This window comes from Tripterygium wilfordii, chromosome 2 (genome assembly GCF_013401445.1).
Source record: "Tripterygium wilfordii isolate XIE 37 chromosome 2, ASM1340144v1, whole genome shotgun sequence".
Lineage (NCBI taxonomy): Eukaryota > Viridiplantae > Streptophyta > Magnoliopsida > Celastrales > Celastraceae > Tripterygium > Tripterygium wilfordii.
The window spans coordinates 2,920,637-2,973,310 of NC_052233.1; the positions used below are offsets into that span (position 1 = coordinate 2,920,637).

Consider the following 52,674-nt stretch of genomic DNA (forward strand, 5'->3'; position numbering starts at 1 on the left):
TTGAAAAAGACAATGTGCACGGGATCATAGGGCCATCCCCGGCTTGGCCGAAAATTTGTGCAAGAAAATAGAGGGGCACGGGATCACAAGGCCATTCCCGGCTTGGCCAATGTTTGTGCGAGAAAATAAAGGGGCGCGGGATCACAAGGCCATTCCCGGCTTGGCCAAATGTTTGTGCAGAAAAATAAAGGGCACGGGATCACAAGGCCATTCCCGGCTTGGCCAAATGTTTGTGCAAGAAAATAAGTGGCACGGGATCACAAGGCCATTCCCGGCTTGGCCAATGTTTGTGCAGGAAAATAAAGGGGCACGGGATCACAAGGCCATTCCCGGCTTGGCCAATGTTTGTGCAGAAAAATAAAGGGCACGGGATCACAAGGCCATTCCCGGCTTGGCCAATGTTTGTGCAGGAAAATAAAGGGGCACGGGATCACAAGGCCATTCCCGGCTTGGCCAATGTTTGTGCAAGAAAATAAAGGGGCGCGGGATCACAAGGCCATTCCCGGCTTGGCCAAATGTTTGTGCAAGAAAATAAAGGGGCGCGGGATCACAAGGCCATTCCCGGCTTGGCCAAATGTTTCTGCAAGAAAATAAAGGGCACGGGATCACAAGGCCATTCCCGGCTTGGCCAATGTTTGTGCAGGAAAATAAAGGGGCATGGGATCACAAGCCCATTCCCGGCTTGGCCAATGTTGGTGCAAGAAAATAAAGGGGCACGGGATCACAAGGCCATTCCCGGCTTGGCCAATGTTTGTGCAGGAAAATAAAGGGGCACGGGATCACAAGGCCATTCCCGGCTTGGCCAATGTTGGTGCAAGAAAATAAAGGGGCACGGGATCACAAGGCCATTCCCGGCTTGGCCAATGTTTGTGCAAGAAAATAAAGGGGCACGGGATCACAAGGCCATTCCCGGCTTGGCCAATGTTTGTACACGAAAATAACGGGGGCACGGGATCACAAGGCCATTCCCGGCTTGGCCAATGTTTGTGCAGGAAAATAAAGGGGCACGGGATCACAAGGCCATTCCCGGCTTGGCCAATGTTGGTGCAAGAAAATAAAGGGGCACGGGATCACAAGGCCATTCCCGGCTTGGCCAATGTTTGTGCAGGAAAATAAAGGGGCACGGGATCACAAGGCCATTCCCGGCTTGGCCAATGTTGGTGCAAGAAAATAAAGGGGCACGGGATCACAAGGCCATTCCCGGCTTGGCCAATGTTTGTGCAAGAAAATAAAGGGGCACGGGATCACAAGGCCATTCCCGGCTTGGCCAATGTTTGTGCAGGAAAATAAAGGGGCACGGGATCACAAGGCCATTCCCGGCTTGGCCAATGTTGGTGCAAGAAAATAAAGGGGCACGGGATCACAAGGCCATTCCCGGCTTGGCCAATGTTTTTTTTAATCTTTGACTTTTTTTTTTTTTTTTTTTTTTTTTTTTTGAGAAAGGTATTTGGGAGTTTTTGTAATCTCACCTTGGCAGAAAGATGTTTCGAGCAGATGATATGCTTTGATTTGAGGAGAATGCCTACGTCCAAGCTGTATCTTCTGCATAAACCTGCCATAATACAAAAAGGACAAACCATATGCAAAAATGATGCATGTAATGACCTACTTTGCTCAAATATGAATGTCTCATTAATGAGTGAATGCATGCTCTCTTAAGGTTGTGCCCTCCTCAGTCACGCGTATAGTTGCGAATTGCTAGAACAAATCTGCTTCTTTGTAGGGTTTGATTTTCTGACTCTGGATTTTCAATGTATCTTCTCTATGCTGATTAGCAAAGGCTCTCGCTCATTCCCAAACTCGACTCTTCAGCTATCTCTTTTCTTCTCTGCATGTGTGCCCACTTTTGAGTTCAAGGCTGCCAAGTCATCTGGATTTATTTTCATTTCGTTGTGCGCGTCACATGATTATGATCTTCCCTTTCCTGCTAATGCTTACCTCGGCTTCAAGTCTTTTATTCAAATCCTTTCCTGCTTAGGATGCCAAAATCTAATCAAATTCTTGTCAAAAGTAATGTCCCAATGCACTCCTCATATTTTCTGTCAAAACTTTGTCAGTGATAAATTCAATAGTATAGCCATGCATGTCAATTACTGAATGCAAATGATAAACCTTTTGGAATATGGATTGAGAATGGAAATTGGGTATGGAAAAGGTAATCACAAATGACAAAACCAAAGAAAAGAATATCCTCACGATATTTTATTGAAAAGGATGGGTGACAATCGAAAAACCCTTAGACGAAGATATGTGCAAGAATGTAGAGAAGTCAAAGGAAGAAAGGACAAACCAAGCTTCTCCAAGATGAAATATGTGATAATTCAAAGATTCCACCAAAACTGCCCCAGTTTTGGTGTGCACCCAATTAACAGTGATCAAATCTGACTCATATGAGGCTATCTCTGAGTCCTCCATTTCTGCCAACAAACTTCTCATTTTTGTTTAACGAACCAACAAATGATAGCATAAAGAGCATCCCGAAAACTGCCCCAGTTTTGGGTGCATGGCCAATTGACTGTCCTCCAACCCAACAGCTACAATGTCGATTTGGTATTCTGCACCAATGTCAATGCAAGACAAGTTAACAACCAACAGACTCATGTCTCAACCTTCTTTCTTCAAACAATCTGCAATCGGAACTTGCAGCCATAATTAAAGTACCCGGGAGGGTTTTCATTCCAATAAAATTTCTTATTGTCCCTAATTTTTGCCTAGAGCGCCCTTTCAGGTTTTCACTCTAGCGAGATTTTTCTTATTTTGTCCCTAATTTTTGCCTAGAGCGCCCTTACGGGTTTTCACTCTAGCGGGTTTGTTTTTTGGCTCTAATTTTTGCCTAGACCGCCCTTTCGGGTTTTCAATCTAGCGAGCTTTTTAACTCTAATTTTTGCCTAGATCGCCCTTTCGGGTTTTCAATCTAGCGATTTTTTTTTTTATTTTTATTTTTTTATTTTTATTTTTTATTTTTAACTCTAATTTTTGCCTAGACCGCCCTTTCGGGTTTTCAATCTAGCGAGTTTTTTTCTTTTCTTTTGTTTTTTTTTTTTTTTTTTTGCTATGGGTAATACTTTTTGATGACGTCTGCATTCACCGGATTAGGCAATTCTTCTCCATCCATTCTTGTCAAAATTAATGCCCCTCCTTCAAAGGCTTTCTTCACCACATATGGTCCCTCATAATTCGGTGTCCACTTCCCTCGGTGATCCTTTTGAGGCGGCAAGATCATCTTCAACACTAAATCTCCTTCCCTGAAACTGCGAGGTCGAACTTTCTTATTATGTGCTTTCATCAATCTTCTTTGATACAATTGCCCTTTACAAATTGCTCTTAGTCTTCGTTCTTCACTCAAATTCAACTGCTCGTAACGCATTCGAGTCCATTCTGATTCTTCCAATCCTGCCTCCAGAACTACTCGAAGGGATGGAATCTCCACTTCGATAGGCAAAACCGCTTCCATGCCATACACCAAAGAGAAAGGAGTTTCCCCGGTAGATGTACGTATTGATGTCCGATAACCATATAGAGCAAAAGGGAGCTTTTCATGCCAATCTTTGTAATTCTCTGTCATCTTCCCAATGATCTTCTTGATATTCTTATTCGCCGCTTCGACAGCCCCATTCATCTTCGGACGGTAAGGAGTCGAATTATGGTGATAAATTTTGAATTGGTCACAAAAATCCTTCACCATTTTACTGTTGAAATTCGTGCCATTGTCAGTGATAATTCTTTCTGGGACTCCATATCGACAAACAATCTCTTTCCTCAAAAACCGAACAACCACACTACTTGTCACATTAGAATATGAAGCAGCCTCCACCCATTTGGTAAAATAATCAATAGCAACCAAAATGAAACGATGCCCATTAGAAGCCTTTGGCTCAATTGGACCAATGACATCTAATCCCCACATTGAAAAAGGCCATGGTGATGTCAACACATACAATGGATTAACTGGAACATGTGTTCTGTCTGCATAAATCTGACACTTGTGGCATCTGTTTGCATAACTTATACAGTCCCTCTCCATGGTTAACCAATAATACCCTGCACGTATAATCTTCCTTGCCATTGCATATCCACTGGAATGAGTCCCACATATTCCTTCATGAATTTCCTCCATAATTAGTTTAGCCTCCGCCATATCGACACAACGCAAGAAAACTACCCCATCATTCCTCTTATAAAGCACATTTCCATTCAAGAAGAAAGATCCCGCCAATCTCCTGATGGTGCGCTTATCATTCTCTGATGCCCCTGATGGATATTCTTTCTTTTCAATGTACTGTTGGATATCATGATACCATGGTTTACCATCAGGCTCTCCCTCTAAATTTGAACAGTAACCTCGAACTTCTCGTTTCTCAATTTTAATTAGTTGCACTTCCCCTTTTGGGTCTACATCAAACATTGCCGCCAAAGTTGCCAAAGCATCTGCTATTTGATTTTCTTCCCTGGGGATATGATCAAACTCAATCCAATCAAAAAACTTGACTAACTTTTTGATATGTTGGTAATACGGAATGAGCTTGTCATCTTTAGTTTCCCACTCATCATTCAATTGCCTAATCACCAACTGTGAGTCACCATAGACCTGTAGCCTCCTAATCCTCATATCGATAGCAGCTTGAATTCCCATCGTACATGCTTCATACTCAGCCACATTGTTAGTACATTCGAAATACAACTTAGCTGTAAATGGGATAATATTCTCATCAGGTGATATTAACACTGCACCAATTCCACATCCCATGATATTAGAAGCCCAATCGAACAACATAGTCCATTTTGCCAAATCCCTCTGATTCCCCTCTTCTATCGACACAGTCATGACATCAATATCTGGAAACTTCAAATCCATAGACTGAGTATCATCAATTGCTCCATCTGCCAAATAATCTGCTATTGTACTCCCTTTGATTGCCTTCTGTGTAACATACAAAATATCATATTCTGATAACAACATCTGTCATTTTGCTATTCTCCCTGAAAGAGAAGGTTTCTCAAAAATGTATTTGATAGGGTCCATTCTGGAAATCAACCACGTCGTATGATAAAGCATGTATTGTCTAAGCCGATGTGCAGCCCAAACCAAAGAGCAACACGTTTTCTCCAACATCGAATAATTTGCTTCACAACTAGTAAACTTCTTGCTTAAGTAATAAATGGCATGCTCTATCCTTCCCGATGAATCATGCTGTCCAAGCACACATCCCATCGAACTATCTGAGACAGTCAAATAGAGAATAAGCGGCCTGCCAGCTACAGGAGGCATCAACACTGGAGGACTTTTCAAGTATTGCTTGATCTTTTCGAATGCAATCTGACAATCTTCGTTCCACTCAGTAGAGTTACTCTTACGCAATAATTTAAAGATAGGTTCACAAGTAGCTGTCAACTGTGAAATGAATCTGGCAATGTAATTTAACCTTCCCAAGAAACCCCTAACTTCCTTTTCTGTCCGAGGGGGTGGCATCTCCAAGATCGCCTTCACTTTATCAGGATCTACCTCAATTCCTTTCCTGCTTACAATAAAACCTAACAACTTCCCCGAGGTCGCCCCAAATGTGCACTTAGCTGGATTCAACTTCAATTGATGCTTCCTTAATCGATCAAACAACTTCTGGAGATTCACAATATGATCTTCATCTTCTTTGGATTTTGCTATCATATCATCGACATATACTTCAACTTCTCTATGCATCATGTCATGAAACAAAGTGACCATGGCTCGTTGATAAGTAGCACCGGCATTCTTCAAACCAAACGGCATGACTTTATAGCAAAAGGTTCCCCATAGGGTAATAAAAGTCATTTTCTCACGATCCTCTGATGCCATCTTGATCTGATTGTAACCCGAAAATCCATCCATGAAAGAGAAAGTTGAATGTCTAGCTGTATTATCCACTAAAACATCGATATGGGGAAGCGGAAAATTATCCTTCGGGCTTGCACGATTGAGATCTCTATAATCGACACACATCCGCACTTTTCCATCCTTCTTGGGAACAGGTACAATATTTGCCACCCATTCAGGGTATCTAGCCACTGCTAAAAAACCAGCATCAAACTGCTTCTTCACTTCATCTCTTATCTTCAAAAGCATATCTGCTTTCAATCTCCTTAGCTTTTGTTTCACTGGGGTACATTCTGGAATCAATGGCAACTTGTGAACAACAATACTTGTATCAAGACCGGGCATATCCTGATAAGACCATGCAAAGACATCCTGGTAATTATGCAACAAATCTATCAATTTCTTCTTGTTTTCTCCTTCGAAGGCAGCTCCTACCTTAACCTCCTTTTTCTCCATTTCAGTTCCCAAATTAACAACTTCTGTTACCTCTTGATGTGGCTGTATTATTTTCTCCTCTTGATTGACTTGTCTTAACATTTCAGGTAAAATCTCAATTTCTTCCTCTATTTCATAGTCAGATTCAACATTGCTAATGGGTGCATCAAAATCTGGTTCATTAAGTTCGTCATCTTCGTTATCATCATTTTCAATCCTGTTGAAGAAGTGAATAAAATGGCTTTGAGAATGGAGAAGAAAAACTCAAATGGGAATGAAGAAACATGAATATGGATAACTATCAAAAGACTCTCATTTCATGGAAAAGTGAATATGTACAAAGATAGAACATGCAATCGCCATACTATAAAATTTATTGAAAGCAAAGTAAAGCATACTCATTACAAAAGACCCAAACGAAGGCCGTGAGCTGGGCCCACGATGGTAGTGCACTCGGGATTACTCTTGCAAGTTCTTGAGAGATACTGGGAGCTCCAGACTGGTCCAGTTGCCTAATTTGAAATTTGAAGGACGCGAGATGACAAAGCAAGGTCTAGCAGCCAAACTTTGTTCCTCTTCCACCACAGCAACTTGGAAGTCTTCAAACTGATCACACATATTTGCCAAAATTGCCCCAATTTTATCAGCCGATTTTTCAACTGGCAGTTTTCCAAAAACTACCCCAGTATCAGCCAAACTTATCTTGTTCTGCATCCCTCCATACACAAAACTGTCATAAAGCCAAGGAATCGGTTTCTTTTCAACTTCCAGCTCCTTTCCTTCCAGACGAGCAAACCTCTTTGCCTGTTTTTCTGCCTGCGCACGGTTCCTGTCAACCCTAGTTGGCTTATAACCCAAGCCCCAACGTTCTGGATGTTTCACCATTTCTACTGGCTTCTTAATTCCTTGTCGATTCTTACCAAGTCCTTCTCCCGGGCGAAACCCCTTTTTCAACATAAATTTTGCTACATTCTTCGTAACCTTGGATACTTGTGGCTTTAAGGGAGATAATCGTTCCTTCACATAGCTAGCACTAGCAATTTCAAAAGATTGGAATGAACTCTCAACCCCCTCTGCCGGAGCATCAATAGGAGAACTATTAGACAAACTAGCAACCATCCATTCTGACTGGCCTTTTACTATATAAACCTTTCCATCATGAACAAACTTGAGCATCTGATGCAACGATGAGGGAACGGATCCTGCAGTGTGAATCCAAGGTCGTCCCAACAGGCAACTGTAGGTTGGTGAGATATCCATTACCACAAATGGTACATTGAAAGTTACGCTTGCAACCTGTAAAGGTATTTCAATTTCTCCCATAATCTCTCTACGTGTTCCATCGAATGCCCTTACTACCATCGGCACTGGTCTTAAATAAGATCTGTCAATCGGCAACTTTTCAAAAGTCTCCTTTGGTAAAATATTGAGCGATGACCCATTATCCACCAAAATACTTGCTAATTCCTTTCCACGACACATGGCTGAAATATGCAAAGCTTTGTTGTGCCCCATCCCTTCAGGCGGAATATCATCCTCAGTAAAGGATAACAAATGAGAGGCCAACACATTTCCCACAATGCCATTAAAAGAGGCTGTAGGAATCTTGTCTGATACATACGCCTGATTTAACATTCTCATCAAGACTTGTCGATGCGGTTCAGAACTCATTATCAACTCCAAGATCGAAATCTTTGCAGGGGTTTTCTTCAATTGATCCACTATCATGTACTCACTCTGCCGAATAATTTTCAAGAACTCCTGCACTTCCACATCAGTTACAACTTTCTTTTTCTCCTCTGGGCGTATAAAAAGCCCTTCTTCTGGAATAGAACCTGATCCTTCAACTTCAGGTATTGCTTTCCCTTTTCTTATACGTTCAGCTTCAAGATCCACCACCGGATTCCCTTCTGGCTCATTTCTCGTGTAACATCTCCCACTTCGGGTAACTCCACTGACACCAGAAATATTATCTACCATTTCTCCTTGCTTTCCTCTAACTTCAGCCTCATAATTCCATGGCACAGCCTTGTCATTTTCGTACAAAGGATCTATCTTTGATTTGAGTGGCCCAACTGGTGGCGCATCTTCCACATAATACTGCAAGACAAATTGCGGAGCACGGTTCGGCCTAGGCCCTTGATAATATCCTCCTATAACACTGACTTCATTCGATTGGCCTTTCACCTCAAACTTTATTATCTTCAAATCCATCAACTCTTGTACCTTCTCCTGAAAGCCACAACAATCCTCAATAGCATGTCCCCTCTGTCCTCTATGGAACTCACAAGTCTTCATGTCATCAAAAAGTCCACGTTGAACGGGCACATCCACTGCCACTTCCTCGACTAATCCTTCTTTCCTCAACACCATAAACAACTGGCCCAACGGCATTGCAATCTCTGATACCCATCTTTTTGTAGCACAAAATTCTTCAATGGCATTCACCCCCTCTTTCTCATGATTAGGCAATGGATTGTTGTTGACATTTGGTTTATTGATTGCACTAAGATCCAGCCATTTCGCTTCAATCATTCCCTGGACTATCCTTTTGAACTGTAAACATCCTTCAGTTGAGTGCCCGGGTGTACCTCCATGATATAAACATGTGGCATTAGGATCATACCAATGGGGATATGGAGGTTGGTGGACCCGTCCCGGAACAGGAGCCACTGCTCCTTGCGCTTGAAGTTTCGTGAAGCATTCAGCATAGGTTATGGGCAAAGGATCGAAATGCTCAACGGGCCTTCTGGGTCTTTGGTTTTGGAAATTTGGACGAGGGTTTTGGTAAGTGTTTGGGTTTTGAAAATTTTGGTAAGTGTTTGGGCTTTGGAAGTTTTGGTAAGTGTTTGGGTTTTGCGAGTATTGATTGGGTGATGGTGTATTGAATCGGGGTGGATAAGGATTTTGGGTGTGGGTATGATTATAGTAGGCTCCTGGGCTTGACATTCTCGGGGCATTGCTTCTAGGGCGATAATCTGAAGTAGGCACACCATAAACAGCTGGATTTGAATCAAAATTCACAGAATGCACTTCCGCCTTCTTGCCTTTACTTGCTTTAGCCGGGTCTGATTTATCAAGGGTGGGATAATACAGAGTACCTCTCTTCATGCACCGTTCAACTCGTTCGCCTGCTTGTATCATATCAGCCAAGTTATTATGGCCACCTCCCGCCAAATTGGAAGTATAAGGCTCCTGAAGAGCATCAATGAAAGCATTCAACAAATCTTTTTCTGAAAGGGGCGGAATTATCTGGGCTGCCAAATCCCTCCATCGATGGGCAAATTCCCTAAAGCTTTCCCCACTTTTTATTGTTGTGTTCTGTAAATCGTAAATGGTAGGGATCTTTTCTTCGTTATGCTTATACTGCTTCATAAACATTTCAGCCAAATCCTCCCACGAAGCTACTGATGAAGGATTAAGGGTATTGAACCACCTTTGAGCTGCCCCAGTCAGACTATCTTGGAAATAATGCATCAACACTTTCTCATCGCTTGCATATGGCTGCATGCGCCGGCAATACATCGTTAAATGATCCAAAGGGACTCCAGTGCCATCAAACAAGCTGAATTTTGGTAGTACAAAGTCATGTGGAACATTCAAATTCTTCACCAAGCACAAATTGGCTGGGTTCAGCATCCCTACAGCATTGAAACCCTCCATGGCTCTTAATCTCTTCTCCAACTTCTTGATAGCATCCATTGAGCTACTTTCTTCATTCTGGACTCCCTCAGTTACTACCCCACCAATAAAAGTTCCCGCGGTATCAGCACCAACTGGGAAAGGATTCTCATGCCCAGGAGGATCAACTTGATGAATGTAAGCTGGGTTCTGAGTCGTTGCCTGTTGAGAAATATATTGATGCTGGTGTAAACCAGGCAAAGATTGGTTACGGACAGGAGTGAACCCGGGTGGGTAAACTGGTACTTCTTGGTGCAAATGATTCTCAGGAACCTCTGGTGTTTCAGAATTTTCAGCTACTCCCTTTCCTTTCATTAGCAACGCCATATTCTTCATCAATAAGGCCATCTGCTCTTTCAGTTCAGCTATATCCTGATTCTGACTATGCTCACCCGTTTCCTGCTCCATATTCTCAATAATTCTTGATTGTAGGCGAGTCTGATAGGGGTGTCGATGGTGCTTCTTGGGCGCTATGATTATTTATGATTTTTCTGTGCATTATGAAAACAACAACATTAGTTCTCATTTATTTTAATTTAAGAACATGCATGCATGTAGTTATTATTTGTGCAAATCCTAAGAAATCTTTGCAATCCAAAAAAGATAATAATGGCAAAATATCATTCCATTCAAAATATTGTAGCTCAAATTGTTTACATCTTTACTCATCATCAATCTCAATAACATCAGAATTAGCTGACTGCGTTTGAAATATCTTTTCCCTAAGTACATACAAGTCTTTGTGTAAATCTGTCAAAAACAAGGAAACCCCAGCCAATTCCGGCGCCTTAAATGCCCGATTTACTTTCAGATCTTGTACCCGTTTTTCATAGCTGTGAGCCCATTCTGATAATTGCAATGCTCGACTCATAATTAACTTGATCTTGTCCTCTGTGCCTTGTTGCTTCTGTTGAAATTCATTCAATTCATCATGTAAGAAATCATTCTGTTGATTCAATTCTTCTACCTCCGCCTCTTTTTGCTGAATGAAATCTTCATCTGCCTCATACAACTTCTGGAATTTTTGACTTTCTGAAAAGGCATACTCCATTTGTTCTTTCAGAGAGTTGATCTCCACCTTATTCCTCTTTAACTTATCAACTTTGTCAACTATCTCCTTCTTAGCATTGTAGCTTAACTCCTCCAATGTCACAATTGTTCCCTTCATTTGAGTAATTTCCTTTCGCGCCTCTTGAAGTTCTCCTTTCATACTGCTCACTTGCTCCTTCATCTTGGTATACTCTTCCTGAAGATTGCCCCTTTCTTTTTCCATTTGCAAATCTTCTTGCAGCTTCATTTTCTTGCTCTTGACAAACTCAACTTTCATCCTTCTAAACTTTCCTTTATACTTTTTACATTTCTCAGTCATAGTTTGCAGCATTTTCCACATTATCTTCGCCTCTTTGTCAGGATATCCAGATGGTCCTCTAATCATTTCATCATCACTTGATGTGTCCTCCATCTGTAAATCTCCATCCATTTCCTGAATTTCTTCTTCCACCATTACTCCTGCACCTCTGTCTAGGACAAAATCTGGATAAGAAACCCTTCCATCTTCATCTTCTTCCTCAATGACCTCCTCGAGTATGGCTTCATTTTCCTGAGAATGCTTTTCTTCCCCATTATCTTTTCCACCTAACTTTCCTTTTCCTTTCCTTCTTCCCTCATCAGACATATCATAATCTGTATAAGATTTTCCTCTTTTTGCATGCCATGCCTTGTACTGAACAGTTCCATAAATATTTCGCGGACCTTTTCTTACTCCTTGAGGGGTACTCCAGGCCTCCACTATCTTTCGTACTAACGCCTTTGCTTTTTCCTCTTCAATGGAGAATTCAAACTCCTTCAACTGAAAAGTGACTGGTCTACATGGATTCCCACCTATTTGTTGGAGAAACATGGCCGGTGCCTGACTTGTAATTCCCCAAGGGCCTATAAGTGGAACCCAATCGAAATCACCGCACCTATAAATCAATCCGTCTGTTTTATGCCATGGGGCTCTCATATATACCTTCTTTTCATCCAAACTAGACAAAAAACAACTCCACTTCTCCATTGAAGGCTTTAAAGGCTGCAATCTTGCCTTTTCGAAATCACTAATAGGATCCCTCAACTGACAATCATCTTTTTGGAACTGCACAAAAGGTGCCCCAACTGTCTTGTCATACTTTAGGTGACTAATAAGCCAGATCCCAAGCAACTGAGCACACCCAATAAACCTCCCTTCCGTAGAAACACGACAGTGATTAAGGGACCGGAAAGTCTCACATAATATGGCAGGCACTGGAGTCGCTTGATGCTTAACATGATTAACCATCTTAATCACACCTCTATCTATATTCCCACCAGCACATGGAAAAATCACGGTACCATATATGACAATTGCAAAAGCAAGTCGTCCTTCTTCCTTGTGGAAATTCTCTTTAGCAAAATTCATCAATATTTCTTCTGGAAAAGTCCACCTTGCACCCTTTGTACTTCCCATTTCTTTAATCTTCTTCACTGGTAAACCCAAAAGCTTAGAGATAACTGCTTCTGCAAAAGTTTTTTCTCCTGGGTTATAGATTTTATTAGCGTGCAAGGTGTACCCCAATAATTCGGCATACTCTTCCATCAATGGTGATAAATCTATTGACCCAAAAGTGAAGCAACGGTATGCTGGATCCCAATACTGCATAGCCGCCTTCAGGAGAGTTACTGGCGTCTGGATAGTCAACAGATGATCAATTCTCCCAAACATACTCCTAAACGCTTTCTTTGTATTCATATCCTGCTTCTGCCAAAACTCAAACAAAGGTTCCGGTGCTCGAGTCTGGAATGAAACGTTCTTCACTGGTCTCAACGACTGATCTTCTTTCAAACTATCTCCCAACTCTTCTTGTAGCTTTTCTAACTTGTCTCTGATTTCCACTGGATCACCCAACTCCACCGTGCTTGTTCCTATGGGCTTGATCATTCTGCCAATATTATCTAGTTAGATTGCAAAGATGTGCTCTAACGTGTATGCATGATCAATGATAAAGAAAGAAAAAGAAAAAGAAAAACAATCATGGATATTAACCTGCACAGGTTAGGTTAGGATACAAGCAAAACAATATACAAGAGGGAATAAGTTACACCAAAAATAATGAGCATGATTAAGGCATATAACAAGGAATATAACATGCGAAATAAATAGTTAGGGATAGAGACGCCCCCTTTGTTCCTAAGATGGGTAATACCACCTAAAAATTTCTGAAGGTCTAGAACCATGGCTACGGTTTATCTATGGTGCATATGGGTGGTTTAGCTAACTAATTACGAGGTCTCTGGATCAGGTGGCTTTTACTCCATTGGATCACAAAAGCCCATCCCTTAATGTCATAAGAGGATGTCAATCCAGGAAGGTGTCTTCCCCCACCCATACAGGGAAGTGAATCTCATGAAAGTGGTAGGTCAACCTTCACTAATCACTAAGTAACCCGGGTATAGGGTTATGTGTGTGCAATGATAAGTGAATGTGTGTGCGGGGGGCATACAAACCAATATCCCTAACATTTAAATCTCAGAAGGCCCATATCTGATGAAGAAATCTACAACATTGAACAAATCCATCAAATTCTTCAAATTTAATATACAAATACAAATAGGAACTAACATAAAAACTATACAAGAAAAGCACAAAAATCAATCATACAGGCTCAACCCCTTTGGTATAAAAGCCAGGTCCCCAGCAGAGTCGCCAGTTGTCGCAACCGGGGTCACGACGTGGACCGACGATGAAATGATGAAAAATGGTTTTGTTTTAGAAAATTGTTTAGAGTCGCCACCAATTGATATAGGTGCAATTGGACACTAAAAATGGTCTACGAACCAGAAAATAGGTAAGGGGGTCTATTGAGTGTGGGGAAGGTGTTAGGCACCCCACAACTCCCTAAAAGGTTACCTAGATTGATCTATGTGCTTTTTCTTGAAAAATTGTTTGTCCAATATAAATGATATTTTGATTTGAAAAGATAACATAATTAAAGCATAGACAGGAGCTGAATGTCATCAAGTCCTCCTCCTAATTAACTTCAATTTAGTTACCATTATTTTTTCGAGTACAAATGATACCTTAATTTGAAGAGATAACATGATTAAAGCCTAGGCAGGAGCTGAATGTCATCAAGTCCTCCTCCTATTTGGCTTTAATTGAGGTATCTACTTATTTTGTTTATATGAAAATTTGGCAAAGACACAGTTGTTGAATTGACAGATTTGCGGAAAATGATCTATGCATACAATTCTAATATACATTTTAACATGCATTCTAAACTAACAACCCCTAACATACATACCAATCAATTTAAACATAAATATAAATTACACTACTCTTCACTACTTTCCATTATTTTCACTACCCTATTACATATTTGCCTTTACAAAGACATACAAATAAAAACAAGATAAAAATATTTACAAGATAAAAATATATAAAAAAAATACAAATACAAATATAACCACGGATCCCGGTCCATTACTCAAGCCCAGTCCAATCTCTCAATGGACTCTCCGGCCCCAAATGAAGTCAAGTCCAGCCCAAGTAAAGTCGAACCCGGTCCACATTCAAAGATCAAACAAGAAGGGGGGTTAAAATGGTGCTCAAATCTCAAATCAAATTAAGTCCACATACCCATATATATACAAGCACACACACATTATAGATACATATACACGTATACCATATATATATGCACACACACAGGCACACATATATATACACACGCTATATATATATATACGTACACACCATATATATACCTATAAACATATGGATACCAACAAACCCATATATACATATATATATATATACACACATATATGTGTCTAAAAGGAATGGAGAAACCACTGTATATCAAACATACCCGAACCAGATATATTAAAACATAGAGAATAAGCCAACATCAATTAATTTCAGACAGAGATTCATATATTGAAATCAAGCATATTTCATGGTGATAGAACCAAAGTGAAACTCAAAAATACAAGCAAAGAACCAAAGCAAGAATATTACAGAAGAACTTGAAATTACCTTCTCCTCTTTTTGTTGCTCCAGCTAGGAAGAGGAATCCGGCTTTTGGGATTGAAATTGAGGAGATTTTAAGAGCCAAGACCTTCCTTCCCTTTTTCTTTTTTTTTTCTTCCTCTTATCCGGGCTCCAAACCTCCCCTCTTTCTCTTGTTTTTTTATCCCCCCTTTTTTCCCTCTTTCTTCTTCCCCTTTTCTCACGCCATTTCCCCCTTTTTTCTTTTCCACTTTCGGCCACTTTCGGCCACTTTATCTTTTTTTATTTTTTTGTTTATTTTATATATTTTTTTATTTTTTATTTTTTTATTATTTTTTTTTGGCCGGACGAAAACCGGTTACGACAGTTGGGTTACACTCGTCTCGTCCGTACGCTTCTTTTGATACCAGCCTTGACCGTCACCGTCGCCGAAATCATGAAATCGCAGGTTAACCCGTTTTAGAGAGAGAAAGAGGAGAGAGAGAGAGAAAATCGTGAGAGAGGAGGGTTTTTTTGCAATTTTTTATTTTTTTTAATTTTTCTTTTATACAATATTTTACTTTCAAAAACACCCATCTTTCAAAAACACCCCTAACTAAAATGTTCAAATTAACTTCAAAAATTTATAATAAATCCAATTTAAATCCGATTCGAGTAATTCTTACGCCAATAATTTTCTTTTTAAATCCCCCATTTATTAAAAATATTTTCATAGTTTTATCTTGATTTAATTTTTATTCTCCCTAAATCCCAATTCACGATTACCGAGGTTCACTCCACCTCGATCAACGTGTCAAAATACCATAAACAGTGTATAATTGGGTCAGGATATTACATCCTCCCCCCCTTAAGAAAATAATTTCGTCCCCGAAATTAAAATCGTACCTAGGTAGTGAATAACTCCGGAAATCTAGCTCGCATGTCAGACTCCAACTCCCAGGTCGCCTCCTCAGCACCATAGTGCTGCCATATCACCTTGACTAAGGGTATAGTCTTCGATCGTAGCTGCCTCTCCTGTCTATCCGCAATCCTAATAGGGCGTGTCTCAAAAGTAGCGTCCTCACCAATCTCCATGGTAGACCAATCTAATATATGAGAAGGGTCCCTATGGTATCTCCGTAACATAGACACATGAAACACACCATGTACCCCTGACAACTGTGGGGGTAAAGCTAATCGATAAGCTACTGTCCCCACTCTCTCCAAAATCTCAAATGGTCCTATAAACCTCGGAGCTAACTTCCCCGCTCTCCCAAATCTCTGTACCCCTCGCTTCGGACTAACCCTCAGAAACACGTGATCCCCCACCTGAAACTCTAGAGGTCTACGTCTCCTATCCGCATAACTCTTCTGACGTGACTGAGCTGTCATAAGTCATCGTCGGATCACTGTCACTACCTCAGTAGTCTGCTACACCATCTCTGGACCCAATAATGGTCTGTCACCAACCTCTGACCAGCATAATGGTGATCTACAAGGTCTCCCATATAATGCCACATATGGTGCCATCTGTATACTGCTCTGGTAGCTATTATTATACACAAACTCCACCAGAGGAATATGAGTCTCCCAATCTTCTCGGAAGTCTACCACACAAGTCCGAAGCATATCCTCCAGAATCTGAATGGTACGCTCACTCTGCCCATCAGTCTGAGGATGAAAAGCTGTACCGAAGTTCAGTTTCGTTCCTAGAACATCCTGAAAACTGCCCCAAAACCGTGAAGTAAATCTGGGATCCCGATCAGACACAATACTCAATGGTACGCCATGCAGTCGGACTATCTCTCGTACATACAACCTGGTCAACGACTCTATCGAATCTGTCTGTCGAATAGGCATAAAATGAGCTGTCTTTGTCAACCGATCAACAACCACCCAAACCGCATCATGCCTCCGTGGAGTCATAGGTAAACCCATCACAAAATTCATAGTAAGATGCTCCCACTTCCACTCAGGTAATGGAAGCGGCTGTAACAATCCTGCGGGTCGTCGATGCTCTGCCTTTACCTGCTGACAGGTAAGAAATCGAGTCACGGTCTGTGCAACATCTCTCTTCATGCCACTCCACCAATACTGTCTCCGTAAATCTCGATACATCTTAGTAGCACCAGGATGCATCGCAAACTGTGAATGGTGTGCCTCCCGAAGTATCTCCTCCCATAACTCGGTATCCTCTGGGACCACTAACCGGCCCCGGAATCTAACTCCACCATCGGTACCTCTGACCCATCCCTCTATATCCTCAACGTCATCAAATAGTGTATCCCCCAACTGTGCATCCAACACCTGTTGTACAAGTGTCGGACGAGCAATCAAACTCCGTAAACTCAATGAGTCTCCCTGTTCCTCCATATCCAGTCGATACTGACTAAGCGTATCCACTAACTCAAATTCACGGATAGCCAACCGAGCTACAACCAATCTCCTACTCAAGGCATCAGCCAGCACATTGGCCTTGCCTGGATGATACTGTAAAGTAAAATCAAAGTCCTCAAGATACTCCATCCATCTACGCTGTCTCTGGTTCAGATCTCTCTGAGTAAACAAATACCGGAGACTCCTATGATCTAAGAATACCTCGAATCTCTCTCCATAAAGATAATATCTCCACTGCTTTAATGCGAACACAACAGCAGCTAACTCCAAATCGTGCACAGGATAATTCCTCTCCTGTGGCTTCAATAAACGTGAAGCATACTCAACCACCCTGTCCTGCTGCATCAGCACACAACCCAATCCAACTCCTGAAGCATCACAATATACCTGATAGCCAATATCTCTGTCTGGTATCACCAACACTGGTGGTGACGTGAGTCGAGTCTTTAACTCCAGAAAAGCTTGCTCACATTCGTCAGACCAGACAAACGGAGTATCCTTTCGGGTCAACTGCGTCATCGACGCTGCAAGCCGCGAGAACCCCTCGATAAAACGTCGATAGTACCCTGCTAACCCCAAGAAACTACGAATCTCTCCTACATTCTTCGGTCTCCTCCATGCTATCACTGCCTCCACCTTAGTTGGATCCACTGCTATCCCCTCCTGAGATATCACATGCCCTAAAAATTTCACCTGAGTCACCCAAAATTCACATTTGCTCAACTTGGCATATAATCTATGCTCCCTGAGCGTCTGCAGCACAATCCCCAAATGTCTAACGTGCTCCTCCTCAGTGGCTGAATAAATCAATATGTCATCAATGAACACAATCACAAACTGATCCAGATATGGCCTGAATACCCTATGCATCAAATCCATAAACGCTGCAGGTGCATTGGTTAGCCCAAATGGCATAACCAAGTACTCATAATGGCCAAACCGTGTACGGAAAGCTGTCTTCGGAATATCCTCCTCCCGGATCCTCAGCTGGTGATATCCCGATCTGAGATCAATCTTGGAGTAATAGTGGCTACCCCTCAATTGATCAAACAGATCATTAATCCTCGGCAATGGATATTTATTCTTCACTGTCACCCGATTCAGCTGTCGGTAATCCACACACATTCGCATCGTACCATCCTTCTTCTTCACAAACAGAACAGGTGCTCCCCAAGGTGAAGTACTCGGTCTGATAAAACCCAACTTCTGTAAACCTGTCAACTGAGCGTCTAACTCCTTCAGCTCTGCTGGTGCCATCCTCTACGGTGGTATAGAAATAGGATCTGTACCCGGACACAACTCAATCACAAAGTCAATCTCTCTCTGCGGTGGCAACCCCAATAAATCATCAGAAAAAACATCCATATAGTACTCCACCACAGGTATAGGAGTTAAAGACTCCTCCCTAGACTCTGAGGTAATCAAACCCGCTACAATACAATCGGTGTACTGAGGATTATCTAAAAAATGTGGACACGGAAGAAGTCTCGTCCCACGAAATCTAACCCTCCCCGCAGGTGTGGTCAGTGTAATCCTCCTCTCAGCACACTCTATAATTGCCTCATACTCAGTCAACCAATCCAATCCGAGAATAACATCAAAATCAGTAAATGGCATCACAAACAAATCTGCTCTAAACTCATGGTTTGCAAAACTAAATACACAGTCCCTACAGATACCACTAATCACGGTACCTGATCCTAGGGGCGAATCAACTATAAATCTCCTCGCCACTCCTGTAATCCCTAAACCCAATGCCTCAGCAAATGATGCAGAAATAAATGAATGCGTAGCACCAGTATCAAACAAAACACGTACCCAAGAACTGAATAAGAGAAACCTACCTCCCAAATGATCTCGCTCTGCTGGTACTGCATCAGGCCTGAGTGCATACACTCCACCTCTCTGGACCTGTTGCTGTTGCTGAGCTAATGGTCTACCACGTCCTGCAGGACCTCTCGGTGCTGGAATCGGTACTGGTGCTGGTGCTGGTGCTGGTGCTGGAACTGGAGCTAGAGCTGGAGCTCTCTGACCTCGAGGTGCTGGCAGAGCAAGTCCTCCACCCTGTGGACAATCTCTCCGAGTATGTCCTGGCAAACCACACTGAAAACATAACGGGTTGTTTGCCATAGGACAATCCCAACGCATATGGCCCACATGACCACATGCATAGCAATGCTGGGGCTGCTGATCCCGTCTCAGAGCCTGACCCTGCTGATCGAATCTCTGCCTCTACTGACCCTGTCTCTGCCCCTGCTGACCCTGTCTAGGCCCCTGCTGTCCCTGCCTAGGTCCCCGATAACTCTGTCTCTGACCCTGAGAACTCTGCCCCTGACTCTGATGCTACACACGGGTATCAGTCCTCTGTCTACGCTGACTACTCTCACCAGTAGTAGATGTAGAACTCTCAAGCTTCCTCTTATGAATCTCCCAATAATCCTTAATCTCCACTAAAGTCCTCTCAACTCCGAATGCCTTATCAATACACTCGCGATAGGTGGTGATAGTCTGAGCCGCCAAGTGAGGTGAAATCTTTGGAGACAATCCTCTCCGAAATCTCAGTATCTTCTTTTCCTCAGTGGAAATATACTCCTCCCCATATCTCCCTAACTCCTCAAAGCGAGCCTGATACTGAGTCACTGTCATGTCCAGGGACTGAATCAACTCAAGGAACTCCTTAGCTTTAGCTACACGCACTGTCTGTGGTACATACTGTGCCAGAAAAACTGTCTCAAACTCCGCCCATGGCATACCTTCCCTGCCCCGACTAACTGTCATCACCTCCCACCATGTAAAAGCATCACCCTCTAAAAAATCTGCAGCCAATAAAGCTCTCTTCTCCTCAGGAATCCGCAAGGAAGTCATCTTCCTGCGTAGCTGGCGAAGCCACTCCTTTGCTGCCACTGGATCTATCACTCCCCTATAAACCGGAGGGTTCGTCTTTCGTAACTCGGCTAGCTCCTTGATCGAAGTATCAATCGCCAAAGGAGCTGCCTGCGCCTCAATAATTTGTCCTGCACCCTCCTATAACCCACCTAAAATAGGAACCTGTGCTGGAACCTCAGCAGGAGCCTATAATGCAGCTGGGGCTGGAGCGGCAATCTGTGTCACAAGTCTGGTAACAGTCTGCCCAAGTGCTCGCACCAACTCAGTAACATCACGGACCTCCTGCCGTAAAGTAGTCACTACTGCCTCTACCCCCTGTGGTGCTGGTTGTACCAGTGGTACCTCCCCAATATCATCTACTGGAGCTACATACGCTCCTCGCCTGCCTCCGCCCCTCCCACGTCTCACACCCCTACCACTTCTCGCACCCCTACCTCTCCGTCCCTGCCCACGCTCCAATGGAACCACCTCGAGCACACCCGCCTCATCTACCCCCTGAGGCTCATCCGCCTCATGTCCTCCCCTACCCCGCCAATGTCCTCGCACCCGAGTATTACGTGTGTCAACCATATCTACAAAATGTAACACACGTATACATAAATCTAAAAGCAAGAAACACAAAAATAAAAACTCACCAGGTCAGCCGGGAAGCGCATGATGTGTAGCCAACGACATAACTTAGGTAGTCTAACCCCATAAGTATGTAAACCTACAACTCCGATACCAAACTGTCACGCCCCTCTCTCCTAAGGTATACCGAAGTGTACCTAAACCCATAAGAACGTGACCGGCAGGGGACCCCATCCCCCAAACCAACCCTTAATCCAATATACCTAAATCAATATATAAAATATATAAAATAGTAACAACTCTTGAAATATAACATGAGCATAGTCTCTCCAGAATACCACATATATACACCTATCGAAAACATCGGAGTATCTATACAACGGCGGAAATAAGAAGACTTATCTACCCGAGATCAGACTGAGCAAATAGGTAACATATATACAAATACAAAACTCCAAATCCTCAAAACTTGCTAAAGAAACAGCTCGAGGCTACACACCAGCTCATGCGTCCCGCCGTTGACCAGCATCACCTAAATCCAACTCACCTGAAAGGGAAACAAGAAGAGGGGTGAGCCAAGAAGCTCAGTAGGGCATAGAAAGGGAACACCGATACAAAATAAGAAATCCAGGAATATGACGCATAATATGCAGCACAATAAATATACAATCATTGGCAATTCAACCAAGTAATATGGTAGCCGATAAGGCTATACAGCACCGTAACCACAAACATTAGTCTCCGGTAATCCGTAATCCATAATCCATCCCTGGACCCACCCTAATCCCCGTAGGGTGTCTCCCAGTCCAGGTCCACACCGAAACTGGATGAGGATCGGATATCCCGATAGCATAGCCTACACCAGAGAGCGTCCCTTGTGATGCACCTCACCACAGACGGTCTACAGGTACGTACCCAGTTTATTGTATAATCCATCATAATCCAATATATTGGGCTCCTATATGGGCCCCACAATGTACCTCAACCACCTCCAATCACTCCACTCCCAAAGACGTACTAACAATGATAATCAACATAAAATACGTATAAACCATACAAACAGGTCGTATTTCCACCCCCGGAGACCGACAGAACCATAATATAATAAGAGTCCGTGAAACCGGAACTCTAGAATCACACGCAAGATACATAAAAAACCCCTACCTGAAAATTAGAAACCGAATACCACGCACGCGTCCCCGATAAACCCCTAACTCTGAAAGTCAACCTGCTTCAAATCTCAACTGGGATCACCGTCTACATCGAAAAACACATTATACGAAAATACAGTTAAAATACGGTCAGTCAACTATGGTCAACGGTCAAAGTCAACGGCCAACGGGCAAACCGGATCAAATGGGTCAAAACCGGGTCAAACCGGGTGAAATGGATCAAAACCGGGTCAAACCAAGTGAAATGGGTCAAAATCGGGTTAAACCGGGTCAACCGGGTCAAACTGGGTTGAACCGGTCAACAAATCAGTCAACTGAGTCAACTCGGCCGGACTCGGTCAACTCGCCCGAAACACATTCAACGTCACCGCCGGCGATCCGGCCACCCAAACCTGCCAAATCTTATATCAAATTGAAGAGCTCGATGAAATGAACTCATAGGTACCTGAATCAAGCCAAACCGTCGCCGGAATCGGCCGGATCGACCAAAGAAAGTTCACGGTGGCCGAAACTTCAATCTCAGATTTCTCCCAAACCGGAGCTCCGATCGACGTGATTCAAGTTGGGCTACACTCGTCTCGTCCGTACGCTTCTTTTGATACCAGCCTTGACCGTCATCGTCGCCGGAATCATGAAATCGCAGGTTAACCCGTTTTAGAGAGAGAAAATCGTGAGAGAAGAGGGTTTTTTTGCAATTTTTTATTTTTTTTATTTTCTTTAATTTTTCTTTTATACAATATTTTACTTTCAAAAACACCCATCTTTCAAAAGTACCCCTAACTAAAATGTTCAAATTAACTTCAAAAATTTATAATAAATCCAATTTAAATCCGATTCGAGTAATTCTTGCGCCAATAATTTTCTTTTTAAATCCCCCATTTATTAAAAATATTTTCATAGTTTTATCTTGATTTAATTTTTATTCTCCCTAAATCCCGATTCACGATTACCTAGGTTCACTCCACCTCGAACAAAGTGTCAAAATACCATAAACAGTGCATAATCGGGTCAGGATATTACAGTATATATGATGTGGGTTTCCTTCCTTTGTAAGCCCATTTGCAAGAGAGAATATGGGACCCACAGATTATGACAAATCACTGGATCTTCGATGGTATGTTCCCCTTGAACCGGGCAATGCCTGTCCTTTAAAAGCAACATATCGATGAAGGATTGATGGTAGACATGGTTGCATACTTGCACCCATCCGAGTAACATAATATCATTGATGTTACTTTCTTCTTCAAACTAGTATTGAAAAACAATGCCTGAAATCTTCCTTAAACCACTAAAAGTAGAGTTGCTGGGGTAGGAAGGGGGTTGGTTTCTTGATTGTAAGCTGTGGTTGTTTGTGCCATCACAACATCTTGAACAGAAAAATAGCAATCTATGATTGCATAAAAGTGTATATTTTTGGCTTGTCAGAACTACATTATACTTGATCGAGCACTTCATCTTCAACAGTACGTTCACCTCGAACAGACGACCGACAAATCGGGCAATGAACGTCGTTGAAGAGCCACTTATCTATGCAGAGTTGATGATAGACATGGTTGCATCCATTCAAAACCCTACACAGCTCTCCTCCTTCAAACTTTTCCAAGCATATCACACAATAATTACTATCTTCCCCTTCTTCTTCATGATGACTCTTCTTGTATTGAAAAACAATGCCAGCAGATGAAATAATATTCTTCCTCCTTAGCCCGCTATGGTACTGTTGCTGCTGGGGCGGGACGGGGTTGGTGTCGTGATCGTTGCTATTGTTTAGTGCAATCTCAACAAACCGAGCATTTAAAAACCAATCTAGGAATAAGAGGATTAAGGCTATGACAATAAATATTAAGGTTATGGACAACGAATTAAGATAGTCAGTCATCTCAATAGCAGGAGTCGATCGAGGAAGACTGTGAAAGAAATCAAGAGTTTATTTGTGTTAATTTGATGTAAAGATTATGATTTTGTTTTGTTATATATAAGCACATCGCTTATTTTTCTAATTCAATATGGATTAGGTTTTACGTAGTTGATGATAATTAACTATGGCAAATGAATATTGTTATGCCACAAAAATATGATAAATACAAACCCTTTTTTGTCAGGAAACATTCTATTAGGGACCAAACCGGTTCCTAAACTAAAAACTTGCCAAACGCAACTCGTAGCTCGTTGCGGCGGACGGTGTCGCGTTGGTCGCTTTGGTATTTGACGGGCCGGCCGGCACCTCGAGGTCACACCTCAACAAGTTGCGGTACTAGGCGAAGTGATGCGGTGTGATGCGTGTGAAAATTATTTGAATATGAGTATGAAAAAAATCAATCAAAATCCACCGAGTGAATTATATTTCCCCACAACTTCTAATTAATTGAATTCCGATCTGAATACACCAAAATGGGGCATCTCCTTTTCTATTTTAACTAAAAATTTATTTTAGGGACCACTATTTTCACTTCTTTTTGCGGCTTGCAATCCCATTGTCACAGCAACGACAATACTTCAGGAAGTACCAGGGCAACCTAACTAACACAAGTTGCTGGTGGTAACAAATCAGCATCCATCATCAAAGATTCTATATATTTATTGATTGCTGGGAGTAGTGACTTTCTTCAGAACTACTATGTTAATCCTCTGATTAACATAGTCTACATTGCTGATCAATATGGCTCATACCTTGTTGGTTCATTTAGAAGCTTAACAAGGATGTGTGTCTAGAATCAACACGTACTGATGTGCAAACAGTTTAATAAGAAGATCACATTTGCATCTCAAACTCTTTAAAAGCAACTCCATTTGACATTTGCAAGCCTCTCTATGAGACATTGTCAAGTCTCCTTCAAATTATGGTACTCTTCACCTAGTGTGAATTCCTTTTACATACAAAATTGAATTGTAATTCTCAATGTGTTGGCACTAAAAATATTATGGGTTGGGCCTAGTTCATGTACAAGGCCCAAGGTGTAGCCCATACGATCCTTCATGTTTTGAATTAATCACAGTCCATGGGCCCATTATATTGAGAAAGAGAAAGCCCAATTGATGAGTAACTGCCCAAGTGGAGTTGTGTTGAAAATGGCCCATGTAAAGTGGAGGAGGTTGTGACAGTTACAACAAGGTGGTACCGGTGGCAGCTTATGAGAGAAGTGAGGGAAGTTGTTGTGAGAAAGTGGTATTAACTTTCAACTGATAGAAAATGACACAAATAAAGGGAAAACTGCAGTAGGATCATGGTTTATGGGGGAAGAATTTCGTGCAAGATAGGAAGTATAAAAGTTGGTAGACAGACAAAGATCGGGACACACAAACAATCAGTCAAACAGACAACAAAAACTCAAGCCCAAAGGCAATTTCAAGCTTCCTAGCGTTCTAGCATTCCAATTACTTTACAAATCCTTGTCAATTTCGAGTACATATTATGTTGTTCATTCCAAATTCTCTTGTATTTATTCCTTGTCAAGTTTCAATGTCAACCATCGTTGTGTAAATTGTTCTTGGTGTCTATTTATTCTTCTTCATTTCAATCTCAACAAAGCGCACTTCAGTGGAGTTGGGGAACCTAGAACTATTGAGGTCCCAAGATATTTGTTCAATTGTCTAGATAGAAGTCTTATTTACATTCGGTGCATTTCATTCAAATTAGTGTAGGAAACTATAAGCCTTGGCACACCTGCAAATCACCACCTTGGACCACTTTTTGGTGACAACAACCTTTTTTGGCACACCTGGTGGGACTGGAGAAGAAGCATCTGAAAACTACCATGGCACCGCACACTCGCTTGTCAGGAAAAGAACCAATCGCTGGGGAAAATCTGCAGGAGGAAAACCCACTGGTAGAAATGGAAGAGGCTGCCAATGATGGTAGCACTGAAGAAAAGCAAGAGCTCATTGAACGACCAGCTGACTTATCTGATGAAGCCGCCATTTTGTTTGAACATTTGGTCAAAACCATCAAAAATCTGGAGGTGCGTTCTAACCAAACAATTGAAGATGTCATGAAGCAGGTTGAGCGAAAGTTGGAGCAGAAGTTTGAAGATATGACTATGGGGGGGCAATTCCCATCACTGAAAGGAACAAACTACCAAGCTGATGGTGGTTACAGCAAGTATACTCCTCCTCCAATGCGCTCTTCATCTGGTAATGGTCAGAATTTCAGGCCTTATTGCATATGGAAATACTAATCCTATGAACAATCCAACTGCCTATGCAACCACTGAACCTACTGGATCAGGAGGCAACGTCGCTGTAGGGGAGGGTACTGCTCGTAGGGTTCAACCTATTATTCCACCACAAATACCACCTGTTGATCTGGAGACTCTTAGACAGTTGGTTCAAAAATTATATGGCCACGGCCTTAGACAAGTTGGTCGGCCATAGTATCACAAACCCTATCCAGCTGTTGTGGATAGGGAGAATCCTTACCCAAGAGGATTTAGAGTACCTGATTTCACTTTATTCTATGGAGAAGAAGGGTTGTCCACCGTGGAGCATATTGGTCGTTTCACTATGCAATGTGGTGAATTGGCGAACTATGACAACTTTCGTCTCAGGTTATTTCCAAACTCTTTGACAGAAGTTGCTTTTACTTGGTATTCCACTTTACCAAGAAATTCCATCAATACATGGTGGGAGATGGAACGATCCTTTCATACTCAGTTCTTTAAAGCTGAACCAGAGGTGTCTGTGGTTGAGCTATCCAGATTAATGCAGAAGGCAGGAGAAACCACCGATGCATATATTGCTCATTTTAAGAGGCTGCGGAATAGATGCCGCATCTATCTACCTGAGTTAGAATTTATCAAAATGGCCCAGCAAGGATTGGACATTAAATTACACAAAAAGTTTCAAGGTATGGAATTTTATGACTTTTATGAGATGACAGCAAAGGTAGCAGAGTATGAAGAATTGTTGAAAGAAGAAAGTAGGAGAAAGAAATCTTCTATGGGAACTTACTATCAGGAGATGGAGATGGTTGCTGCGGAGGTGACTTCAGAAAAGAAAGTGTAGGTTTGTCCCGCATTATCCAAATCGAAAGCAACTGAGCCAGCAAAGAAACAACCCATGGGTGGTAACATCAATTAGACTTTTGATGTGACCAAAACGGAGGAGATTTTTTATTTTTTATGGCAAGAAAAGTTTGTTACATTTCTAGCTGGACACAAAATACCATCTCAGGAGGATACGAAAGGGAAGGAATATTGCAAATACCATGACCTATGGTCCCATAACACCAACAACTGCTAGATCTTCCTGCGATTCCCTGATAAGGAGTCGATGCTGGTAGATGAAGATTCATTTCCTCTAGTGGCAACCACTATACATGCAATTGATGTAGATCTTCATGACTACCTGGAGCTTAAAAGGAAACTGGAGAAGAAATCTCAGGTATGGGAACCAAATGCTCACAATTCTCAAAATTCTCAGGTCTATAAGGAGAAGAAGGGATGGAAACCACACTATGTGCAACCACCAGCCAGCACCATTACCAACAGATGCCAGTTCGTGAAACATAAGAAGTTTTCAGTAGCTCTAACCAGAACTTAGTTGAGGAGAAAGCAGAGGCAGTATGCTGCCTATATAAGGAATCACTACAAACCTCCAGTGATTCAACGCAGGAGCTGGACATGGGTTCGCAAAGAAAAGAAGTAAGAGGATAACCATCAAGTAAAAAAGGATCAACCACCTGCAAAGGAGTTCATGGAGGGGGCAATTCAGGTACCATATGAATGTTCTACTACTACTTTAGTTTTGCCAGCTGCTTGGCAGGTTAAGAAGCACATAAAAGAAAATCAAATGCCAAAGCTTGACCGGCTAGGGAAAGGTGATCAACCTTTCAGCTCAGTGATGGTGCAGATAGTGGATGAAGAAACCCCCAAAAGAGTTACCTTGGAGAAACCTTCAATTCAAATGTCACAGCACATCAAGCCAAGGTATGTCAGAGCACAGATGAATGACAAGCTAATTGACAGAGTTTTGATGGACAACGGATCTACAGTCAATACCATTCCAAAATCAATTCTCAGGCTGCTAGGTAAGAAAGAAGATGATTTAATTCCAACTGACGTGACTATGGCAGGCTTTACATGAGAAGTTACTAAGGCAGTTGGTATACTTCCAGTGGAGCTAACTGTCGAGCAAAAATCTTCCATGATAGCTTTCTTTGTCATTGACAGTCAGGCCAAATACCAAGCAGAGTCGACCAGGTATTCTGATGTGCTTGAAGACGTGCTTGAGTTAGCTGCAAATCTGAAGACCAAGCTTGAGCATCTGATAGTTGTGACTTGATGGAAGCACCCAGAGTATTGAGATTTTGCTGAGCATCTTGGAATTTCTCATGCACTTGGGTTCTTGCATCATATTGCTGCAAAATCTTATCTTTCGAACCTTGGATCTTGAGTTCTAAAGCCTCAATTTCTTCTTGAGCAGCAATGATATCCTTTTGACAAGGTCTTCAACGGCCAGATTTTCAGAGTTGGCAAGTAAAATTTCATAAGCAGCTCGATCGTTAGATAAACCTTCCAACTTGTTAGATAAAGCTTGCTCCAGAGAATAATCTTGATGAAAGGCAGTTGGTAGATGATGCAAATCATGCTCCAGACGAATGAGCCTACTTTTACTCTCGGGAGCTATATGAGGATTTGCCAGCAGAGTCTTCACATGCTTTAAAGCTTCCTTACCATCTGCTTCTTAAACATTTGGAAGATTTTTCTCAAAAAGCTGAACTAACCTATTGGTGGCATGTTGTAGTTCTTCCTCAGTTGGCACTTTACTAGCAAGAGGAGATGGAGTTAAGAAGGAGAAATCCAGACCTGCCAATGGATTTATCACGCTGGTTGGAATGATAGAGGTAAGCACTTTGAATGATGTTGCTGCCTTCATACATAAAGTACTATCATAAGTATCAAAGAATTATTTGTGGTAGCAAAATAAAGAAAGTGAAAGATATCAACCTAAGAAGAGAGAGGAGTAATTGAGCCAGAAGGTTGATTAGAAATCTTGGGAGTAACAATCGGCTCATTTGATGGAGGAACTCCTGTATAGCTGGCAGAAATCTTTTCACTCTCATCTTCAGAAGCTTCACTATCATCATTTCCTGAAATTGTAACAGGCTCTGAACTGGATTGGGTGGTCTTTTTAATTCTAGTAGAAGATCATTGAGATCTTCTCACAGCCACCACCTTCCTATTGGTTTTTGGCTTCTTCTTGGGAGAGATTGGCTCACTTTTAATGTTCAATTTTCTAGAGGAAATTGGAATAGCAGGAATAGCTGCACAGTATGTTACCATATCAGAATCTCATAGACGGACAAGCGAATAGAAAAAGAGGTAAAGAAAACATACCAAGTGTAACATCTGCAATGTCTGTCTCAGATTCAGTATTGAGAGGAGGAAGCGGATCAAGTGGAAGCAAACTTGTGTAATACCTTTCCCTCCAAGATAGATAGTCAGAAGTACAACTAGGACTGAACGGTGGTAGTAGTTGAAATACAAATCTTCTCAAATCATTATTATTTGCAACCACCTGGTTCTCAATTCTTTCTCTGGATTGAATGCTGGTCCTCTCTTCTCCAGGAGGGTTGTAATGAGAAAGGCGGTTAAGAGGCACATTTTGGGTATAACCCAACTGCCTAGCACAGAATTGAGGATTGTAGGCCTCAAAGCCACAAGTAGGGTTCATGGGGTTATCAATATTGGCACCTTCATGGAGATACCTGGGTGTAACAAGATTGACCCAGAAATCACGAAGGATATGGTCCATTACCATAGATATGGTAACTTTGAAAGATAACAATGACATCAAAGGACCATTAGGCAAAGTATCAGTGAACAAGAAATATTCAGAATCAGATCGATTGGAAGGCAAGGACAAGAAGAAATTGAAGATTTCTACAAAAGATCTATCACTGGTGCAAGCTAAAACAGACTGCCCATAAGAAGTGAATTTGGCAGGTAGTTGATAGCCAGGAGCACGTAAAGCAGGGAAATAAGTAAACAACCAAGGCTGAAGAATCCAAAGGCTACCAGAAAAAGATGGTAGTAGGGATTTTCAAAGGTGAGCAAAGAAAGACGGTGATAAATACGGTCTAGCCAAATACTCCCTAAAGCTACATTCTGACCTTCAACTAGGGCGCATGCAAAGTGAAGATAATCTTTGGCATGTTGATTAGCAAAGGTGCCGAAAACATACCTATAGAGTAGACACCACAAAAACAGAGCATGCTCTTTAAAGGTAGGTTCCCCAAGGTGTTTTGTGGAGCTCAAACCCTGGTAGGAAAAGGTTTTCTTTTCCTCCATTACTCCTACCTCGGTGATTCTGGCAGAAGTAAAGAGGCCGGGAGCATCTAGACCTATAATGGGCAGCCCAGTTAGGGCATACATATCTCTCAATGTGATGGTCATATGGCCACCGGGGAAAGCAAAAGAATTTGTCGAACGGGACCAGAAACAGCAAGCCGCTTAAATCAAAGCTGGGTCGAAGGAAATTGGCGCAAGAGTCATGTCAATAAATCGATCGAGTCCTTGCTTCATCCATTGGACACCAAAGGTAGTTCGAAGTCGATTGACCCAGTCTCTCCATCCCAAAGGCGGTTTGGGCCAGGAACGATGTCGTTCTAATATTGGTAGTTCATTTGCATGGTTGGCAAGAAGTTCCTCACAAGAGAGAGATGAAAAGCTTGTCAGTTTTTCGGTGGAAAGGTGAGAGTCGATGGGAGCAGTGTTTGGAAGGAAGGAAGCCATTGATTAAAGTTTAGAAGACGAAGAGGGGAAAAGGTGAGAACTTTCTAAAACAAATCAGGAAGTAAAGAGGCGTGCAGGAGTGAGGGATTAAAAAGTAGCAGCTGATCAAATTAAATGAGGTAAGTGAAGAGTCTGAATTTTAAATGGATTTTATTTGATAGTAATTGATATTTGAGAAGGACTTTAAGAAAGGCCGAAAAATCAGCTTTAAATCCAACTTTGAACAGTTGAATTCAAGCTGGGGGGTAATTCTTGGCACTAAAAATATTATGGGCTAGGCCTAGTCCATGTACAAGGCCCAAGGTGTAGCCCATACGGTCCATCATGTTTTGAATTAATCACAACCTATGAACCCATTATATTGAGAAGGAGAAAGCCCAATTGATGAGTAACTGCCCAGGTGGAGTTGTGCTGAAAATGGCCCATGTAAAGTGGAGGAAGTTGTGGCAGTTACAACAAGGTGGTATAGGTGGCAGCTTATGAGAGAAGTGAGGGAAGTTGTTGTGAGAAGGTGGTATTAACTTCCAACTGACAAAAAATGGCACAAATGAGGGGATAACTGCAGTAGGATCATGGTTTATAGGGCGAGAATTTCGTGCAAGATTGGAAGTATAAAACCTTGTAGACAGACAGAGATCGGGACACACAAACAATCAGTCAAACAGACAACAAAAACTCAAGCCCAAAGGAAATTTCAAGCTTCCTAGCATTCTAGCATTCCAATTACTTTCCAAATCCTTGCCAATTTCGAGCAAATATTATGTTGTTCATTCCAAATTCTCTTATATTTATTCCTTGTCAAGTTTCAATGTCAATCATCGTTGTGTAAATTGTTCTTGGGGTCTATTTATTCTTCTTCATTTCAATGTCAACAAAGTGCACTTCAGTGGAGTTGGGGAACCTAGAACTATTGAGGTCCTAAGATAGTTCGTTCAATTGTCTAGATAGAAGTCTTATTTATATTCGGTGCATTTCATTCAAATTAGTGTAGGAAACTATAAGCCTTGGCACACCTGCAAATCACCACCCTGGGCCTTTTTGGTGACAACACAATGTAATTGTGTTTTTGTTAGGCTTTAAGGAAGCAAAGAGAGGCTGATATATGTTGGATAGGGAGAGTAGAGACCACAGTGTTCTTGTGCAATCCAAAGACGTGCCAGGAACTTGTCCAAATGCCACCCAGTATGTGTTTTGGGATAATGTGCATCCATCAGAGGCTGCTAATCAGGCTCTTCCTGATACCTCGATTATTCAAGGAATCAGCCTCATTGGATGAGCTAGGCTTTCATATTTGGCTATGATTTTCTGTGTGAAATGTCTCAATGTGTTGCTCTTTTTGGCTTTATTATATGTTTTCTTGTTTATGGGAAGGTCAAAAGTTTGTTATAGACCTTATTACTTTAACTGAAACTTATATGGTAAACTGAGTTCTAGGTTATTTTTGCTTAAAATATTTGGAATGCGTCAAAATTGTAGCAATATATCTACATGCTAAGCTTTATATTGGGTCTGTTATATAGGGGTGATTTGTATTTGGACCTCTTGCAATTTGGGTGTGCTTTGTATTTGGACCTCTTGTGATGAGGTCAAATGAGTTCCAAAATTGTGATAAGGTGAGGTGAGTTACAATGATTAAAATATTTGACGCATCACTAAAAATACTATGCTGAGGTGACATGCAATTTAGCATTTGCATGAATACAGTTGCGGTGTGTAAGTGGTAAGTTCACCGGTTAAATGTCATTTTATCTAATATTATTGATTCTAATATAACCTATAACATTCTTTTCAATATTTTTCATTGAAAATTTTATAATATATGATGAATTAATTTATTAACAATTTAAATTATTGTTTTCCTTTCATGGCTTCAGGATACAATTGTACAAATATAAAAAAAAAATGACGAGGGCAATAATGTAAAAAGCCCAGTGTTTTGGTGACACGAAGCGCATGTTTCACGGTGTTGACGGGATGCGACACATTACCAAACAATTTTTTGCATTTGAAACTGCGTTTCAACTCACCAAGGTGCGTTCAATTCTGCCGTGTATCTTCCTTCAATTGATGCACTGAAAGTCAATTACAATTCATACTCTAATTCCTCATGACTTGTCTAGAATTTGTGGACTTAAAGTGAAATTGATGCGTGCGTATTGGCTAATTTACGACTAAGCCAACATAACTTTGAATCCATCAAGAAAATTGAGAAAAAAAACTCAAAAAAACGTACACTTATTTTATTTCAAATATTTCAAACATTATTTAGTCTATAAATACTAAAAATAAGGAAACCCTAATAAAATTAAGATATTAATTTGACTAGAATTCCTACTGACTATTAAAAGCCTAATAATTCTATTAGAAATAGACTTTTAATAAGGAAAAAAAAAATTAAACTTACTCTCCTAATTACTAAAGAAATCTATCAAACTTGTCCTACAAAACCTTTTTGTGGGCTTCAACTATCAAGCATTGATTGAGACATTATTGAGCCCTTTTTCCACCACTTTCCATAGAGTATTCCTACAAACCACAATTTAGTTTTCGTAAAAAGCTTCGTACCAAAAAGATGCACAAAAACCAAGTTTCGTTCAAAATTGAACAAAAATGTGAAAAGTTGACCATAAAAGGAGACTAAAACCAAGTATAATTGGGGTACAAATATATGTAAAATATGATAATATCAATATATAAACTATATTTTCCTTACAAGATCCAATAAAACGTCATTATACTTGGTCGAGCACTTCATCTTCAATGGTATGTCCACCTCGCACGGACAACCGACAAATCGGGCAATGAACGTCGTTGAAGAACCACTTATCTATGCACGGTTGATGGTAGACATGGTTGCATCCATTCAGAACCCTACACAGCTCTCCTTCTTCAAACTTTTCCCAACATATCACACAATCGTTATTGTCACTATCTTCGTCTTTTTCTTCTTCATGACGACTTTTTTTGTATTGAAAAACAATGCCTGCAGACGAAATAATATTCTTCCTCCTCAGCCCTCTACGGCGGTCCTGCTCGGGTGGGACGGAGTTGGTGTGGCGATTGTTGTTATTGTACAGTGCCAACTCAACAAATCGAACAGCAAAGTAATAATCTAGGAATAGGAGGATTAAGAATATGACAATAAATATTAAGGTTAAGGACAAGGAAACAAAGAAAGCCATCTCAATAGCTGGAGCCGAGGAAGACAATGTGAAAGAAATCAAGAGTTGCTTCTGTTTGATGTAAAGATTAAAATTTTGTATTGTCATATATAAGCACATCGCTTATCCTTTCTAATTCAATATGGACTAGGATTTACATAGTAGTCACTATGATACTTGGACTCGGATATACGAACGAACACTCCACTAATACAAGTGACCAATGAAAAAACTACCAGTGAAAGGCCCAAACACAACATGCAAATCCATAAATTAAACATAGATACGAAACTTTGGAAAGAATAAACACAGGGTCATCCATTTTGACCCCGCCTGTTTTCAATTAATTTGCTTGGAAAACTACAAGCCACCCCACTCCACCAATTTTAGTAAAGGAAAAAAAAAGATAAAGAAGAGAGAATCAGTGAGAAAAAAATGAAAAATAGAAAGCAAGAATCACTAGATGACCAATCAACAGAATCAATTCTGAAAATGTACACAACACCAGCTATGCTGCTGATTCTGATGAAGCTTTTACTAATTGCCATGAAGCGCAGCAGAAACCCAATCTGATGCAGCGGCTCTGGCATCGGACTCGGTATGGGGAGAAAGTGAGAGAGGAGTTATTGTAACCTGTTCTCCAAGGTAAAATACGCACACTTACATACATCAGCAGCCTCTTAAATTCAAAGTCAAAATATAAACTGTACAATACTCCAATGACGGGTCAGTAACACATGCTATTTCTGAAAACTAGGAGAACTTAAAAAATTCCCAATGAGCTTTGACATATGCAGACATTAAAAGTGGAGATTTTTATAACAGTGTTTCTTACTGCTAGCGCACCTCAAATGGTGATGAGGCCAGTTATTATTACAGATGGCAACAAACATACGGAGTCTATGATGTGTACTTATAACATTTACCATTACTTAATGGGTCCCATGCTAGCAATGGACAATTTGAATGGATCTCTCAATCAAATTTTTTAGAAAACAGAAGGAACCATGAAACAGTCTGCACAATTAAGCTTACTCTCGTTGAATCTTAATTGAATAAACAATGATAAAAATACAGATTGGAATTAGGAGGAAATGCTTTCACTTACAAATCCATTTTCAAGCGCTCTGAAATCCAAGTCATCATCTGCATCATCCTGCTCCTTATCCACAAACTGCTAGCATATGCATCGACACAACTCATTTACTTCACTATTATGTAGAATTGCATTAATTTGTTTTCACAAAAAAGGAACAGAGGGCATGGACAAGATAGAACAAAAGAGCCAAGCCCAATAATTCTTTTTTTAGGTGGGGTTGTCGATGGTGATAGAGAAAACGGCAAGAGGTAGCAAGTGAAGCATGCAAGTTGTTTATACAAACATCATGCAAAAGTAGGTAAAAAATTCTAGATAAAATTTTTGACAAAAACCCAAGAACAAAGTTTACCTCACCCATGATTTCAGAAGCCGAAATGAAGCATCAAAAATAATTCTCATAACAACTTCAAAAAACAACTCCCGTGCAGGGTCGGGAATTGGCAGGATGTATGCAGACCGTACCCCACATAATACATGGAGAGACGGTTTACATAAATTGAATATATGACATGCAACTCTACCACTGGACACATGTTCGCATGTAAGTCTCAAATTTAAAAATAAGCTCCATACCTCTAAGCGAAAGTACTTTTTCAGCCGACCAGAAACCGGCTTCCCTGCAGCCCCAACTGATTCAATCTCTACATTAGGTCTTTGTTTTGTCAAGCGACGAGCTGCACCCTGATAAATCAAAGAGAGAATATACTTTAGATGAGCACCAAAAATCTTCCCACGATTCTTTATCGAATATAACGAGTTTTTTTCCAAAATGACACTCAGACAGCAAATATATCCCAATATAACATTGGGATGAAAGTTATTCCCTAAACAGCACTACACGTCTTCCTTGATGGCGTGTTCTTTGTTAGTTTTATACGATCACACCAACGAGGATGGCGTGATATATTTTCCCTCAGTCGCGCCAACTAATGCAAATTTTGTGTCACGCCATCCTAGATGGCGCAACTAATATATTTCATATCAATCACGCCTATCTAAGCGTGATTGATCATTTTGTTCATTCACGCCAATGTATTTGGTCCATCTACTACTCCCGCCGCATGGAGTACGCACAGGACCATATCATATTTTTTATGTAAATTTTTTATGTTTTATGCAAATTTTACGTATTTTCTATAAGTCAATCACATCCCCCGTGCAACTGACGTTACGATGCATCCCTCCCAACTAACGTAGAATGAAATTGGTCCATCTACTACTCCCGCCGCATGGAGTAGGCACAGGACCATATGATATTTGCTATGTTTTTTGCTATTGCTAGAATCATATGACATTTTGTATGTTTATTTTTACTATTTCGAAGATTTGGTTTGTTTAGGTTGGATCAAAGGATCACTCTTTTATGTATTTTGCTAGATATTGATTGTTCATTTTCGTATCTTATGCACTCAAGTTGGATTTTTTTTTTTTTTTGCTTTTTATTAGACAAATTTGTTCATTCACACCAAATACATTGGTGTGAATGAACAAAATGATCAATCACGCCTACATCGTAGGCATGATTGATATGAAATATATTAGTTTCGCCATCTAGGATGGTGTGACATAAAATTTGCATTAGTTGCGCCATCCTCGACGGTGTGACTGAGGAAAAATATATCACACCATCCTCGATAGCGTAATCGCATAAAACTAACAAAGAACACGCCATCCAAGATGACGTGTAGTGCTATTTAGCGAATAACTTTCATCCCAATGTTATAGAGTGTCATTTTGGGGAAAAAAAAACTCTAATATAACTATTAAAACTCACGGCAGCAGATGCATCTCGGCTAAGTTGTGCTAGCTGGATGCCAAGGCTTTGTTGATTAGACATGAAATGTCCACCAGAAGGATGACGGTTAGCTGAAACAGCTTGCCAGCTAGGTGTAGATCTCCACGTACTTTGCTTGGTCAACTTGAGACCCTGTAAAGCAGAATATATTATAGATGACTACATAACCAAGCAGAAGTATAGCATAGAGGGGAAAAATCTTGGCATTGCCATGTGCACGAATGATCATTGCAAGGCAACAAATCCTGGATGTCATCTATATATAGAAAAGCTACCACTATAGCAAGCTAGAAAAGTGTCATACAATTTACATATGTAAGCCACAGGTGAAAAGGAAATAAATCCCTGATCATTTCAGATTTTTATAGGAGTGTAAGTGGTAATGCTTCCATGATCACAGCAACAATAATGCCACCAGTTTGAGTATATTGGTGAGTAGGGCAGAAACACAGCTATGGCACTCAACAAGTTGCTGATAGAAGAAGGCACTTTGTTTCCTTTCCTCAATAAAATTTCTATCATTTATAGAGGCGGAGGGAGAGAGGGAGGGGGGAGCAGAGGAAAAAAATATCACAAAAGCATCAAAATATTATCAAAATTTCTCTGGTTAAATAACTAACCACACTAAAGTAAGCAGAAAACAAAACCCTAGGACACCAACATACAGGAAAAAAGGAACTCAGTTCGCAAGGAAACCGAGAAAGATATAATCTCAGATATAAAAATGCCTTTCATATATGTTGCTAAATTTGGTTTATAGAGGCCCATCCACTCTCCCTAACAGGACCTATTAGAGAGAGAAGAGGATAACATAGATCTCTCTTAATATTGTCCAAATGTAACTTAACGTAACTTACATCCTCCACATCAATTTATCTAAACCAGGAGTCCAATGTACACATTGGAGCTTAGAATACTAAAACATCGTGTGCAAACTTTCTGTGCTTCTTGCAAAGAAACTATTGCATCCTTGCAAACATTTCACCTTTATTTCGCCCAAAAGTTCTAGATTCCAAACTGAAAGCGTCATAATTTCATAGTACATCATGCAATGCATCTTGCATACCCACTACTAGAGATGCCAACCACGTTTCAAGCAGAGCATTTCCTCATTGAAAAATTACTCAACGTACTGATATCAACTTTCTTCCATGACCATCAAACAAGATGAAGCTCCGAACTCGTACCCACATATGTAATGGATGCAGCAAAAATCTAAAGATATTGTCCAACACAATTAGCAAGAAAGAGGGAAAATGCATTTATGCGTCCACCAAAAAATATTCATTAATATTTTCATGATCATATGAAATTTGAAAAAAGTGAATCAATATCATGATTGCGTCGAGTGGCATGCATTTAGGAAAGGCCCCCTTCACTACAACCAGGGGTGCGCATTGGATGCATTTAGGAAAGGCCAAAGCTGTGGCATGACCACAAGCTCAACCCACGCCGTGTCCAGTAAACCATAAGCCAAAAGAATTCATCCTTAACTAGATTCTGACAAAAGGCAACTTGGTCATGTCTGACTCAAATCATGCCATGTAACTTTCCTTCTTTACCTTTTAAAAATGAAAATCCTCCTCAAAAGCTTGTCAGAATGGACTCATAATTTCAGAAAATTTCCCCTCAACGATACTTAAACACGCCCATGATAGGCACTGAGATGACAAAATCACCGTATAGATAAACTAAAATTGTGGAAGAGTTTATATTATCACCCCAAAAAAAAATTGTGAACACAATACAGTCTATGTATTTTTCCTTATTAGACGTGGTAAAAGTCGTACGCATTCCGTCAATATATAAGAAAAACATTTAAATAAAAGAAATCTATAAAAAATAATTTTAAAAAATACCTTGTTTGTCGAGGGGCATGTGGGAATTTCTATGTTCAGCAAGCAACTTTCCGGGAAAAGTCCCTTCTCAATGTCTCTAAGTGCAGCATTTATCAAAGGCAAACAGATGGAAACAGCATCCTTGAAATCACTCTCCTGGCTTTCATCCTTCTTCCTACAATGAATTATGGTGCCAATGAATAACTTTCAAACGGAGTTGAGCAAATAGAAAATTCATTGAATACAATGACATATCATCAACTCACCAATTCAGAGAAATAGACAATGATGGTACACCACACATTAATGCCTCTCTAGCACCAGCAACAACACCAGAGTAGAACCTAGCACATTTAAAGTCGTAGAATATTTTTGGGATGAGAGAAAGCTAGAATAAAAAAAGAAAATTATAGAGTTTAGAGGTCTACCATAAATAAATAAAAACTGAGTAAATACATGTTCAAAATACAATCCCGAGTATTGAATAGTATGGAATGGTTATCCAAATTGGTAAACTATAGTAATAATCATAAAATTCAAGCGTAATCAAACAACTTACATTTGATGTCCACAGCTGGATCCATGGTTAATTCCACAAATAACCTGGAAGAAGATCAACATAAACTCAGGAAATGAATAAAATCGAGATATATGTCTCATTGTATTGACGACATGTAAACTCTAACCAGCAGAGGCTTTGACCAAGAAAATAGTGCCCCAGATAATGCTAATGAGACACAGTCCACAGGAGTCCCTGAGTAACAAGAACCACCACCAAAGCCTATTACTATAAGTGATCACGACCAATATACAATATTCACAATAAATTTAAGCATTGTTGCAGTCATAATTGCATATTAACAGGACTACCACAGAGAGGGAGAAAGAGAGGGAAGGGGGAGAGGTAAGAAAAAGCTCCAAGAAGAATCGGCTGATTTTATCACAAGTATCATTGTTCTCTATCCCACCTATAAAGTGTGAAAATGAAAAACGAACATCTACATTATCTTCCAACCATAAATCAGAAAGAATTCAACAAACAATCGAAAAACTAGACAAAAATCTACATAGATATATACAACAACCAGCCACACTAATTTATAACCAAATTATTACTGTACCTGAAACTTCATAAGCTGTGGCGCCACCAAGTTCAGTAGAAGTCACAGCGATTGTTTCCTGTAAAGTGACAGAGTGACCCGACACTGATTTATCCCTGAAATCAACAAATTAACAAGCCAAGTCCAAATCAACTTAAACGAAAATAAGAGGAAAACCCAAATACGATGAACCAAATTAAACCTTGAAGAACCAGGAAAACATCAAATCAAGTGGCAAATTAATTGGAAAACATTAAAAGTAGTGAGCTTTACTTCCAAAGGAACAACCTCATAGTGTAAAGTATCGGCAAATGAAGCAAAAAAAAAAAGCATAACATGCAATATAATCAATAGAAACGAAGAAAAGCATCACATATAAACTAGAGCCGAAATACATAATCTTTTTTCCCGATTGTTAAGAAGTATAACACAACCCATAAAAAGAAAATTGACAAAATGCCTAAGGAAGAGTAGGAAAGGCAAACGCGACCGCGGTAACAAAAAAAACACTTTAGATATTAGAAATAACTCAGATTACCACGGAACAAAATCAAGAGTAACAGAAACAAAAAAACATAGAGTAGTAAGAATTAGAAAGAAAAGTCAAAGAAAACCCACGATTGCGGCGCACAAACATGGACATTGTAAAGGCCTTCACGGACTAACGCTTCAACTAGATAAACAAGGCCGGGGGACTCAATTCCGTGACCATTTGTGACCAAAACAACCGGTTTGGAGCTATTATCATCGGAAGCGTTATCTTCAACAGAAGTGGAAGTACAGGGCACCGTTGATTCATCTGCGTCTTTAGATGGATCCCCGTTTTCCTCGCCGGCCTTTCTTCTGAGAAGTACGTCTTGCAAATTCGAGACAAGACCTGGAGGACGCGAGTGATTGTTCCTCACAGAAGTCATTCCACCGAAATATGAAGTATGCGAGAGCTATAAAGAATCAAAAATCAAAACCCTAGAGAGAGACAGAGAGAAAGAGATGATGAAGAAGAGAAAAAGGAGGTAATAAAGAGCTGTAAAGAGGGAGAGAGATGAGCGGGTCTAGGGGGAGAGAGAGGGGGAGGACCTGTTATAAGAGAGAGAGATGAGCAGGGGGTCACACCCTCCTTTACCGGGCCACTTTTATATTTTCAAATGCATTCATTATCTATATTCAAATTTAGACCAAAGGCATTTTCTTTTATGTTAAAATATTAAAAACTATTTAGAGGACAAACATCTGGCACCAAATATAAAAACCAATTCAATTGCGGGAAACAACCTGTCCTCAAAGTTTGCAAGATTAAGTAAACGTTTAATCACTAAAAGATATTTAAGATTTTATTTTGATTATCCAAAGATCAAATGTTTCAAATTAATCATTTAAAATATTTTTTACTACACTTTAGTCACTCGGTCAGATTTTATTATTCTGTTAACTTCTATGACTTTAATAAAAATATTATTTTTTATGCCACATGTATATACAGTCTTGACGCCGTTAAGCCATGACATTACACATTGACAGTTTCTTAACGATCAAAGTGACATGTAGGATAGATGATTGCCCTAAATCCCTAATATCTGCCTGAGTGGCCAAAGTATAGCAAATTTTTTTAGGGTGATTAATTTGGAATGTTTGATCTTTGGGTGACCAAAATGAAATTTTCAGTGACGAAAAATTTACTTAACCCCATATATACACATATACATATCATTTCTCACGTATGGACGCCCTGCAAAACATAAACTTTACAAATTTCTCATATCAATTGTTGAATCTGACCAACACCATGAACCATGAATCCTCATCAAAATGGAAACCCATAGGTCCCATTCGGGTCTTTCGACGACGATTGTTTTCTATCGAAAAGTGGTCGAAGATGGTAGCTCTTGATCCAATGAGTAGAATGATACCATCGGTAGCTAGAGCAGACATATGAATCGGCTGGATCAACAGCAGAAAAGTGAGGCATACCAACGGCTTCAAGAAGGATTTCCAATGAATCCGACAATTGTTCTTGGCGATGGATGGTCGGGATGAGCTACTACTAGTCCGGGGAAGAATTTTGGTTTGTTGACCACCTCAAATAGTAGCCGCACAACCCATTTCCATGATTGGCGATAGCGAGAAAGATGAAGTGTTTTGTAATTTTTCATAGTTGCCTTTAATCTCATTGTTGGTCATATCCAACGGTTGAGATGTTAAATTCGTAAAATTTATGGTTTATGAGGGTTCACATGTGAGAAAAAATCCATATATATCTTAATACATATATATATATTATGTGTGTTGCCTTTGTCTGCTTTGTACAAAGGTTTTGTTCTTTTCTTCTCATTCTCAACTTTGTGTACCTTTCATCTTATACACGTAATGTAATTAATAAGAATATACCTACTATTCTTCACTGTCACTAATAGAGAATATATATTATTTTTATAATATAGATATGAATTACTAATTGATTTTGTACATCTATATGAGATTAGATAGAATTCAGATTATAATATAAGAGAACTACCAGCGGTTACATAAACCGCAGTTATAATATGTTTGGCCTTGCGTTCATAAAAAACCGTAGGTATAGTTTTGCAGATAAAAATCCAATTTCTAATAGTGAATTTTAATAATCTTAAGGTTTTGATCTAACAATAGAATAAATAAAAATATGGATGGCAGTCATAACTACTACTTTAATAATTGAAGGTTTATTAAATTAATCGTACTATATTATGGGTGGAAGATAAAAGAGAGGAGGAATTAAACATAAACAAGCATTTGTCATTTCTTGTTTTGTTTTCCGTTGATGTTTGTATATATTTAAAATAATTTTTATTTGAATTTTGAATATCAATTGAAGGGTTGAACGGTGATAAAAGGTTTTGGAAATACCACCATAAACCCAAGCTTCAATCCCACTATATCATATATATCAAAATATGGGCATTGAGCCTTGGGGTTTTTGATTTTTAAACTACTTGATTTTTTTTCCTCTCCCCTTTAAAATTGCCACTTTTATTTTTGATTTCTAAATTATTTATTTATTTTTTCTCTCCTTTGAAATTGTCGTTTTTATTTTATTAAAACAGGTTAAAGTTACCCTTTTTTATTTTTGATTTCTAAACTACTTATTTATTTATTTTCTCTCCTTTGAAATTATCGTTTTAATTTTATTAAAACAGTTTAAGGTGTTTCCGATTATTATTGAAACAAAACTTTACGATTTCATTCTTTGCAGAGTTTTGAGTAAATATTTAATCAGTTTTGTCCTAAATCAATTCATGTCGCTATTTTTTTTTTCATTCTTCTGCGAGAGCGTTATTGGGATGATGGGTTATCACCTGGGAAGACAAAGTCATGCGAGCCTGATATATCCACGAGAACAGGAAAATCTAAAGCGGACAATATTGTTGATGTATATTGGGCTATAAATTCTATTACTTTTCACCCATCAGTCATCTTTCATAAGACAGAATTGGGTTTCAACAAATACCAAGTTTATTAGGAAAAAAAATAGTGCGTTAAAAAATTATTCCCAGGTACATGTTTTATTCCAGAAGCCATTACTGTATAAGTTGGCAACTTAAGCAAAATAAATGCATCAATTGTTGTTTTTTTTTTTTTTAATTCCCAATTCTCCACTCTGTTTGGGTTTTCAAGTTATTTCTAGTTGATTTGAGCTTTCTTCATGGTACAAGCAGTCAAGCCGTTGATACTGACACTCTCAGTTCCATTGTTAAAAGCATATAAGTGGGCACCATCACCAGTTGCCAGAGTTGGATAAACTCTTGCTGTAATGCAAGCCTTCCCTTCTCCACCAAACCTCTCCACTATGGACCGATCAATCTGATAAAAAAAATAGTCTCAGATCATGAATTGGGTACAAACAAGAAACTTTTTTTTTTTTTATATATAAATAATAGTTTCACGTCTTAAAAATATAACAGGGTCAAAGATGTTATGAAATATATTACATTGGTTGAGTAAGTCCTGAGTGGTTTATATGAACAAAACTTACTCCTACAAGTCAACTAGGCCTCATAATAATAAGGACAAAACCGTAAGGGTAATTCAATGTATCCATAGTGATCTGGAACCTCATAGTGGACAATATAGTTGTGTGATGGGGCACAACCTCCAATCTCTAATTAGGTCTTTTCATGGGCTTAAGTGACTTGGACCAATGCTCAGTTGTTGGGCTCATGAGGAACAAACCCATCAGGGTAATCAGATGTATTCACGGGAATTGAAACCCCAAAACAGACGATATAATTAGTATGTATGGGGTGTGGATTTCTGATAATAGATTTTTTTTCTCTACTCATGTACTAATTTTTTGAAGCATATTATTATACTATAATACTTTATATATATTTTTTAATATCATAAATTCTATATACACACACTTCAATGTCCATATTTATGTTTTGAGTTATGAACTCACCAAGCTTCGCAGTGACAGCTTTTCATGAGTACGATCCACATCCACAAATGCACCATAGGAGGTCTTGTCGTTTCGCTCATTCAATGAAGACCTGCTCATCACAAAAAACAGTTCAACATTTGTCACGTTTGGTGAGACAGTCCTGCATATATATATATATGTGTGTGTGTGTGTGTATAGATATAGACAGAGAAAGGGAGAGAGGACCTGCTTTGGTCACTGCATATAAGCACCACATATGTGCTGTTCTGGCCTGTGAATACCCTAAAGAAAACTGCTGTATATTCTTGCATTCCATTTGAAGCCAAAACTAACAACCCAAATGGACCAAAACTTCCTTTCACTGACGCACCCTTTTGGCTACAAAGTAATTGTGGGTTGGTCCAACTTGGGTCCATCACTTCTGCTTTCTCAATTTGTGGTAATTCAAATGAAACCTCCACATCAGCCTGCATTTTGAGCCATTAATTTAATTGGGATTTTCTTTAATTAGTTCTTCTCTCAAACAAAAGAAGTAAAAAAAAAGTCACCTGCACTGCTGTGACACCAGAGACTTCAACCACTGATCCTCCCTTAAGCACTTGATAATGCAAGTTAACTGGAGCTCCCCGCAGCTTCTCGATTTCTTTGACTGGCCATTGCATCAGTTGTTTCCCGGATTTGTCTAGCCAAATATGTCTCGGAAATGACTGCCAAATGAGTTCTATTAACGTATAATATTCAGCTGGACTGTTATCCGACCATTCAAAGGTTAAATGATAAACGAGTATTCGATGGTAAAGTATGTGCATTGAGCCTAAAATTTACCTGAAATCCGGCCCATCCTTTTGCTATATCATCGTCAACACTTGATGACTCGTTAATCCAACCCCATAAGATCCTCCTCTTCTTATCACCATCGAAGAAACTCTTGGAAGCATAAAACTTTCCATAATCATATCTTAACCCAGCATCGCTTTCCACTGATCCCTCATCCGGGATATACTTATCCTTAACCGCCGGGTTATACCTCCCAATAGTATAATAATCATTTCCAGAGAAACTCCCCTTAAGCACATGCTTAACACCCGGACCCATCGACAACGTCTCAACACCGTCTTGGCCATTGAAGGAGACCGGGAAAAAATCAGGGCACTCCCACATCCCTGTACCCTTAGCTGAATGTAGTGGATGCTGTGACTTAATCCAATGCACAAAGTCTTTACTTCTGTACAGAATTGCTAGTCCTCTGCCGTCTCGTTGACTCCCAACAATCAATCTCCATCTCTTATCCGGTCCTAACCACGCCGTTGTCGGGTCCCTAAATGAGATCGATTCGGTTCTGCTCCGTGGGTTGCATCAGCGGGTTATTGGGATATTTGACCCATTCGACGAGATATGGGTCGAGTTCTTGGGTACCGCCATGTTTTGTAAAGAGATTGTGTGAACCGATTTTCATTAAACTGAACAATAGTTACAAATACATATATATACACAGATACACATCAGAGATAGCGTAAAGAAGACAAAGTCTTCTGACACAGATGTACATGAGTATCAGAACTATCCGTTGAGAGTAACGGATATAAGATTGATTATAGACTAGGTTGCTGGGCTTGAGTTGTGTTATTGGGCTTTGGTGGGCTGGTCTCTTGATATGTCTTGTTACCCTCCCGCAAGATTGGTGGCCCATGAAGGACACCTATCTTGGATCGAAGACGAAGGTACTGAGGACGAAGCAGAGACTTTGTTAGAATGTCCGCGAGTTGATCATTGGTAGATATTTTCTTGACACGAAAAGTGCCGGTGTTGACCAAAGCTCGAACAAAGTGCAGATCGACTGCAATATGTTTCATATGAGAGTGAAGAACAGGGTTGAGGCTGAGATTGGTTGCACCTTGGTTGTCACAATGAATGATCGGAGTAGTGAGAGGACAATGAAGATCACGGAGCAGATGCTTGAGCCAGATAACTTCAGATGCAGTGGCAGCGAGAGCGCGATACTCAGCCTCAGTCGATGACCGAGCAATGGCACGCTGTTTTTGAGACTGCCAGGAGATAGGATTGGGTCCAAGAAAAATAATATATGCCGATGTGGAGGATCGGTCATCTGGGTTACCAGCCCAATTAGAGTCAGAATACGCTTGAAGAGTGAGATTTGTTGAGCGACAGTCAGAGTCTGAATAAGCCTGTAAAGTAAGATTTGGTGAACTGTTGATGGTTATACCAAGGGTGAGGGAGCCTTTGAGATATCTCAATACACGCTTGAGCAGACTCCAATGAACATCAGTGGGCTTTGCCATGAACTGTGCAAGACGATTTACAGCGAAGCAAACATTGGGTCGTGTAAGACTGAGATACTGCAGGCTGCCGACGATTTTGCGAAATTGAGTGGGATCAGACAATAGAGTACCATCAGAGGCAGATGTGGAAAAATGAGAAGGGAGAGGAGTGTGGACATGCTTGGCACCATCCATATCAGTGCGGGTGAGGAGATCACGCACATACTTTTGCTGAGAGAGAAAAAGACCAGTGGGTGTACGGTGTACTTCAACACCAAGAAAATAAGAGAGGTCCCCAAGATCCTTGAGTGAAAACTTTTGAGCCAAAGCATTAGTGACCCTGCGGAGCACAGAAGAACACGAGCTAGTGAGTATGAGATCATCTACATAAACAAGAATATACATTACCTTATGAAGATTTTTGTAGATAAAGAGAGAAGAATCGGCAAGAGATTGTTTGAAGCCCAAAGTGAGGAGACAGGTGCTGAGAGCAGTATACCACGCGCGTGGGGCTTGCTTAAGCCCATAGATAGATTTATGTAATTTGCAGAGGTAAGTGGGATTGGTAGGGTCTGCAAACCCCGTGGGCTGCTTCATGTAAACAGTTTCGAGTAGGTGACCATGAAGGAATGCATTATTAATATCAAGATGATGTAAGGACCATTGTTTCGATACTACAATGGACAGAACCGTACGGACAGTGGCTGGTTTAATGACAAGACTGAAGGTATTGGTGTAATCAATACCCAGCCATTGAGCATAGCCCTGAGCCACTAACCGGGCTTTGTACCGAGCTACAGAACCATCTGGGTTCTGTTTGATGCGAAAAATCCACTTAGACCCAATAGGTCTAATTGTGGGTGAGGGAGGAACAAGTGTCCACGTCTGATGCTTCTGTAGGGCATCAAATTCACTTTGCATTGCCGATTTCCAATGAGAGTTTAATAAAGCCTGTTTGACTGAAGTGGGTTCATTGGTTGGGGGAAGATGGTGAATGGTAGTGAGGTGGAGAGATTTGGGCTTGAAGATGTTATTCATGGAATGAGTAGTTATGGTTCGGTTAGGAGGAAGGGCAGGTGGCAGAGATGGAGACGTGGGAGAAGAGTCAGAGGAGGGTGGCAATGGAAGAGCTGAAAGAGATGGATCAGAGGACTGTTGAGTAAGAGGATCATAACACTTGTAGGAACTTTGAGAGGTGGAATAGCCAATAAAAATGCACGATTTCGAACGGGGCTGGAGCTTATGATCAGTATATGGCCACAGCCAAGGAAAGCATTGACATCCAAAAATTTTGAGTTTAAGGTAGTTAGGAGGTTTGTTGAATAGCCTTTCGAAGGGACTAATAGGAGAGGTGGAAGTCAAAGGAAGCCTATTAATAAGATATACTGTAGTTTGGAAAGCAAATGTCCAAAAGGAATAGGGGAGGTTGACAGAGGTGAGTAGAGTCTTGGCGGTTTCGGTTAAGTGGCGATGTTTGCGTTCAGCGAGAGCAATATGTTGAGGCGTGTGGGGTGGGGATTGAAGCCAACTAATCCCTTCCTGAAACAAATAAGATTTGAGTTTGACATATTCTCCCCCATTATCAGTGTAAAGGGATCGAATAGACCGTTGAAAATGTTTTTCCACTAATTTCTTGAATTGAACAAAGACAGTACTGACTTCAGATTTGAGGTGACGAGGGTAGAGCCATGTATAATGAGTGAAGTGGTCAACAAATATAATGTAGTTCTTGTAGCCATCAATGGAGGACATGGGAGTAGGACCCCACACATCACTATAGATAATTTCCAAGGGACAAGAGCTGGTCACAGACGAGAGACCAAAGGGTTGTCTATGACTTTTATTGATTTGGCAAGCAGTACAGAGTACAGGAGAAGTAGTGCTAATACATGGCAATTTGAGATGACGAAGAACAGTGGATAAAAGTTTGTGAGATGGATGTCCAAGTCTATGATGCCACCCATCGACAGTGAGGGTGGAAGCAGTGGAAGTTGTTCTGGAAGCAGCAAAGCAAGTGCTGTGAGATGAGTCAAGTTGATAGATGCCATCAACGCAGCGGCCCATTGCCAAGGTTCGACCCGTAGCTTGATCCTTTATAAGACAGTGAAATGGAAAGAACTCAATAAACACATTATTTTGTTTAGTAACTTCGTGTACTGAGAGCAGATTTTTATGCATTAAAGGAACACATAGAGTGCTAGCAGCAGTGAGATGTTGTGTGTGTGTGGGTATTTGAGCAGTGCCAATGTGAGTGATATCCAAACCTGTACCATCGCCAATTCGGACTTCATCAGTGCCATCATATTGAGAGTGGATTGAAAGGTTGGAGAGATCGCATAGAGACTATGAGTTTTTGTCCAGGCTGCAGCACTGCTACTAACATTACCCACAAGAGGGAGAGTAGTTTCATCAATGGAACCAACTAGTGCAAGGAGAATGAACCGATCTTGGCTCTCCCAAGTATGAAAAAGGGTCTGTGTTGCTTCATCATTTGTAGTTTCGGTGGGTTTTGGAGGACTAGGGAGAGTGCCATCCACATACCCAACCAAGTTATATGCGCGAAGTAGTGCAAGAAATTGAAGTCGCCATGAGGTGAAATTTGTGGCAGTGAGCTTGATCTGTGTCGGTGATATAGCATGAACAGTAACAGAAATGGTAGATCCAGAAATGGGAACGATGACAGAAGTAGAAGGCGATGGTGGTTGAGCCATGGAGGAGGTGGAGGTCAACTCGGCGGAGTCAGACTGCTCCGATACCATAAAGAGATTGTGTGAACCGATTTTCATTAAACTGAACAATAGTTACAAATACATATATATACACAGATACACATCAGAGATAGCGTAAAGAAGACAAAGTCTTCTGACATAGATGTACATGAGTATCAGAACTATCCGTTGAGAGTAACGGATATAAGATTGATTATAGACTATGTTGCTGGGCTTGAGTTGTGTTATTGGGCTTTGGTGGGCTGGTCTCTTGATATGTCTTGTTATTTTGGACCTGTTTGTTTTGCGGGTCAATTCCGGTGTAAATAATAACCGGTTTGTCTCCAGGGAGGAGCGTAGTGGAACCTGACCAGCAACCATTGATATCAGACGGCTGTGATGGGTAGATTGCGTTATCGTGAGGGGTCCAGTTGGATGAGATCCGTTGACGTAGAATGGGCCCACACAATGTTGCCCCACACAGCTCCTTTAAGGTTGTATTGATAGAACAAGTGGTAGATCCCCTTGTAAATCATCGGGCCTGCATGATCACATCACATCATTGACTTGTGAGAATCATGAAAAGTCAATATCAACGTTATGGCAGAACAGAAAAACAGAGGATTCATTAGGAAGTACTAACCATTAGTGTTAAAGGGATAAAATCCCACATCGGTTACTGAGGGGCTTGGTGTCTAGCTTATAAGCTTGCCCAAGTCTTCAAACCATTGTCAAGCCTTTTCCAAATGGAAGGGGCTTGGAACTGCCACGGCCCAATGGGCCGAGATGGTGGGGAGGCTTGGCTTGGGTTTGTGCCGTGCTGGGATTTTCTACAATTAGGATCTGTTTCCATTGATTCCAGAAGCCCAATGTGACAAAAACAAGAACAAAAAACCCAAAAAAACTTCGTTAGATTTAATTAATCAATGAAACAAAAGAGTGAGAAAGAGAGAGAGAGAGAGAGAGAGAGAGAGAGAGAGAGAGAGGGAAGGGAGATGGTACCATTGATCCAATTCATGGGGGGTTGGAAGTGATACCCTGTTCTGTAAGGTTGAGTAGTTGTGTTTGTGTAAAGATTTTGTGAGGCTTCAAGCTTGATAATGATAAATTGATCTCACTATTCCTCTCATTCTCTGGTTTCATGTGTCTGGTTCGCGTCTCCTAGGGCGTTTGATGCGAAATAGATACTGAAGATTGGGGATGATGATTTACAAAGCTCACCGTTTTGGTCTTTGACAATTGGGCCTTCTTATTTCAAAATGGGTTCATTCCTTTGAAGTGTTTTAATTATTTTGAATTGGGCCCATCATTATGGGCTGCTCATCTCAATCTTAGTTTAATACTTTTTATTCATGCATTTCAAATATACATGTAATTCAAATGTCTGTATTGATGTCCCATCAAAGTTACCGTTTGGTTGGTATTGTAACCTGTATATATTGCACTTGTAGTTACCGTTTGTAACTACTACAATTGAATAACATCACATGTGTTCAGTTGTTAGCTCTCTCTTCTCCTTCTCCTTCTTCTTCTCCTTCATGCTATCTTCTTATCTCTTGATTCAGTAGTTTCTTACCTGCAATACAATCAGAATATCAAGTTATTTTAGATAATGCCATGGCCAAGAAGGGAAATGATAAGGAGGATGAAAACAGAGGCGAGTCTCACCATGGTTGATTTTCTTGGGGATGAGAAGAGAAAGTTAAAGCATGTGAAGGGGTATTTATTTACAGGATAATAATATGATATATAATTGTAATGGTCAATATGATTTTAGATGATGATGTAGGGGATGATTTCAAGGTTTTGACAGAGATGTGGGAAGCTACCGCCAACCAAGAAAAAGAAGCACCTTTAAGAAAGCGAGTTAACGTAGATTAGGGTCTGAGAACATAATTGTGAAAAGTAATAGGTCATGTTTAATTTTTAAAAATTATGAAAATAAAAATAAAAAATAAAAAATAAAGACATATTCCTCTTGAAGACTGGTCAGGTGTTGGTATCTAAAAAGTCATGTGTTGATAATTTAAAAGTCTTGCTTGAGAATTGAAATAGAAGATTAACATCGGAATGAAAAGAATATAATATAATGTAATGGTCAATATAATATTAGATGGTGTAGAGGAAGATTTCGAGTCCTTGAGTCTTCTGACAGAGATGTGAAGCTGCCAAGAAAAAGAAGGGGTTGGGAGCATGAAGTTGCATTGGATTTGTGAGAATTAGTCATGTCTTGAAAAGTAGTATTGTGTTAAGTATCTAAAAAAGTCATTTATCCTTTTAAAAAGTCTTGCTAGAGAATTGTTATGATTTTACATTTATTAAGGTACCGTTTGGTTCACAATTTGGAACCACAATATATTGTATTGACCAACCAAACAATTGTTTTTGGGTTCAAATTTCAATGCAATTTTCGGACTATATAATGTCCTTTTTCGAAATTGTGAGGTTTTGTACGATTTGAAGACAATTTCGCTCCATGCTATTAGAAATACCCTTAACGGACCCATATATTTACACACTCGGCCATTGCAAGTACTCAAAAGCACACGACACTTTTACAAACCTCTGCTCTACATCTACGCTTTCCTTCTCCATTGAAGGATCTTGACCAACGACCGACCGAGAACGGCGTACAGGAATCATCTGGCTTTTGCGACCAAGCTTCACACATCGGTAATCCCTTCGTGTTCTCCTCAATCTTAGGTTATTTTGAGCTTTGGATCCCATTGATGTGTTGTGAAAATTAGGGCATAGTTTCACTGAAATTTTTAGAGCATCGTCCATTTGTGGAATTGTCTAGTTCGTTGATGTGTTTGGGTTCTCTTGCTGGTTTTACTCTTTGAAGTATTTATTGTTCCAATATTTATGCATTTGCTGTTATTGTTCCATCTAACAATCCCTTTCTCTGTATGTGAACTGGTTGGCCAATAAGCTGATTCTAGAACAGGTTTTTTCCGCTCACCAGCTAATTGCATAGCTCATCTTGGTTTATTTTTTGGAACAAGCTCAATTTTACTTGCATCTTTGCGTGTGTTTTATTACCATTACTTAAGAATTGGTTTATTCACTGTGTCTAATTGTCTAGTTCGTGACTGTGTTTGGGTTTTCTTGCTGGTTTCACTCGTTGAAGCATTAACAGACTTATACATGCATCACCCTTCATTGTTCGTTGATCAGTACTGAATGTTAAGAAGCATCAACTGGGGTCATTGTTGATATCTCATTGGTCATTGTTCAATGAGGGTCATTGTTAATTGTTAATGGTTAAATTATCAGCTATGCAGTGTTTAAATGCTGGTCTTCAACACATCTATCTGTTTAAAATGCTCTGGAATTTCGTGGCATGCAATGATCTATTTTATCCATAGAAAGTTATGCCTCTGCATGTAATTTACACAACACTTTTAGGACATTATATTTTTCCAACAAAAATGTAACCAAACACCTAACAACATTTCAATAACCATTTATGCTATCATTTATTTCAACCATTTATTATCTACAATATATGTTATAATATATGCTCCTGCCAAAATTGTACACCAAAC

General features: G+C 40.2%; 3 protein-coding genes and 1 pseudogene across 3 annotated transcripts; all 4 read right to left on the reverse strand.

Annotated features, from left to right (window-relative positions):
* Nucleotides 1-23,429: 23,429 nt before the first annotated feature.
* On the reverse strand, nt 23,430-25,754 carry LOC120009511 (RING-H2 finger protein ATL56-like). The gene is made up of 3 exons (XM_038860133.1): nt 25,662-25,754; nt 24,668-24,705; nt 23,430-23,904 (listed from the first exon to the last, which is right to left on the reverse strand). Exons 1-3 carry the CDS (start codon nt 25,752-25,754, stop codon nt 23,430-23,432), a joined length of 606 nt encoding a protein of 201 aa, XP_038716061.1.
* A 7,707-nt stretch (nt 25,755-33,461) lies between these two features.
* Nucleotides 33,462-34,010, reverse strand: LOC120009520 (RING-H2 finger protein ATL66-like). The gene has a single exon (XM_038860144.1). The coding sequence runs from the start codon at nt 34,008-34,010 to the stop codon at nt 33,462-33,464; it is 549 nt and encodes a 182-aa protein (XP_038716072.1).
* Nucleotides 34,011-34,153: 143 nt separating this feature from the next.
* Nucleotides 34,154-40,796, reverse strand: LOC120004592 (5'-nucleotidase SurE-like). The gene is made up of 10 exons (XM_038853962.1): nt 40,341-40,796; nt 39,744-39,838; nt 39,309-39,376; nt 39,182-39,225; nt 38,889-38,966; nt 38,644-38,797; nt 36,764-36,916; nt 35,563-35,670; nt 34,999-35,064; nt 34,154-34,523 (listed from the first exon to the last, which is right to left on the reverse strand). Exons 1-10 carry the CDS (start codon nt 40,634-40,636, stop codon nt 34,428-34,430), a joined length of 1,158 nt encoding a protein of 385 aa, XP_038709890.1. The 5' UTR covers nt 40,637-40,796; the 3' UTR covers nt 34,154-34,427.
* Nucleotides 40,797-43,220: 2,424 nt separating this feature from the next.
* LOC119980983 lies at nt 43,221-49,662 on the reverse strand (annotated as a pseudogene).
* Nucleotides 49,663-52,674: the final 3,012 nt, after the last annotated feature.

Excerpts from the sequence above, each read along its gene's own strand:
- LOC120009520 (XM_038860144.1), bottom strand. The coding sequence starts at position 34,010 with ATGTGCTTATATATGACAATACAAAATTTTAATCTTTACATCAAACAG.
- LOC120004592 (XM_038853962.1), bottom strand. The coding sequence starts at position 40,636 with ATGACTTCTGTGAGGAACAATCACTCGCGTCCTCCAGGTCTTGTCTCG. Across the intron at positions 39,839-40,340 it reads CATGTTTGTGCGCCGCAATC|GGATAAATCAGTGTCGGGTC; the intron begins GTGGGTTTTCTT and ends TGTTGATTTCAG. Across the intron at positions 39,377-39,743 it reads CACAGCTTATGAAGTTTCAG|GGACTCCTGTGGACTGTGTC; the intron begins GTACAGTAATAA and ends CTTGTTACTCAG.
- LOC120009511 (XM_038860133.1), bottom strand. The coding sequence starts at position 25,754 with ATGGTAGTTTTCAGATGCTTCTTCTCCAGTCCCACCAGGTGTGCCAAA. Across the intron at positions 24,706-25,661 it reads TCCAAGGTGGTGATTTGCAG|ACACACATCCTTGTTAAGCT; the intron begins GTGTGCCAAGGC and ends TGTTGATTCTAG. Across the intron at positions 23,905-24,667 it reads CTTCTAAATGAACCAACAAG|TCTTCCTCGATCGACTCCTG; the intron begins GTATGAGCCATA and ends TTTCTTTCACAG.